The sequence below is a fragment of the Bombina bombina genome, chromosome 4 (assembly GCF_027579735.1).
Source record: "Bombina bombina isolate aBomBom1 chromosome 4, aBomBom1.pri, whole genome shotgun sequence".
Taxonomy (NCBI): Eukaryota; Metazoa; Chordata; class Amphibia; order Anura; family Bombinatoridae; genus Bombina; species Bombina bombina.
Window position 1 is genome coordinate 1,144,237,437 of NC_069502.1, and position 72,089 is coordinate 1,144,309,525.

The following is a 72,089-nucleotide window of genomic DNA, read 5'->3' on the forward strand; positions in this document are numbered from 1 at the left end:
AAAACAAATGACTACTGTTGCCAATATGATAGACTATGTCTCTGTATCAATCAGATAAAATGTATGGGCCCTCAAAATGATCACAAGACATGGATCAGTTCCAGGTAAGATTTACCCGTATTACCTTCTAATGTACCAGGGTATTTCCCTTGCTATACATGCAAGGCCTGTCAGCACAGCTCTAAAAAAAACTCCTTAAAAATTCCATCTACAGGAGAAATGATTCCAATAAAAGAACTCATTTGATGCACGACAAAATGGGTCATATATGCACTTCAATGTACATGCAATTTAATATATTTTGGGGAAACTAAAAGGATGTTAAAAGATAGGATTAGAGAGCACCTTTTATGTATAGAGAAAGAAAAAGAGGACACCAGACTCTATAAGCATTTCAAAGAAGTGCATAAAGGGAGAACAAAAGATCTAGCTTTCTGGGGAATACAACATATCAAATGCCATTGGAGGGGAGGTAACATAGATAAATTATTATGTATAAAAGAAGCAGAATATATATATAGATACGACACTTTATATCCAGCTGGTCTGAACTTGGAACTAGACATTTCACCCTTTGTTTTAGACTAATGTTATAGTCCGAGAGTTTTCTCTTTCTTTTTCTTTTAGAATATATTTTCACTTTCACCCCCCTTGTCCCCTATTGAATAGTAATACACTTATGAATTAGTAGCCACACATTATAAAAGGCTATTCACACACTTTTTCAACATTGGGTATATATTTTTTGAACCTTATCACAGATTTTTTGTGATATTCAAGCGTAATAGTCACTGCTACTTTTAATTTTATTTTTATTTTTATTTTAGATAAAAAAAAAATTTATTCATAATTCATCACACAAATTCAGCGTAATTACATACGCACATATATATATTTCTTGCACATAAGCGGGTAAAAACCGCAGTCTATTTTCCTTATTTTTATATTTAGCATACACATATGCATATTTTTTGCACTTAAGCGGGTAAAATCCGCAATCTATTACTCTTATTTTTATATTTAGCACTTTTTATAAGATTGACAATTACTAAGTGAGATATTTTTGTGGTGTCATTTTAGTAACATTACTTCTTTAATGTTAGTGCACACAAGCGGTTCAACCTAAGTGGAGTCAGACTTTTTGATGTTTAATATGTTAGAAAGATCTGTCCTCAAATTTATATAAGAACATAGTTATCTATACATATGGTTTTCCTGTTATAATTTTTTCAGTAAGAATGTCTGTTTTTAGAAAACTCCTGTTGTCTTTCTATCTGAGTTGCCAATACTGTTGCCAATAGATCAACTGTAGTGAACACACCTGTTATACTAATTGATTCAACCTGACCAATAGGTATAATTCTGGACTGTTTAAAAGGTAGCTGTGACTGGAGCAAATTCATCTTGAGAAAGCCCTGTAAGAGGGAGAAACACGTTGATGATAAGCCACAGCTATCCTGTACTTTATTCAACACCTATAAGGACTCTAATACTCTTTTGAAGTACAAGGTTTTCAGCTAAATCTACTTTGCTGTATGCAAATCTACAGAGAGCACTAGGACCGCATTGGGAAAAGATACGTTCTTAAGCCAAGCCGGTTCTAAGATTCTGCATCGAAGCCTGTGGGCTGCAAGAAGGTCTGAAAGAGAGATCTGGATGTAAGTTAACCCTGCATGCTGTTCTGCACTAAGAGTGGCGATATTTCACTTCTTCTATCTACAATATAGCGGCCGCTATACTTCGTCTGTTAGTTATCCTGACCAATAGGATTTTCCTTTGGAGACAACGCCTCCCGACCAGTGACGTTACGGGACACGCAAACGCCTCACGGAGGTGTTTTCATACAAACAGACGGTACATTAGAAGGTAATACGGGTAAATCTTACCTGGAACTGATCCATGTCTTGTGATCGTTTTGAGGGCCCATGCATTTTATCTGATTGATACAGAGACATAGTCTATCATATTGGCAACAGTAGTCATTTGTTTTTATTTAAACTTGTGTTTTATTATATCGGAGACGTCCGATTTTTAATGTCTTTACATTTATGTATTCTATCTTTACAGGATCTGTCAGCCGTAAAGGACCAGCCCAGGATTCAACCCAACTGCTAGCGTGAAAAGTAAAAACACACGCTAGCACACTGAGAAATATCCAGGACGTGACCCACTCAGGATTGATGAAAGCAAATGTCCTTTTAAGAAGATAAATAAAACTAAGTGAAATTACTTTTAGCAAGTGATAAATAAATGTCCTTTTAAGCAGGAAAGCAAACAAACAGATATTCCTTTTTGCAGGTCTGGATAATGCAAATGTCCCTTTAAGCAGGTTAGCAAATAAACAGAGATTCCTTTTAGCAGGTCTGGATAAAACAAATGTCCCTTTAAGCAGGTTAGCAAACAAACAGAGATTCCTTTTAGCAGGTTTGGATAAAGCAAATGTCCCTTTAGGCAGGTTAGCAAACAAACAGAGATTCCTTTTAGCAGGTTTGGATAAAGCAAATGTCCCTTTAAGCAGGTTAGCAAAACAAACAGAGATTCCTCTTAGCAGGTTTGAATAAAGCAAATGTCCCTTTAAGCAGGTTAGCAAACAAACAGGAAGATCTTCCTCTTATTAGATATGAATAAAGCAAATGCCCCTTTAAGCAGGTTAGCAAAACAAACAGAGATTCCTTTTAGCAGGTTTGAATAAAGCAAATGTCCCTTTAAGCAGTTGAGCAAACAAACAGAAAGGTCTTCCTCTTATTAGATTTGAATAAAGCAAATGTCCCTTTAAGCAGGTTAGAAAAACAAACAGAGATTCCTTTTAGCAGGTTTGTCAAAGCAAATGTCCCCTTAAGAAGGTTTAGCAAACAAAACAATGGAGTATTCTTAGCAGCAGGTTTGATTAAGCAAATATCCTCTTCAGCAGAATTAGCAAACAAACAGAAGTATTCTTTGCAGCAGGATTGTTTTAGCAAATATCCCCTTAAGCAGGTTTAGCAAACAAACAGAGATATAATCAGGCAAGGAGATTCTGGCAAGGGAGAAGGAGACATAAGGGGAAGTGAAAACAAACGGGCCCCGAGTAAGATCTCCCACCGAGATTTGAAGGCAGGGAGACTCTGACGTCAGGAGGAGTGCCAGATACCGCGTCACGTTGCTAGGCAACGTGACGTGATACAGAGGGGATCCGTGAGCCGCGGCGACACAGCAATGAGCAGATCCGAAGCATGACAGCACCCCCCCCTCAAGGACCCCTCCGGGGGACAGGACCAGGCCTAGCAGGATAAGCTTTGTGAAAGGCCCTAATCAAAGCAGGGGCGTGTACATGTCGGGCGGGTTCCCAAGTCCGCTCTGTGACTGGATAACCCTTCCAATGGATGAGATAGTATAGTTTCTTGCCACGAAGTTTGGAATCCAGAATGTGAGCAACCTCAAACTCAGGCTGTCCCTGTACCAAGAGAGGTGGAGGCTTGGGCAGAGACTTAGAAAATCTATTAGATCTCACCGGTTTCAGGAGAGAAACATGGAAAACAGGGTGAGCTTTGAGAGTCTTGGGAAGAGCAACTCGGTATGCAGTAGAACAAACTTGACCCAGTATTCGGAAAGGACCCACATATCGCGGTCCCAATTTAACAGAAGGTTGTTTGAGATGAAGGTGATGAGTAGAAATCCAAACCTTGTCTCCAGGACGATAAACAAACAGAAGTATTCTTTGCAGCAGGATTGTTTTAGCAAATATCCCCTTAAGCAGGTTTAGCAAACAAACAGAGATATAATCAGGCAAGGAGATTCTGGCAAGGGAGAAGGAGACATAAGAGCATTACTCACACAGGTCCGGTCCGGAAAGAAGGGGAAGTGAAAACAAACGGGCCCCGAGTAAGATCTCCCGCCGAGATTTGAAGGCAGGGAGACTCTGACGTCAGGAGGAGTGCCAGATACAGCGTCACTTTGCTAGGCAACGTGACGTGATACAGAGGGGATCCGTGAGCCGCGGCGACACAGCAATGAGTGGATCCGAAGCATGACAGGATCTGTATTCTATTTGAGTGTTTGATTAAACCATATTTGCATAGCAAGTCTTATATCTCACACTGTGTTTATTATTGCACCTTTAGCTTTTTTAGCGCTTCTCCTATATTTTTGTTCTTTGTGTATGATTGCCCCATAGATCTTCTCCAAGGGGCCCCAATTCCCTTTGGATGCATTTATCCTTTATCTAAAATAGAACTACAAATTTTAAAAGAGTATATTGAAGAAAACCTTCAGGAAGGGTTTATCAAACCATCCAATTCACCTGCCGGGGCTGGTATATTCTTTGTCAGCAAAAAAGATGGAGGACTTCGCCCCTGCATTGATTTCAGGGATCTCAACGCCATTTCTGACAAAAGCAAAAACTCATTACCACTTATCCCAGAGCTCATGAATCGACTCAGATCAGCAGTCATTTTTAGTAAGATTGAGCTAAGAGGTGCTTACAATCTTGTAAGAGTAAGAAGAGGAGACAAATGGAAAACCACCTTTCGTTCACGCTATGGACACTATGAGTATACTGTGATGCATTTTTGGCTTATGCAAATGCCCCTGCTACCTTCCAGTGCTTTGTCATTGACATTTTTCATGACATTCTGGATATCTTTGTGGTAGCTTACCTTGATGATATTCTCATTTACTCCTCTTCTGAAGAACAACATTATGAGCATGTGAAAACTGTATTATTCCGTCTAAGAAGCAATAATCTATATGCAAAACAGGAAAAGTGCATCTTTAACACTATGTCAGGGGAATTCCTAGGCTTCATCCTGACTCCTGGAAAAATATGTATGGACTAATCAATTGGCCCACTCCGGACAGTAAGAAGGCCATACAACATTTTGTGGGCTTTGCAAATTTTTATAGAAGGTTTATAAGGAACTTTTCTCGTATTATCCAACCCATGACAGCTCAAACCTCAACTAGCCTTTGAGAATCTAAAATATCTCTTCACCTCCTCGCCTATCCTTGTTGTGCCTGAGCCACAACAACCCTTTTATGTTGACAGAGATTACCTCTATCAAGTGGTTTTTTAGTTCTCTCACTAGCAGACAGAATCTATGATGTTGGGGACAGAGAACTACTTGCCATAAAGACAACATTTGAAAAATGGATACACCTTCTGGAGGGAGCTGATCACCCTATTACTGTGTATACAGACCACAAAAATTTGGAATATCTACGTACAGCCCACAGACTTAGAGCCAGACAAGCCCGATGGGCGCTCTTTTTTAGTCATTTTCATTTTATTGTCACATACAATCCTGGAGCCAAAAATGGTAAAGCAGATGCTCTATCCCGCATTGAAGAAGCAGAAAAAATAGAGTCTGAACAAACCACTATCCTACAGCCTAAGCACTTTTTAACCAATAAAGCCTCTTTATGGGACACAATCCATCAAAAGACTTTTAACCTCAAATCTACCCTTGATCCATCTGAAGCATCTACAAAGCATCCTTAGTACCAGATTCAGGACAACAGGGCGGTAGTGCCATCTTCTATTGTTCCTGAAGTACTACATTATTTTCATAATATTCCATTAGGAGGATATGGTGGCATACACAAAACTCAAGAATTAATTAATCTACAGTTCTGGTGGCCCGGTGTACAAAAATACAAATTCTTATATACAATTTTAACCTGTCTGTGCAGTAAACAAGGACTCACAACAAGCTTCTGTTGGTCTGTTGCAACCACTTCCTGTTCCCAAAATACCCTGGACCAGCATAACCATGAACTTTATAGTTGATTTACCCTCTGCTCAAGGCTACACTTCTATCTTAGTAGTGGTTGACCAGTTTTCTAAGTTAGGTGATTTTGTTGCTGCAAAAGGCATGCCTGATGCCAACCAAACAGCTACCATTTTTCTCCAAGAGATCTTTCATTTACATGGCTTACCAGAGACTATTGTATCTTATAGAGGTTTCCAATTTACCTCCAAGTTCTGGACTGCCTTTTGTAAAAAGTTTTCATGTCCAGCGAGCACTATCTACTGCCTTTCACCGGAGTTCACAATCCAGACCCTTGAACAATACCTATGATGTTATACCACAACATTACAAGATGACGGGGTCCAATACCTTGCATTGGCAGAATTTTTTTTATAATAACCAAGTTCATAGATCTACATCCATGTCTCCTTTCCTGTGTATTTATGGGTATCATCCAACTATATTACCAGGCTCTCCTCTCCAAAGTTCAGTACCAGCTGCTGATCAATGCCTATAAGAAGCTCAAAATAAATTCTCCATTGTAAAGGAGAGATTAGTAGAGGCTCAACAACAATACAAACACTATGCTGATAAGAAAAATGTTCTAATCCTGAGTATCAAGTAGGGGATAAAGTATATTTATGTACAAAAAGAGGGGTGTCCCTTAGGCGCCTGAATACGGAGGCAGGGGGTGGTAATGATATACTTCGGATTGAGTACTTCAAAAATGTATTATACAATAGGTACAAGTAAATCACATAACTAATGAGAACAATATAAAAATTTTAAAATATGATCATGGATCCATGAAACTATATAAATCGATAATATAAGCTTTAAAACCGATATTGTAAAATGCTTAAAATACTTAAAATAGGAAATATACTTGATGATATGTTCAGTAAAACAATATAACAATATAGTCCAACACAGGTGTCTAGCCCTGGTGTCTAACCCACGGCGGGGTTAGATGGTGAAAAAAGTGAAACGTGCAAACAAGGGGATTAATATGGAATAGTTCGTGTTGCTCCTATAGTGGTTAGAATGTCTGTATCGTTAAAGTTGGAGAAATTGGACGCAGCAGCACTTCAAGGTTGGGGTGTGACCGTTAAATTTTGAGTGCGACGTGTAGAAAAGCAAGGTGTAGAGCTTGTGGTTTATCCAAAAAATGCTGTTGAATGTGTGCTAACAGTGGAGCAAAGAAAAATAACTGAAGCAAAAATAATCCTGGTGGGTGATGGTGTGTATAGTACAAAAAAAAATGAGAAATCGAAAAACAAAATAAGTGAGAGAATCAAAAATTAAAAATAGACACAATATTCACAAATCTTAAAAGTGATATTCGTGAAAAAGTGTGAGAGGGGAATGTGGATTAACACATTGAAAAATAAGTGGAATAGAAAAATAGGTAAAAGTTAAAAATCAAAAATGAAATGTCTTGATAAAGGCCTAGCACGGGCCGAAACGCGTTGACTGGATGGTAAGCCTTGTTTCAATATTCTCATCTCGGTAAAAACGTTATTGGGCAATGTTGTTGTTCTTTTTTTCCTTTTAGGTCACCATTGGATTTTCAAGATTTTTAAGACACTTTTTTGAGAACCCTATATAGCCACTGGCTATTTATCACCAAATTGAGACATTTCATTTTTGATTTTTAACTTTTACCTATTTTTCTATTCCACTTATTTTTCAATGTTTTAATCCACATTCCCCTCTCACTTTTAAGATTTGTGAACATTGTGTCTATTTTTAATTTTTGATTCTCTCACTTATTTTGTTTTTCGATTTCTCATTTTTTTTGTACTATACACACCATCACCCACCAGGATTATTTTTGCTTCAGTTATTTTTCTTTGCTCCACTGTTAGCACACATTCAACAGCATTTTTTGGATAAACCACAAGCTCTACACCTTGCTTTTCTACACGTTGCACTCAAAATTTAACGGTCACACCCCAACCTTGAAGTGCTGCTGCGTCCAATTTCTCCAACTTTAACGATACAGACATTCTAACCACTATAGGAGCAACACGAACTATTCCATATTAATCCCCTTGTTTGCACGTTTCACTTTTTTCACCATCTAACCCCGCCGTGGGTTAGACACCAGGGATAGACACCTGTGTTGGACTATATTGTTATATTGTTTTACTGAACATATCATCAAGTATATTTCCTATTTTAAGTATTTTAAGCATTTTACAATATCGGTTTTAAAGCTTATATTATCGATTTATATAGTTTCATGGATCCATGATCATATTTTAAATTTTTTATATTGTTCTCATTAGTTATGTGATTTACTTGTACCTATTGTATAATAAATTTTTGAAGTACTCAATCCGAAGTATATCATTACCACCCCCTGCCTCTGTATTCAGGAGCCTAAGGGACACCCCTCTTTTTGTACATAAACCTTTATTTGATGGTAACTAGGTACCACCACCCTCAGGCTTATAGGGGCTAGGTTGGCGCGGACCAACAACTCTTTGATAAAGTATATTTATTTACCTCTCATCTTTGACTTACTCTGCCTTCCAGGAAATTAGGTCCTCATGCTATTGGACCTTTCACCATTGACAAGATCATATCCCCAGTTGCAATACGTCTTCAATTACCATCTTCCTATTATATTCATCCAGTTTTTCATGTCTCACTTCTCAAACCAGTAATACCAGATCCATTCCCATCCCGTACCTGTCATGGTGGATGGATCAGAGGAATATAAAGTTTAAGAGATCCTGAATGCCAGAAACCATAGAGGAAAATTAGAGTACTTCATCCACTGGAAAGGATATGGACCTGATGAAAGAAGTTGGGTACCAGCATCAGAGGTCCATGCTCCAGCACGCATTTAAGATTTCAAGAAGAAACATCCTAACCATCCTGCTCACAATCATTCCCAGAGGTTACGCCTAAAAAGGGGGCACTGTCAGGGTCCTTATCTTACCGCAGCCACTTGTTGTAGCGAATACAGGGCCTCCGGTGGTCCATCTCGGCATCCCACGTGGAGAGACGGCGAGACCAGTCTGACTAGCAGCTATAGTTGCAGCCTTCTAGGTGCACGCTGCCGCATGCTTTCTAGATTTAAAGAGCCTATGACTAATTGCAAGAGCTCCCACCTGGTAAACACAGGTGTGTGAGTCCCTATTTGCTTGCTGTTTCTGATTCCGTGTTATCCCTGTTTCCTCTGCTGTGATACCTGTGTATGCTTACCTTACTGCTGAGATCAAAAACCTCTGCTGTGATATCTGTGTATGCTTACCTTACTGCTGAGACCAAAGACCTCTGCTATGATACTTGTGTATCCTTACCTTGCTGCTGAGACCACAGACCTCTGCTGTGATGCCTGTGTATGCTTACCTCTGCTGTGATACCTGTGTATGATTACCTTGATGCTGTGACTAAGCATCTCTTCTGTGATACCTGTGTATGCTTATCCTGTTCGTGAAACCAAGCATCTCTGCTGTAATTCCTGAGTATGCCTACCCTGTTCCTGTAGATTATACAAGAAACCTCACCAACAGTACCCGCTGGGTACTCTGTGCTTGTTAAAAAAACCTGTGCTTAAAAGTGTTCCTTTGCAAAGACTTTATTTGATATTTATCAGGTTGGATTATAACCTTAATTGCTTTACCTGTTGTTTCCTTGCATTACTTCAGTAAATTTTGTTCAAGAAAAGACTTTCTTTGTTTTGGATTTCCATTCATGCATACTGAGTTCCACACACCTCCCCTCATCCTCACAGTTGTAAGGTTAGGTAATTGTTTTTTTCTTTTAATATAAAAGAGCTGTTAGCTTTGAGACAATGCCCTGAAAAAGGCATTTTTAAGGGCTATCGTATCGGTAGTTTATTTTTAGATTAGGTTTTTTGGGGGTTTTTTGGAGTGTTTTTTGGTGGGGGGGTTATTAGAATAGTAATATTTTATTTAATTTTTTTGGATAATTTTGTTTATTATTTTTTGTAATGTAGCTTTTTATTTTTTGTCATTTTAGTGTTTATTTTTTGTAGTAATGGTATTATATTTATGGTTATGTTAGGATTTATTATTTTTGGTATTGTTAGTTTTTTTTGGTAATGTAGGATTTTTATTTTTTGTATTTTTTTAACAAGTTATCGGCTAGATTACGAGTTTTGCGTTATTAGTGAAAAAGCCTCATAACACTGCTTTTTCACTACCGCTGCTATTACGGGTCTTGTCAGAATAGATGTACCGCACACTTTTTTGGCCGTAATGCAACGTAACTACCGCACCTTTCAAAAAGTCCTTTTTCAATGGGACTTCCATAGCGCCTTTATTACGAGTTTTGCCTGGGAGGCCAAAAAGTGAGCGGTACAGCCTATACCGTCAAGATTTGTACCGCCATCTAAAGTCAGTAGTTATGGGTTTTGCGTTACAAAGCTGTAGCATAAAACTCATAACTAAAGTGTTAAAAAGTACACTAACACCCATAAACTACCTAGTAACCCCTAAACCGAGGCCCTCCCACATCGCAAACACTATAATAAAAATATTAACCCCTTTTCTGCGGCTCCGGACATCGCCGCCACTATAATAAACATATTAACGCCTAAACCACCGCACTCCCGCATCACAAACACTAATTAAAAATTATTAACCCCTAATCTGCCACACCCAACATCACTGCCGCCACTATACTAAAGTTATTAACCCCTAAACCTAACCCTAAGTCTAACCCTAACACCCACTAACTTTAATATAATTAAAATAAATCTAAATAAAAATTACTATCATTAACTAAATAATTCCTATTTAAAACTAGATACTTATCTATAAAATAAACCCTAAGCTAGCTACAATATAACTAATAATACATTGTAGCTATCTTAGGTTTTAGTTTTATTTCACAGCTAAGTTTGTATGTGGAAGGCCAGAGGTTTAGGGGTTAATAACTTTAGTATAGTGTTGGGGGAGTCAGATTATGGGTTAATACGTGTAGGTAGGTGGTGGCGACATTGGGGGCGGCAGATTAGGGGTTAATAAGTGTAATGTAGGTGGTGGCGATGTCGGGGGCAGCAGATTAGCGGTGTTTAGACTCGGGGTTTATGTTAGGGTGTTAGGTGTAAACTTTACTTTTCTTTCCCCATAGGAATCAATGGGGCTGCATTACGGAGCTTTATGCTCCTTTATTGCAGATGTTAGGCCTTTTTTTAGCCGACTCTCCCTATTGATGTCTATGGGGAAATCGTGCACGAGCACGTAAAACCAACTCAAAGCAGCTATGGTATTTGTGTGCGGTATGGAGCTCAATGCTGCCATATTGCCCGCTAACGCCGGGTTTTTGCAAACCTGTAATAGCAGCGCTATTAAAGGTGAGCAGTGGAAATAACTTGCAAGTTATTACCGAGCCGCTCCTAACGCAAAACTCGTAATCTGACCGAATGTTAGGTATTTTCTTAGTTTAAGCTTAGGTTTTAATTTTGTTTCACAGGTTAAGTTTTTATTTTGTATAAGGTAGTTTATTTTTACTTTAATTTAGGTGTATTTTAATTTTGGTAAAGTTAGGGGTTGTTAGGCTTAGGAGTTAATAGTTTAATGTAGGTGGTTGTGATGTGGGGGGATGGTGGTTTAGGGGTTAATAGGTTTATTTAGTAGTTGCGATGTGGGGGATGGAGGTTTAGGGGTTAATAGGTTTATTTAGTAGTTGCAATGCGGGGGATGGTGGTTTAGGGGTTAATAGGTTTATTTAGTAGTTGCAATGCGGGGGATGGTGGTTTATGGGTTAATAGGTTTATTTAGTATTTGCATTGTGGGTGGATGGCGGTTTGATGGCGGTTTAGGGGTTATTATACTAGGGGCTTATGTTACAGTGTTTTTTTTACACCTTTCTTTTTCTCCATAGACTTCAATGGAGAATGTGAAAATGTGACACCGATTTCCCAATCGCAGGTGTCAGGTTTTTTTCCAACATTTTTTCTCCATTGATCTATACGGGGGAATACGTGCACGCCAAGTCAGAACTTGGTTTGTGTGTGGTACGCGGTTTTGAAATATGTAATGGCAACGCAATGGAAATGAAAAACTCAAAATGCACTGAGATAAGAGGCGGCCTTAAAGGGCTTAGAAATTGGCATATGAGCTTACCTAAGTTTAGCTTTCAACAAAGAATTCCTGAAAACAAATGAAAAAAGAAAATTGGAAAATTGTTTAAAATTGCATGCCCTATCTGAATAATGAAAGTTTTTACTTGTATAAAAATATATGAAATATAAGTTATGTTTCATATAATCATGCAAAGTGAGGAGAGAAGTATTATATAACTTTAAATTTTTGCAGAAATATCTAAATCCTAATTGGTCAGACAAAGTGTTGTATACAAGATGCAGATGTAAAAAAACTGAGGGAAAACTAAATATTAAGAAATATAGCACTTAAAACAAAAAAAAAATATAATAAGTTTATTATTTGGAACACTTGTTCAGACAGTATCTCATAGTGGTTTTTATGAATAATCTGCGTTTTTTTTTTTTTTGTTTTTTTTTAAATATTATGCAATTCCTCTATCGACACTAAAATTAGACTGTTCAGCAATAAAATGTTGACACAATAAAAGGATGGAACATTATAAATGGTGCTTGCACTTAAAAGCAGGAATGTTAAAAACAATCTCCTGTGTGAAGATCCCAAACGGAGCCTCTTTCTTAGCTTTATGCTTAGGCATCTTTGAAAACCTAGTAGAGAGGAAACCAAAACAAAAGGGACATAAAGCCTAACATTTTACTTTTGTGATTCAGACACAGCATACAATTTAATAGAGTTTACAATTTACGTCTGGTATCACATTTGCTTCATTCTCATGGTATTCTTTGTTGAAGAGCATACCTAGGTAGGTAGTGTGCACATGTCTGAACATAACACGGCAGTGAAAACTGCTGCCTACTAGTACTCTAAGAAGTGTAAAACATTGCTAAAAGTATTTTGTAAAAAATGCTGACGTATAGTGCTCCAGGCATGTCCATGACCCTACCTACCTTCTTTTCAACAAAGCTTAACAGGAGATGGTATATAAAACAAGTGGACTGCACTTTTGAACCTGAGTGAGTACATGCCGGTGAATATCAAACACAGCACACAGGACGGCTTACACTTACTCAGGTGCATAGAGTAAGATTAAAATAAAAAAAATATAGAGGGTACAGTTTAGTCAAATGGTGTAAGGCAGGGGACATCAATTGTGGTTTTGGAAATACATTTCCCATAATGCTAAGCCATTTTGAGCATTACGGGATATGTATTTCCAAAACCTCTGGAGGTCCACAATTGATGACCCCTGGTGTAAGGTCCATTGTGTTTAATATTCATATGTAATCTCTCACCTCTTGGATTTTGCCCCCAGAATTTTCTATATGTTTGCACTACTGTGAAACGTTTAAGGCAGGTGTAAAGAAATGCTGTAAAGTAAGAATGTTTTCAAAAATAGAAATGTCAATAGCTTATTTTTTTTATCAATTAACAAAATGCGAAGTGAGTAAACAGAAGGAAAATTTAAAACAAATCAATATTTGTTCTTACCAGACTTTGCCTTCAAAACAGCATCAATTCTTCTAGGTACACTTGCACACAATTTGTTAAGAAAAATGAGAGGTTGTTCCAAAGCTCTTAGAGAACTAACCACAGTTCTTCTGTGGATTTAGGCAGCCTCAGTTGCTTCTGTCTCTTCAGGTAATCCCTATTCCCTAACAGACTTGATGATGTCAATATCAGGGCTCTTTTGGGGCCATATCATCACTTCCAGCACTCCTTGTTCTTCTTAAGATCAAGATAGTCCACCATGCTTCACTGTTGCCTGCAGACACTCATTCTTGCACTGCTCTCTAGATCTTCTGCGAACCAACTGCCTTCTGCTACAGCCAAATATTTCAACTTATATCAGTCTAGAGCACCTGCTGACATTTTTTTTTTGCACCCTAGTTCTTGTGTTTTTGTGATTAGTTTAGTCGCTTGGCCTTGTTTGAACATTGGAGAACACTTCTGACCAGGTTTTTCTGGCTGGTAGATGGGTGTACCAGGATACCACTGGTTTCAGACAATTCTGAGCTGATGGCACTGCTGGACACCTTATGATTGCTACATGAAGTAAGCCTGATGTGTCTTTCATCTGCTGCATTAAGTTTCCTTGGCCAGCAACAGCATCAACGGGACTCAACATTGCCTATTTCTTTGTGCTGCTTCAGGTGATCTTGGACAACACAACTTGAAACCCTTTCATTTAAATTTCTGCCTGGGAGAGATCTTGCTGATGCAGTATAACTACATTTTATCTTGTTGCTATACTCAGTCTTACCATGCTATATAAAATTTGACATTAAACTGTCTTCAGACTCACCTTGTTAGCAGAGTTTGGCTCTTCCTCACCCAGATTTATTCCTCCTACACAGCTTTTTTTTTACTTTATGATTGTGTTTCAACGTAAATATTTAATTGATGATCATTAGCACCTGTTTGGTGTAATTGTTTAATCATGCACCTGACTAATGACTATATGCCTACAAAATGCCTGAATCTGTGCAAGGTGTACCTAGAAGAATTGATGCTATTTTAAAGGCAAAGGGAGGTCACATCAAATATTGATTTGATTTTAATTTTTCTGCTGTTCACTCATTTTGCCTTTTGTTAGTTGATAAAAATACAGAATATTTTAACACCTCCCTAAAACTTTTGCACAATAGTTTGTGTATGTATGTGTGTATGTATGTAAGTATATATACATATATATATATATATATATATATATATATATATATATATATATACTTTCAATTGCAGCTGTTCTTCTTCAGGAAGAAATGTTGATCAATATGATAGCATTTATAGATTACTAGGCGATAAGCCTGCCTTATCGCCTAGCGGCAGACTATTTAAAAAAAAAATACAAATCCCAAAGCTGAAATTATACAAAATAAAAAATTTAAAATTACAGAAAAAAATAAACAAAGCTATCCAAAATAGAAAATTAAACCTAAACTAATACCCATATAAAAAAATCCCCCCCAAAATAAAAACACCCCTAATCTAATACTAAACTACCAATAGCCCTTAAAAGGACTTTTGTAGGTCATCCCCCTAAGTTTAACAGCTCTTTTACCTAAACACATTACCAATTACCCCCTAACAGTTAAACCACCCAACCACCAAACCCCCAAAATAAAAAAAACTAACACTAAAAATAAAATAAACTACCCATTGCCCCTAAAGGGGCATTTTTATGGACAGTGCCCTTAAAAGGGCATTCAGCTCTTTTCCAGCCAAAAAAACCCAAATCTAAAAAAACATAAAAAAATATGGGGTACCTTGCATTTAATCTTCAGTGTGTGGCGGACGATCACATGAAGAGGAGCTCCACACCACTTTGGACCGCCGCCGCTGAAGATCCTTGCATCAGGGAAGCCAGCTCCGCACCTCCGCTCTGCGCCACCTTCGCTCTGGATGAAGACAGAAGATGATGGAGCCGCCTGGAAGACGACCTTCTCCGCCGGACTTCAGGAACGGTGAGTACCTATTTGGGGGTTAGGATTTTTTATTTTTTTATTTTTTTTATTTTTTAAGATTAGGGATTTAATGGGCTTTTAAATGAGCTGAATGCCCCTTTAAGGGCAATAAAAGAGCTGAATGCCCTTTTAATGGCAATCCCCATACAAATGCCCCTTTAGCGGCAATGGGTAGTTTAGTTTTTTTAGTGTTAGGTTTTTTTATTTTGGGGGGTTTGGTGGGTAGGGGTTTTTTACTGTTAGCGGGGACTTAAAACGTAAAAGAGCTGTTTAACTTAGGGCAATGCCCTACAAAAGGCCCTTTTAAGGGCTATTGGTAGTTTAGTTTAGATTATGGGGTGCTTTTATTTGGGTGGGCTTTTTTATTTTCATAGGGATTAGATTTATTTTTATTTATTTTTTGGTAATTTTTGTTTATTTTTTCTGTAATTTTAGACTTTTTTTTTTTCGTAATGTTAGATAAATTTTTTTGTAATTTAATGCTAGGATTTTTTATTTTAATTGTAATTTAGTGTTAATTAGGGTTAATTTAGGGGGTATTAGGTAAGGGGGCTTAGTAATTAAATTAGTTATTTGCGTTGAGGGGGCTTGGCGGTTTAGGAGTTAATAGGTTAATTAGGTTTATTGCTATGTGGGGGGTTGGTGGTTTATGGGTTAATCAGGCTTATTGTGATGTGGGGGTTTGTCGGTTTAGTGGTTAATAGTATAATTAGTTAGTTGGCATTGTAGGGTTTGGTGGTTTAGGGGTTAATATTGTAATTCATTTAGTTGGCGTTGTGGGGGTTTGGCGGTGTAAGGGTTAGGTAGTTTCTGTTGTGGGTGTTTAGTGATTTAAGGGTTAGTTATTTTTGGTAATACTTAATATGGGCGGTTATGTTTATTTTTTTTTCTTAATACTTTGTGTGGGTGGTTAGTTTTTTTCTAATACTTCATGCAGGCTGTTAGTTGAGGTTTTTTATACTTTGTGCGGGCTGTTAGTTTTTTTCTTAATACTTCGTGCTGGTGTTTTTGTTTTTATTTCAAGAGCGGTTGAGTGTTTTTTTTATGGCTTCGTTTGCCTACGCTGCATCCAGGTGTATTCCGAAAATGGCAGGGTGGTAAACGAATCCACCGCACAGCCAACATTCCTTTGAGGATGCATGTGCAACTGGTGACAACAACGGAAGCGTTACAAACGCGATTATAGTATAGATAGCTAATTAAATCCATTTTGTTTTATTGTTACACATTTTTTGTTGCTCTAGTGTTTTGTTCAGATAAAAAAAGAATAGTATTCTCATAAATCTCAGAATTATTTAATTTATTTTCAATTATTAATATTTATTTATCATATCATTTTTACTTTGTAAAAAACAAATAGTTGTATTCAAAATGCTGTAGGAATAAGGTCAATTACAGTATGTTCCAGTTTCATTTTTAATAGCGATCTGAATCAGCTCTGAAGAACATTAACACAACAAAGAGCGCATCAAGAAGCTATAAAATATTTGAATTCCAAGGGAACAATTGGAGACTAACCACCATCCATTCCTCAGAGTGCTAACTGTGGGAGCTGGTGAAAGCTTTCCCAGATGGAAAACAGCTGAAGAAGACTGAATGGAAACTATCAAACCATCTTTCATGCACAGAATTTTATAGCCTTCCATCCTTATAGTAAACATTCCAAATGAAATAAATGAGTTGCTTTGCAGGAACACAAAATTACAGTTTTTAAAACACAATTATGTACTTCTTCATTCAAAAGTATTTTTTATCATGGAAGCATTCAAAACTTTTATAAACTTGCTTTGAAATGATAATTATACATTCACCTTTTTATTTGTTTTATAAGCTACATAGAGTAATATAACTTAAGTTTTTACAAACCTTCTCTGAGTGTCTGTTTTGGCAGTAAAGAGATTAATGCAGATGGGTATTCAAGAAGTAGCGGACTCCAGATGAGGGAAATTATATTGCTCAGGAAAAAATGAATTGAAGGCACTTTTTTAAGGGACATTAAACACTTTGAGGTGGTAATATAAAAGGATAAATTAGATATAAAAAACAACAACTTTGCAATGTACTGTCAGTATTTATTTTGTCCCCTTTTCATGTAATTCCATACTGAAATTGTGAGTTTTAAGTTTCTGTTAGAAATGGAAATGCAGAACACTGTTATATCACACACAGTCATTAGCTGCATAAGCTAGTAACCTATTTATAAATGTCCCTAACTGGCCTCAGCAGAGAAGGAATCCTAGGTTACAACATGACAGTGCCCATCGCTTTATAGACACTGAATCACTTCTATTTTCAGTATTGAAACAACTATTGAAACTTTAAAAAATATATCTACATGTTATTGTCAGACAAATGTTTTCTATGAATGCATCATTCTGTCTTGCATTTATTTATGCCTAGATTTAGAGTTTTGTCGGTAACGACCCGCGTAGCTAACGCATGCTTTTTTTTCCCCGCACCTTTTAAATACCGCTGGTATTTAGAGTTCACAGAATGGCTGCGTTAGGCTCCAAAAAGGGAGCGTAGAGCATAATTTACCCCCACTGCAACTCTCAATACCAGCGGTGCTTACGGACGCGGCCAGCTTCAAAAACGTGCTCGTGCACGATTCCCCCATAGAAAACAATGGGGCAGTTTGAGCTGAAAAAAACCTAACACCTGCAAAAAAGCAGTGTTAAGCTCCTAACGCAGCCCCATTGTTTCCTATGGGGAAACACTTCCTAAGTCTGCACCTAACACTCTAACATGTACCCCGAGTCTAAACAACCCTAGCATTACACTTATTAACCCCTAATCTGCCGCCCCGCTATCGCTGACACCTGCATATTTTTTTTAACCCCTAATCTGCCGCTCCGTACACCGCCGCAACCTACATTATATCTATGTACCCCTAATCTGCTGCCCCTAACACCGCCGAACCCTATATTATATTTATTAACCCCTAATCTGCCGCCCCCAACGTCGCCTCCACCTACCTACAATAATTAACCCCTAATCTGCCGACCGGACCTCACCGCTACTATAATAAATGTATTAACCCCTAAAGCTAAGTCTAACCCTAACACTAACACCCCCCTAACTTAAATATAATTTTAATCTAACAAAATAAATTAACTCTTATTAAATAAATTATTCCTATTTAAAGCTAAATACTTACCTGTAAAATAAACCCTAATATAGCTACAATATAAATTATAATTATATTGTAGCTATTTTAGGATTAATATTTATTTTACAGGCAACTTTGTAATTATTTTAACCAGGTACAATAGCTATTAAATAGTTAATAACTATTTAATATTTAACTAGATAAAATAATTACAAAATTACCTGTAAAATAAATCCTAACCTAAGTTACAATTAAACCTAACACTACACTATCAATAAATTAATTAAATAAAATACCTACAATTAGCTACAATTAAACCTAACACTACACTATCAATACATTAATTAAATACAATACCTACAAATAAATACAATGAAATAAACTAACTAAAGTACAAAAAATAAAAAAGAACTAAGTTACAAAAAATAAAAAATATATTTACAAACATTAGAGAAATATTACAACAATTTTAAACTAATTACACCTACTGTAAGCCCCCTAATAAAATAACAAAGACCCCCAAAATAAAAAAATGCCCTACCCTATTCTAAAATTAAAATAGAAAAGCTCTTTTACCTTACCAGCCCTGAAAAGGGCCCTTTGCGGGGCATGCCCCAAAGAATTCAGCTCTTTTGCCTGTAAAAAAAAACATACAATACCCCCCCCAACATTACAACCCACCACCCACATACCCCTAATCTAACCCAAACCCCCCTTAAATAAACCTAACACTAAGCCCCTGAAGATCTTCCTACCTTGTCTTCACCACACCGGGTTCACCGATCGGTCCAGAAGAGCCTCTGATGTCTTGATCCAAGCCCAAGCGGGGGGCTGAAGATGTCCATGATCTGGCTGAAGTCTTCATCCAAGCGGGAGCTGAAGAGGTCCATGATCCGGCTGAAGTCTTCTATCAAGCGGCATCTTCAATCTTCTTTCTTCCAGATCCATGTTCATCCTGCCGACGCGGAACATCCATCTTCACCGACGACTTCCCGACGAATGACGGTTCCTTTAAGGGACATCATCCAAGATGGCGTCCCTCGAATTCCGATTGGCTGATAGGATTCTATCAGCCTATCGGAATTAAGGTAGGAAAATTGATCCAATCAGCCAATCAGATTGAGCTTGCATTCTATTGGCAAGTTATCCCCAGTTCCCTATGGTGCATTTTCCATCATTACCGACTGCCAAAAAAAAAGTACGCATCCCATAGAAAATAATGGAAGCTGAAAAGCGCAAATTTGCATGTGTTTTTGCATTGATTGCACAAATAGACAAAACATTGTTGGAAGCAGTTGATAAAGGGGCCGAATGGAGCTTGATGCCCATGTTTCTGCACAAACCTTCAGGCTCGCCAGAGACAGCAGTTATGAAGCAGCAGTCTAAAGATCGTTGCTCCATAACTGGTCCGGCTGCTATACGATCAGGGTGATTGACACCTCCTGCTAGCGGATGATTACCCGCAAATCTGCAGGGGGCGGCATTGCACAAGCAGTTCACAAGAACTGCTTGTGCAATAATAAATGCCGTCAGCATAATAATAAATGCCGTCAGCTTATGCTGTTGGCATTTATCGATGTACAGCGAACATGATACGAATAGGAATAAATAAGCTTGTTGAGGCCTCTTTTCCATTGAGATATTAAAGTTTTCAAACAATACAAGTGTTTCACTTTATAAATGTATTGTTATATGTAATATTTATCGCTGGCCCAGGTATTTGTTAAGTGAGTTATATTTCTATTTTAATATAAATATGTATTTATAATCAAGCACATACACATACATACAAAATTCCAACTAGGCCTATGTCTAGGGCAGCAATAAATATTTCAATACATTTTAAAAAATAATAGAACCAAAAAAAAATTTTTTTTTTCATTAAATAAAAATATTTCCTTTTCATTTGTTAATTAATTCAATGTATCTTTGTAGTGTAAGGTTGGGTTGTCATAGCAACAAACTAGTTATGGTGCGACATTCGGAAATCCGACGTCGGATGGAAACATTAAGACAACATTAACTTACACCTACACAAAAAGAACAACTGCACAAAATGGAATCCTGAAGCTAAAATGGAATTGTAAACTACTTTTAGCTGTCGACAACTTCGGTAGATTACGGCTCAATTTTTAGCAACTCAATGGAAATGATTTGTTGTTGAGGTTGTGAAAGGGTTAACAACTGCATATGTTAGGTGGTTTAACAGCAGCATAAATAGGAAATCTCTATATTCTAAGTTTATTTTTTTTTAATTCTCAGTTGTGCTTCAATAATAGGGTCGTTAGAAAACTTTACCTAATAATTTTTCTACAAAAATCACCATTACACTTTATCATGGTTTTTGTAGATTTTAAGCTCTTCTAAAGTTTTTGAAATATAAAATCGATAGAACATAAAAGTTTAAACAACTTATCATATTTTCTTTGTGTTCTTGATATCCTTTGTTGAAAAGCAGGGAGGTAAGTTCAGGAGCGTGCACGTGTCTGCAGTACTTTATGGCAGCAGTTTTGCAACAATGTTATACATTAGCAGGAGCACTAGATGGTAGCGCTATTTCCTGTCATGTAGTGCTTCAGGCATGTGCACGCTACCTATCTAGATATATCTTCAACAAAAAAATAACATGAGAGTGAAATACATTTGATAATAGAAGTAAATTGGAGCTTTTAAAAAATTGCATTCTATATCTGAATCATGAAATAATTTTTTGGGGTTTAATGTCCCTTTAATTACTTACTAAAACTTCAGAGTTAAAGTTGTTTTCTTTAAGCTCGGGGTTTCAAATGTTGATAAAAGTTGATTTGATCAGATTTATGTACTTTGGCTCACAAGGAGTTAAAGAGACGGCCCCCTTGATGAGCATTACCCCATAGAAAAGCATTATTGCTATGTTTGTTCCTGGTTGGGTGCTTCTCTCTTCTGGTTTGGTAAAGTGATAACTGCAACTCATTTTTGTGTATGTCCATAAAATGCAATAATTAAAGGAAGGAAATTCAGTGCATATTTACTGTATAGTTTATTCAGTAAAAATCTTTGATAAGACAAAAACAATGCACAGGTTATGTTTGTAAGACTTTTTATAACATGAAAATTCCCAAACATAGGCTGTTTTACCCTAAAACTTGTACGGAATAGTGCAGGTACATCTTTCCTTCAGGAATTAACTAGTTTGAGAAATGGTCAGTAGTCCGTCATGAATGATAGTTGCTGTTTTGCAAATCTAGATGACTTTTGTCTGTATTCAGCGTCAATGATTCACCAACATACTGTCATTCCTTCTGTAGTAAAATAAAGTGGTTATACTGTTAAAGTGTTGAAGTGTCTCAAGGGGCAGATATAAGACAAAGAATGGCTGACATAAAAATGCTCTACCATTAGATCTATAAGTGCTGAGCAGTGAACGATAAGATTGCTGAGTGCTCTGCCTTTTTCCCAACAGCCAGTAGAGATAAGATAACCCTCAAGTTAGAAATATATGTGTAAATGTGTTCTGTACTAGTCTATTAGGCACTATGCCCATACTCAAGCAGAAAAGTGGTGTTACATACGAGTAAGTCCTAATTCAGAGCCAATCAGAGCATACTATATATACAAGTATACCACTGACAAATGTCAAAAAGCAGACTCCACCTAATATATAGACAGCTCACTTTTATTGATATCCCATGAATTAAAGCATCTATCACAATCCTTTAGAAAAGTTTATCAAATCATTTATCTTCAGAAATTCCCATAGATTTTTGTTTTATTTTCACAAAGTAATTAACAAACCAAACAAAGGCCTCTATTTATCAAAGTCTGGCGGACCTGATCTGACAGTGCGGATCAGGTCCGCCAGACCTCGCTGAATACGGAGAGCAATACGCTCTCCGTATTCAGCATTGCACCAGCTCACAAGAGCTGCTGGTGCAACGCCGCCCCCTGCAGAATCGCGGCCAATCGGCCACCAGCAGCGTGTGTCAATCAACCCGATCATACTCGATCGGGTTGAATTGCGGCGATGTCTGTCCGCCTGCTCAGAGCAGGCGGACAGGTTATGGAGCAGCGGTCTTTAGACCGCTGCTTCATAACTGCTGTTTCTGGCGAGTCTGAAGACTCGCCAGAAACACGGGCCGTCAAGCTCCTTTTGGAGCTTGATAGATAGGCCCCAATTTCACCAACCAATTTACTGAGTAACATTGTAATCACATAAATACAGCTAATACCATGCAAATGTTCACCTAATATGAACCTGAACTGTATTTATCAGACTTAAAAAGTCTTACTATTACTATTTTGAGATATTGGGGTCAATCACACTCCTTTAGAAGAGCTTATTAAATGTCTAATTTACAAAAATCCAACATTAAATCAAGTTTAATGGTGAATTAAATAAACTCCCCCTCCCCTTAAATCTGGGGATTGTGGAAGTGAAAAGCTTTTTCTATTGGTTGATTGGACTAAGAATTAAAAAATATTCCAACAGAACTGTAAGGGCAACCCTATATAAAGAGGAACCTTCAGTGTGTGGCGGTGATCGCATGAACAGGACGTCGAACAGAAGCTAAGAAGAAAAGAAGCATCGGAAGGAAGAATAAGGAAGACGATGGAAGACAAAAGATGGAAGAAGAGGTCTTCCGCTGTGAAGATGAAGAGGACCACATCGAAAAACCACCGCCATGAAGAAAGAAGAGAAGCATCACCAGATTCAAGTTGGGTGAGTAGAAACCTTGGGGTTTAGAGTTAGGATTTATTGGGGTGTTTTTTTTTATCTAAATTAGAAAAGGTGTTTTTTTTACTGCAAAAGAGCTGCAATTACTGTAAGGCAATACCATACCAAATGTATGTCTTAGGGCAATCTTTATTTTTCATTTATTGGGCAGAAAAAAAGAGCTATGTTCACTTTAGGGCACTGCCCTACCAAATGCCCTTCTAAGGGCAATGCCCAACCAAATGCCCTTTTTTTTAGAATAGACTTTTTTTATTAATTGAAAAAGAGCTGCAATTACTTTAGGGCAATGCCCTACCAAATGAACTTTTCAAGGCAATTTTTAGAGTAAGTCTTTTTTTTTGGGGGGGGGTTACTTTTATTGCAGAAATGGGTTATATTTTTTATCAAGAAGAGCTAAATCGCTTTAGGGCAATGCCCTACAAAAAAATTCCTTCTAAGGTCCATTGGTATAGTAACTTTTAGTGTTAGTTTTCTTTTTATTTTGGGGTGTTTTTTTAAAGGAGGCTTTTGTTTTAGTATAGGCACAGCTGTGTATTTTTTTATTTTTGTACTGCTTTTTTTTTTGTGATTTATTATTTTCAGTAACTTAATGTTTGATATTTTGTGTAACTTAGAGGGGGTTAGGTTAGGGGTCTTGTGGGGGTTAGCTATTATGTTGTTTAGTAGTGTAGGGGTATTTTACATTGGGGATTGTGACGGTTTAAGGGTTAATTGGCGAGGGGGCATATTGCAATGGGGTAGTGGCAGTCTAGGGGTTAAAAGGCTGGGGTGGTTAAATCTTTAGGTTATGGCAGATTAGGGATTAATAGTATAGGTTACACTGGGGTGGGGGCTCATAAGGCGTTAATCCTTTAGTTTAATATATATATATATATATATATATATATATATATAAATGTTAAAAGCATATTCATTTAAGTTTTGTATATAGTTTAAAATGTAGCTATTTTTGCTTGTTCATTTTATTATTGTAAACATAAATATATCATGTAAATTTACATGTTAATTATGATACCAATGAAATTATATAATATTATGAATTGCACATGTGTTATTAATTTATATTAAGTTAGAAAAAAACTGCATTCGAATGTATTAAAGGCAAACAAATGTGTATAATATGAATTGATACTCCCCTTCGATAGTGGAACCGCAGTTTTCCCACAGTCTCTCCTGACGCCTGTATAGATAGATATGCTGTGCCAGATGGAGGCGCAGGTTTGCTTTAAAACTTTGGTTGTTCTCTTGTGTGTACTCCACTTCCCTTCAGTATTTCGTCTGGAGAGGTATACTCTTATTTCAAATCAAAGGGTTGTGCTGTGATATCTTGTCAAAACACCATATAATGGCGTGTATATACTCACAGCATATATTCCAGATGACCAACTCTTTGTATGTGCAAAGAAGGACTTCACAAGTTTCTCATAAGAAACCATTTATTGTGTCCAACGCGTTTCAACGGACCCAGCCGCCTTTCTCAAGAGCATTTAAAAGTGCTTTCCAAACCAAGCATACCTTTCCGCTGCACAGGTGGTCTTTAAATACATAATCGATGACGCTACCCATTACCCCATTAGTGGAGGCCAGGCTTACACTCATTAAAAAATCAAACATAAAAAAAACTTACAAATCTAAATAATAATTAAAGTTAAAATAAGTATTGTTAAACATTATTATTAAACAACTTTCATCAATTAATACTCTATATTTGTGGGTCGAACTTCTTTGCATTTAGTCACTGCTGTTCCCTTTTGAGTCGTTCTCTTCACTATAGTCCCCTATCAGGTCCATTCTGCAGTAGAGGAATCACATGGTGTAAAATGTCCAATCAGGAACATCTCAGTCAAAACATTTTGTTTTAGTAACATCGGCTATAAGTGCTGTTTACAAACTAAGTGATGGAATGAAGAAAAAAACATAATTTATGCTTACCTGATAAATTTATTTCTCTTGTAGTGTGTTCAGTCCACGGGTCATCCATTACTTATGGGATATATTCTCCTCCCCAACAGGAAGTTGCAAGAGGATCACCCAAGCAGAGCTGCTATATAGCTCCTCCCCTCACATGTCATATCCAGTCATTCGACCGAAACAAGAAAGGAGAAACTATGCGGGTGCAGTGGTGACTGGAGTTTTAATTAAAATTTAGAACTGCCTCAAAAAAAGACAGGGCGGGCCATGGACTGAACACACTACAAGAGAAATAAATTTATCAGGTAAGCATAAATTATGTTTTCTTTTGTTAAGTGTGTTCAGTCCACGGGTCATCCATTACTTATGGGATACCAATACCAAAGCTAAAGTACACGGATGATGGGAGGGACAAGGCAGGAACATTAAACAGAAGGAACCACTGCCTGTAGAACCTTTCTCCCAAAAACAGCCTCCGAAGAAGCAAAAGTGTCAAATTTGTAAAATTTTGAAAAGGTATGAAGTGAAGACCAAGTTGCAGCCTTGCAAATCTGTTCAACAGAGGCCTCATTCTTAAAGGCCCAGGTGGAAGCCACAGCTCTAGTGGAATGAGCTGTAATTCTTTCAGGAGGCTGCTGTCCAGCAGTCTCATAGGCTAAACGTATTATGCTACAAAGCCAAAAAGAGAGAGAGGTGGCCGAAGCCTTTTGACCTCTCCTCTGACCAGAATAAACGACAAACAGAGAAGAAGTTTGCCGAAAATCTTTAGTTGCCTGTAAGTAGAACTTCAGGGCACGGACTACGTCCAGATTATGCAAAAGACGTTCCTTCTTTGAAGAAGGATTAGGACATAATGAAGGAACAACAATCTCTTGATTGATATTCCTGTTAGAAACAACCTTAGGTACGCAGAACTACCTTGTCTGAATGAAAAATCAGATAAGGAGAATCGCAATGTAAGGCAGATAACTCAGAGACTCTTCGAGCTGAGGAAATAGCCATCAAAAACAGAACTTTCCAAGATAAAAGCTTAATATCAATGGAATGAAGGGGTTCAAACGGAACACCCTGAAGAACTTTAAGAACCAAGTTTAAGCTCCACGGAGGAGCAACAGTTTTAAACACAGGCTTAATCCTAGCCAAAGCCTGATAAAAAGCCTGGACGTCTGGATTCTCTGCCAGACGTTTGTGTAAAAAACTCCTATCTCCTCTCGCGACCTCCTTCTTTGTTGAGACTTGCAAGAGAATGACTGGATATGACATGTGAGGGGAGGAGCTATATAGCAGCTCTGCTTGGGTGATCCTCTTGCAACTTCCTGTTGGGGAGGAGAATATATCCCATAAGTAATGGATGACCCGTGGACTGAACACACTTAACAAGAGAAACACATATTAGATACAAGTGTATGACATAGCAGATCATTGTTTTAGAATTATTATTTTACAATATTTTACAATAAATGAATTGATACCAAAAAATATGTATGGATATGCTGTATGTCATTCACAAAGTAATTGTTGGCATTAAGAATATATCCTTTGGGAAATAACTGTTATAATAAAATAACGGCATAATAATTAGTGGTAAATTAGCACCCAAAAGGTTATTATATATGAATCACACCTTGTAAAGTTGGCGATAAGAATTGCTATAACAAATAACGGCATAATAATACACCTAGTTTAAAGGGACATTCTACACCAGAATTGTTATTATTTTAAAAGATAGATAATCCCTTTATTACCCAATCCACAGTTTTGCATAACCAACACAGTTATATTAATAGACTTTTTACCTCTTTGAATACCTTGTATCCAAGCCTCTGCAAACTGCCCCCTTATTTCAGGTCTTTTAACAGGTTTGCATTTTAGCCAATTAGTGCAGACTCCTAGGTAACTCCATGTGCGTGAGCACAGTGTTATCTATATGACACACATGAACTAACACCCTCTAGTGGTGAAAAACTGTCAAAATGCATTCAGATTAGAGGCGGCCTTCAAGGTCCTAAGAAATTAGCATATGAAACTCCTAGGTTTAGCTTTTAACTAAGAATACAAAGAGAACAAAGCAAAATTGGTGATAAAAGCAAATTGGAATGTTGTTTAAAATGGCATGCCCTATCTGAATCATGAAAGTTTATTTTGGACTAGACATATGCACATTGGGGACTAAACAAAGACACAAGAATAGCCGCCTTTGTGTAAGAAATATCAAAGATTCACAATTACTAGAATTATTAATTATTTCTTGCATAAATGCAATAATATATCTTTATAACCATAAAAAAGCAGAAAGTAATGATAAACTTTCAATTGCGAATCTTTGATATTTCTTACACAAAGGCGGCTATTCTTATGTCTTTGTTTAGACCCCAATGTGCATATGTTTTTAACATGTGTATTCATTTTAGCTCTCTTTGATCTAGTTGTTTTGCCAAGTTACCACCTCTCCAATGTAATTTTACCTTTTCTTTTCCTATCCATATAAAAGATTCCTTTTTGAAAAGTTGACAATTATTACAATGTAGTGGCACTCCATGGTCCTCATGTTTTTTTTCGATTTTGTTTAAATGTTCCATGATTGGAATTTGAATATTGACATTTGCAGCCACATTGTAATAAGTATATAACATTTTAACTTTTGCATGTGATACATTCTTTTATTTCATAACTTTTCCCAGTGACTGTAGAATTAAATGTTTTATGTGTTCTTCTAGTGTAATTACAACCTTTACACTTTACACAAGTGAAAAAGCCTGACATATTGCTAATTTGAACTGTTTTTTTAGGGGCTATGCCTTTAATCATTGATGGTGCTATTTTGTGTTTAAAATGTTGTCCTTTTCTATAAATGACCATTGGTTTACTAGGGATCACTGGTCCCAAATATTCATCCTCTTTTAGAATGTGCCAATGTCTTTCCACAATTTTTTTTGATTGATTTATGTTCCATATTGAATGTGGTTACAAATTTTGGAAAATTATTGATATTATTATCCATTATGAATTATGCAGAATGTAACTTGGCAAGAGAACTTTTTGTGGGTCACTATGTATGTGACTTCATTGTATTCCATAATTAATCATAATAAAGGGCTAGAAGCAGTTAAATGGAAATTATCGGAGGATCAAGATCTAGAATCTAAACTGTTGGCTTTTATAATTAGAGCCATAGATTTTATCTTACAACACAACTTTTTTTGGTTTAACGATAATTATTAGTTACAGATTTGTGGTACTGCTATGGGCACCAGGTTTGCACCAAGTTATGCCAATATACACATGGATTTCTTTGAAAATATTTATGTATGGCATAATATAGAATTTGGTGCAGACCTGGTGTCCTGGCATAAATATTTAGAGGATGTAATTTGTATTTGGAAGAGGGGAGAAACAAAATTAACCCATTTTGTGAATGTTCTTAACCCCTTAGTGACCAGAGCACTTTTCCATTTGTTGACCGTTTGGGACCAAGGCTATTTTTACATTTCTGCTGTGTTTGTGTTTAGCTGTAATTTTCCTCTTACTCATTTACTGTACCCACACATATTATATACCGTTTTTCTCGCCATTAAATGGACTTTCTAAAGATACCATTATTTTCATCATATCTTATAATTTACTATTAAAAAAATTATAAAATAAGAGGAAAAAATGGAAAAAAAACAATTTTTTCAAACTTTGACCCCCAAAATCTGTTGCACATCTACAACCACCAAAAAACACCCATGCTAAATAGTTTCTAAATTTTGTCCTGAGTTTAGAAATACCCAATGTTTACATGTTCTTTGCTTTTTTTGCAAGTTATAGGGCACTAAATAAAAGTAGCACTTTGCTATTTCCAAACCACTTTTTTTCAAAATTAGCGCTAGTTACATTGGGACACTGATATCTTTCAGGAATCCCTGAATATCCCTTGACATGTGTATATATATATATATATTTAGAAGACATCCCAAAGTATTGATCTAGGCCCATTTTGGTATATTTCATGCCACCATTTCACCGCCAAATGCGATCAAATAAAAAAAAATGTTCACTTTTTCACAAATTTTTTCACAAACTTTAGGTTTCTCACTGAAATTATTTACAAACAGCTTGTGCAATTATTGCACAAATTATTTTAAATGCTTCTCTGGGATCCCCTTTGGGGTACGTCCTTGGTCATTAACTGCATTTTTTTGCAGGACGTACCCCATACGTCGTTGGTCGTTAAGGGGTTAAAGGGACACTAAACCCAATTTTTTTTCTTTCATGATTCAGATAGAGCATGCAATTTTAAGCAACTTTCTAACTTACTCATATTATCAATTTTTCTTCTTTCTCTTTCTATCTTTATTTAAAAAGCAGGAATGTGATGCATAGGAGCCGGCTGATTTTTGGTTGAGAACCTGGGTTATGCTTGCTTATTGGTGGGTAAATGTAAGCCTCCAATAATAAAAGCACTATCCATGGTGATGAACCTAAGATGGGCTGGCTGCTAAGATTTACATTCCTGCTTTTAAAATAAAAAAATAGCAAGAGAACGAAGGAAAATTGAAAGTAAACTAGAAAGTTGATTAAAATTGCATGCTCTATCTGAATCATTGAAGAAAAAAATCTGGGTTCAGTGTCCTTTTAATAACAATAATCAGCATGTCATATTATCCCGTGAATAGCACAAATATGAAATAAATTTCCTTGACCTAACCCTCTATACTGATGATAATGTGGTACATAGTAAAACATTTTTTAAGAAATGTGATACAAACACATACATAAAGCAGGATAGCTGCCACCATCCCAATTGGCTAAAGGCAGTACCAAAAAGCCAATTTTTAAGAATTCGCAGAAACTGCAGTAAAATAGAAGAATATGACCAACAATCAGTATTCCTTAAAGAAAGATTTGTACAAAAGGGATATAACAATACAATTTTAGAACAGAAAAGAAATTAAATAAAAAATAAAGCAAGATCAGAACTACTTAAAAATAATAAAAGAGATAATAATATCAAAATGTTTCTAAAATTTGCAACCACATTCAATATAGAACATAAATCAATCAAAAAAATTGTGGAAAGACATTGGCACATTCTAAAAGAGGATGAATATTTTGGACCAGTGATCCCTAGTAAACCAATGGTCATTTATAGAAAAGGACAACATTTTAAACACAAAATAGCACCATCAATGATTAAAGGCATAGCCCCTAAAAAAAACATTTCAAATTAGCAATATGACAGGATTTTTCACTTGTGGAAAGTGTAAAGGTTGCAATCACACTAGAAGAACACATAAAACATTTAATTCTACAGTCACTGGGAAAAGTTATGAAACAAAAGAGTTTATCATTATCACTAGTGATGTCGCAAACCTAAAATTTTGCGTTTGCGAACAGCGAACCGGCAAACCGGGCGAACCGCCATTGACTTCAATAGGCAGGCGAATTTTAAAACCCACAGGTACTCTTTCTGGCCACAAAAGTGATGGAAAAGATGTTTCAAGGGGACTAACACCTGGACTGTGGCATGCCGGAGGGGGATCCATGGCAAAACTCCCATGGAAAATTACATAGTTGATGCAGAGTCTGTTTTTAATCCATAAAGGGCATAAATCACCTAAAATTCCTAAATTGTTTGGAATAACGTGCTTTAAAACATCAGGTATGATGTTGTATCATTTATGTAGTGTAAGGGTTACGCCCGCTTCACAGTGACAGACCATACTCCCCGTTTAACGCACCGCAAACAACTGCAAACAGTCCATTTGCACAACCGCAAACTCCCCATAGATCAATAGATGCAATAGATATATTTGATGATATATACGATAGATAGATTTGATAGATAAATAGATAGATTTGATAGATAGATAATTTCCCAGACAGAGAATTACAAGACGGGCGGTCTGGGACCCATGGTAAGGTTCCCAGAGACAGTTGCGGCATCCGAGGCTCTGATTAGAACAGAGCACTCTGTGTATCTGCCCTTGGCCGAAATCAGAGCATTCTTTAGCTTTCTGCCTGTTGGCCAAATGTCCGTCTGCCAAATGTCCTTCTGCATTTTGTCAGAGCACCGCGTGCAATCTACTGTGCCACCAGATAGGAGTGGTGTGTTAACTAGTACTATTCTTATTAGTTTAATCCCTGTTACGTCCCCTATCAGGGGACGTGTATATGGCATGGATTTTAGGAACCGGGAGATGGAAAAAGATGCTTGGACACTCAATACAGGTCGTTCTCCTTCAGCCTTTTTATACGAGGGTCCCCGACCCTCAACAGGCACGACAGCATGAAAGCCCCATATGCCATGACTTCTTTTTGCACAATCGAGTACAGGTATGGTATCGTTTTTAGGAACCCGGAGATAATGTTTAGGAACCGGGAGATGGAAAAAGATGCTTGGACACCCAGTACAGGTCGTTCTCCTTCAGCCTTTTTATACGAGGGTCCCCAACCCTCAACAGGCACGACAGCATGAAAGACCCCATATGCCATGACTTCCTTTAGCACAATCGACTACAGGTATGGCATCGATTTTAGGAACCCGGAGATAATTTTTAGGAACCGGGAGATGGAAAAAGATGCTTGGTCGGTCCGGCCACGAGATAGATAGATACATAGATTATATAGATAGATCAATAGATGCAATAGATACATTTGATGATAGATACGATAGATAGATAGATTTGATAGATAAATAGATAGATTGATAGTTAGATCATTTCCCAGACAGAGAATTACAAGACGTGCGGTCTGGGACCCATGGTACGGTTCCCAGAGGCAGTTGCGGCGCCCGAGGCTCTGATTAGAACAGAGCACTCTGGAACGTATCTGCCCTCGGCCGAAATCGGAACATTCTTTAGCTTTCTGTCTGTCGGCCAAATGTCCGTCTGCCAAATGTCCGTCTGCCAAATGTCCATCTGCCAAATGTCCTTCTGCATTTTGTCAGAGCACCGCGTGCAATCTACTGTGCCAACAGATATGAGTGGTCTGTCAAGTAGTACTATTGTTATCAGTTTAATACCTGTTATGTCCCCTATCAGGGTACGTGTATATGGCATGGATTTTAGGAACCGAGAGATGGAAAAAGATGCTTGGTCGGTCCGGCCACGAGCTAGATAGATAGATTTGATAGATAGATAGATAGATAGATAGATACATAGATTAGATAGATAGATCAATAGATGCATTGATAGATACGATAGATAGATAGATTTGATAGATAAATAGATAGATTTGATAGATAGATAATTTCCCAGACAGAGAATTTTACAAGACGTGCGGTCTGCGACCCATGGTAAGGTTACTTCCTTTTGCACAATCGAGTACAGGTTGGGGATTGCCTTTTGTGCAAAGAAATTTCGGCCGTGTACCTTCCACTGCGGTGTCCCCTATCAGGGGACGTGTATATGGCATGGATTTTAGGAACCGGGAGATGGAAAAAGATGCTTGGTTGGTCCTCCTACAAATTTGAGGCACTGCGCATGCAATCTACTGTGCCACCAGATATGAGTGGTGTGTTAAGTAGTACTATTCTTAGCAGTTTAATCCCTGTTATGTGCCTTTTTTTGGTTTGGGTTTTGAAGCCACAGTGCAGCACCATAGGCCAGAAAAATTAGGCATGTACACATGCCTGAAAAATTAGGTATTGTTGCAGCTGTTGCTGTAGCAGCGGCCAGAAAAATTTATATTTGTTTGACAGTTAGAAAGTGCCCTAAAACTTTGCGGCTTGAACCCTAGTTGTTGGCGGATAAGTCACGCAAGTCATCCGGCATTCGAAGATAAAATACAGCACCGTGTGGACCATTTTTAGCCCAAGGCAGCTCATCTCATCAGGCCTTTTTTACTCTAATGTATCGCTCAATGTCAGTCCCTTTGGGATCCATCCCTAATTCATTTTAATAAAGGTGAGATAATCAAGACTTTTTAGACCTAGGCGACTTCTCTTCTCAGTGACAATACCTCCTGCTGCACTGAAGGTCCTTTCTGACAGGACACTTGAAGCGGGGCAGGCCAGAAGTTCTATTGCAAATTGGGATAGCTCAGGCCACAGGTCAAGCCTGCACACCCAGTAGTCAAGGGGTTCATCGCTCCTCAGACTGTCGAGATCTGCAGTTAATGTGAGGTAGTCTGCTACCTGTCGGTTGAGTCATTCTCTGAGGCTGGATCCCGAAGGGCTGTGGCGATGCATAGGAGTTAAAAAGGTCCGTATGTCATCCATCAACAACACGTCTGGAAAGCGTCCTGTCCTTGCCGGTGTGGTCGTGGGAGGAGGAGTATTACTTTCATCTCTTCCGACATCACCCTTATACGCTGTGTAAAGGATACTTTTTAATTTATTTTTTAACTGCTCCATCCTTTCTGACTTGCGGGAATTCGGTAACATTTCAGTCATTTTATGCTTATACCGGGGGTCTAGTAGCGTGGACACCCAGTACAGTTCGTTCTCCTTCAGCTTTTTTATACGAGTGTCCCTCAACAGGCACAACAGCATGAATGACCCCATTTGCCCAAGGTTGGATGCCGAGCTACTCATGTCCGTTCCTCGTCCTCACTGATCTCACTGAAGGTATCTTCTTCTCCCCAGTCACGTACAACACCACGGGTACCAGATAGGTGACAACAACGAGCACCCTGGGATGCCTGTTGTGCTTGGTCTTCCTCCTCCTCAAAGCCACATTCCTCCTCTGACTCCTCTTCCTCACAATCCTCTTCCTGCATTGCCGCTGGTCCAGCAAGCGATGCTGATAAGGCTGTTTCTGGTGGTGATGGAGACCACAACTCTTCCTCTTCACGCTCATCTACAGCCTGATCCAGCTCTCTTCGCAGGGCACGCTCCAGGAAGAAAACAAATGGTATGATGTCGCTGATGGTGCCTTCGGTGCGACTAACAAAGTTTGTCACCTCCTCAAAAGGACGCATGAGCCTACAGGCATTGCCCATGAGAGTCCAGTAACATGGCAAAAAAATCCCTAGCTCCCCAGAGGCTGTCCTAGCACCCCTGTAATACAAATACTCGTTAACAGCTTTTTTTTGTTAGAGCAGGCAGTCGAACATTAGGAGTGTTGAATTCCAACGTGTCAGGCTGTCGCAAATCAAGCGTCTCACTGGCAGGTTGTTTCACCGCTGGATATCTGACAAGTGCGCCATGGCCGTGTAGGAATGCCTGAAATGGCCACACACCTTCCTGGCCTGCTTCAGAACGTCCTGTAAGCCTGGGTACTTATGCACAAAGCGTTGTACAATCAGATTACACACATGTGCCATGCACAGCACATGTGTCAACTTGCCCAATTTCAATGCTGCCACCAAATTACTTCCATTGTCAGATACCACTTTGCCGATCTCCAGTTGGTGCGGAGTCAGCCACTGATCCACCTGTGCGTTCAGGGCGGACAGGAGTGCTGCTGCGGTGTGACTCTCTGCTTTCAGGCAAGTCAACCCCAAGACGGCGTGACACTGCCGTATCCGGGATGTGGAATAGTACCTGGGGAGCTGGGGGGGTGCCGTTGATGTGGAGCAAGACCCAGCAGCAGAAGAGTACTCAGCTGAGGAGGTTATGGAAGAGGATGGAGTAGGAGGAGTAGAGGAGGTTGCAGCAGGCCTGCCTGCAAGTCGTGGCAATTTCACCAACTCCTCTGCAGAGCCAGGCATTCCATGCTTGGCAGCCATCAGCAGGTTTACCCAATGCGCAGTGTAGGTGATATACCTGCCCTGACCATGCTTTGCAGACCAGCTATCAGTGGTCAGATGGACCCTTGCCCCAACACTGTGTGCCAAATATGCCATTACTTCCTTTTGCACAATCGAGTACAGGTTGGGGATTGCCTTTTGTGCAAAGAAATTTTGCTTGGGTACCTTCCACTGCGGTGTCCCAATAGCTACAAATTTTTTGAATGCCTCAGACTCCACCAGCTTGTATGGTAAAAGCTGGTGGGCTAACAGTTCAGACAAGCCAGCAGTCAGACGCCGGGCAAGGAAGTGACTTGGTGACATTGGCTTCTTACGCTCAAGCATGTCCTTGACAGACACCTGACTGTGGGCAGATGAGCAGGAACTGCTCCGGAAGAGAGACGGATTGGAGGATGGTTGAGAGGGGGCAAGGAGCACAGCAGTGGTTGACGTGGCTGAAGATGCTGGACCAGGAGGAGGATGGTGGCTTTGAGTTTGTGTGCTGCTTGTCCTCATGTATTCATCCCATAGGCATTTGTGATGTGAGATCATGTGCCTTCGCAAAGCAGTTGTACCTAGGTGGGTGTTGGACCTCCCACGACTCAGTTTCTTTTGGCACAGGTTGCAAATGACATTGCTGTTGTCAGAGGAAGACACATAAAAAAATGCCACACTGCTGAGCTCTGCGATGAGGACATTCTGGTGGTGGCAACAGCATGCGTTGATTGGCGTGCTGTCTTTCTGACTCCGGGTGCCGATGCATGCTGTCTGACTGTGCCACTAGCTCCTTGCGACGACCTCCCCCTGCTTCCAACTCGATTCCTCATCCTGCTCCTCTCTGTCTCCCCATCTGAACTTTCCACCTGTTCTTCTTCTCTTCTACCGGGCGCCCACGTGACATCCGCGGATGCATCATCATCATCAACCCCTTCACTTGTATCTGACAACTCAACAACGGAAGCAACGGCGGGTACAACATCATCATCATCATCACACCGTGCGTCGTCCATCTCTGTAATGCTGCCTGACTGAGACCTATCACAGTTATCTACATCCTCTGTCAATGATTGTTGCACATCACTCATTTCTTCACACTGAGGTATACATAACTCCTCTGACAGATCAAGTGAGGCGGCTGTGGTGCTAGTGTCGGTGGTGGCGGCAGGCGGTGAGTGGTAAGTTGAGAGGTGCCCGAAGCTAAGCTAAAGGAGGAGGATGGTGCGTCAAGGTTACGAGCGGAAGCTGTAGAAGATTGGGTGTCCTGTGTTATAAAGTCAACTATTTCATCAGAACTTTTCGTGTTCATGGTACGTGGCCTAACACTGGGCATTATTCTATGGCCAAAGGGAATCACAGCACCATGACCACGACGGACCCTGCGGGTTGGCCTGCCTCTGCCTGTCATTTTTTTTTCAATTAGTGCTACTATGCGTGCAAGCTACTGTGAGTGGGCACAGTATACGCTGTGAGCCTGACACAAAAAAACAGACTGATGTTTCACAGTCAAAATAGTTATTTTAGTTTTAAAATGTACACTTACACTACTATTACACAAGATAATATGAGTGGTGGCACTGGGCAAGTGGGCACAGTATACGCTGTGAGCCTGACACAAAAAAGCAGACTGATGTTTCACAGTCAAAATAGTTTTTTTATTTTTAAATGTACACTTACACTACTATTAAACAAGATAATATGAGTGGTTGCACTGGGCAAGGGGGCACAGTATACGCTGTGAGCCTGACACAAAAAAGTAGACTGATGTTTCACAGTCAAAATAGTTTTTTTATTTTTAAAATGTACACTTACGCTACTATAAAACAAGATAATATGAGTGGTGGCACTGGACCAGTGGGCACAGTATACGCTGTGAGCCTGACACAAAAATGATATATTATTGCATTTATAAAAGAAATAACTAATGATTCTAGTAATTGAAGTTTACTATTAAACTAGGTGTCTTATTATGCCGTTATTTGTTATAGCAATTCTTATCGCCAACTTTACAAGGTGTGATTCCCATATAATAACCTTTTGGGTGCTAATTTACCACTAATTATTATGATGTTATTTTAATTTATTTAATTATTTTAATTTATTTAATTTTAAAATTATTTAATTATTATGCTGTTATTATCCTTTGGGCAATAACTTAATAATACGTTATTACCCAAAGGATATATTCTTAATGCCAACAATTATTTTGTGAATGACATACAGCATATCCATACATATTTTTTTGGTATCAATTAATTTATAGTAAAATATTCTAAAATAATTATTCTAAAACAATGATCTACTATGTCATACACTTGTATCTAATATGTATTTTTTCTTCATTCCATCACTTACGGCTAGATTTAGAGTTTTGTCAGTAACGACCCGCGTAGCTAACGCAAGCTTTTTTTTCCCCGCACCTTTTAAATACCGCTGGTATTTAGAGTTCACAGAATAGCTGCGTTTTCAGTGCGTTAGGCTCCAAAAAGGGAGCGTAGAGCATAATTTACCGCCACTGCAACTCTCAATACCAGCGGTGCTTACGGACGCGGCCAGCTTCAAAAACGTGCTCGTGCACGATTCCCCCATAGGAAACAATGGGGCAGTGTGAGCTGAAAAAAAACAACTGCAAAAAAGCAGCGTTCAGCTCCTAACGCAGCCCCATTGTTTCCTATGGGGAAACACTTCCTAAGTCTGCACCTAACACTCTAACATGTACACCCCTAGCATTACACTTATTAACCCCTAATCTGCCGCCCCCGCTATCGCTGACACCTGCATATTTTTTTAACCCCTAATCTGCCGCTCCATACACCGCCGCAACCTACATGATACCTATGTACCCCTAATCTGCTGCCCCTAACACCACCAACCCCTATATTATATTTATTAACCCCTAATATGCCGCCCCCAACGTCGCCTCCACCTACCTACCGCTATTATAATAAATGTATTAACCCCTAAAGCTAACTCTAACCCGAACCCTAACACCCCCCTAAGTTAAATATAATTTAAATCTAACGAAATAAATTAACTCTTATTAAATAAATTATTTCTATTTAAAGCTAAATACTTAAAATAAACCCTAATATAGCTACAATATAAATAATAATTATATTGTAGCTATTTTAGGATTAATATTTATTTTACAGGTAACTTTGTATTTATTTTAACCAGGTACAATAGCTATTAAATAGTTAAGAACTATTTCTTAACTATTTAATAGCACAGTAGTTAAGAGCTTTATGAACCGGCGTTAGCCCAGAAAGCTCTTAACTCCTGACTTTTTGCTGCGGCTGGAGTTTTGTTGTTAGATTTCTAACGCTCACTTCAGCCACGACTCTAAATACCGGTGTTACAAAGATCCCATTGAAAAGATAGGATACGCAATTGACGTAAGGGGATCTGCGGTATGGAAAAGTCGCGGCTGGAAAGTGAGCGTTAGACCCTTTCCTGACTGACTCCAAATACCAGCGGGCGGTAAAAACCAGCGTTAGGAGCCTCTAACGCTGGTTTTGACGGCTACAGCCAAACTCTAAATCTAGGGCTCGATCCGATAAAAATATTTGCGCTGGTTTGGTATCCTATATACGGCATAACCTAGAAGTTACGCGCGTATATTTCTGCCGTCGCCCGTAGTTTTTTGGGCCATAGGCAGGTATACCAAACCAGCGCGGTATACCAAACACCTAACGCATGCGCAATGTCTATCTACCTGTCAACCGCGATCTGCTAAATAAAACCTAACGCATGCGCAATGTCTATCTACCTGTCAACCGCGATCCCCCGCCGCAATCCCTAATAAAGTGTTTAACCCCTAAACCGCCGCTCACGGACCCTACCGCCATCTACATAAACTAACCCCCTACTGTGAGCCCCTAAAACCGCCACCATCTAACTGATCTATCCCCTAACGTGAACCCCTTACACCGCCGCCATCTACCTTATCTATCCCCTAATCTGACCCCTTACACCGCCGCCACCTATATAAAAATTATTAACCCCTAATCTAATCCCCCTATACCGCCGCCAGCTATATTAATATTATTAACCCCTAATCTAATCCCCCTAAAATAATTATCTCTATTACCAGCCCTTAAAAGGGCCTTTTGCGGGGCTTTGCCCCAAAGTAAACAGCTCTTTTGCCCTATAACCTGCCCTCCCTAGTATTAATCCCTAATGTAAGCCCCTTACACCGCCGCCATCTATATTAAAATTATTAACCCTTAATTTAATCTACCTACCCCGCCGTCAGCTATATTTTCTATATTAACCCTAAGTATATTATAGTTAATATAGTTATTACATTATATATATTAACTATATTAACCCTAATTATATTAGGGTTAATATAGTTACTATAGTATTTATATTAACTATATTAATTCTATCTAACCCTAACACCCCTAACTAAATTCTTATTAAATAAATCTAATTCATATTATAAACTAAAATATTCCTATTTAAATCTAAATACTTACCTATAAAATAAACCATAAGATAGCTACAATGTAATTAATAATTACATTGTAGCTATGTTAGGGTTTATATTTATTTTACAGGTAAATTGTTAAGTATTTAACTAGGTATAATAGCTATTAAATAGTTATTAACTATTTAATAGCTACCTAGTTAAAATAATTACCCAATTACCTGTAAAATAAATCCTAACCTAATTTACAAATACACCTACACTATCAATAAATTAAATAAACTACAAATATCTATCTAAAAATACAATTAAATAAACTAAACTAAATTACAAAAAAAACCACCCACATACCCCTAATCTAACCCAAACCCCCCTTAAATAAACCTAACACTACCCCCTGAAGATCTCCCTACCTTATCTTCACCACGCCGGGCCGAACTCCTCATCCGATCCGGGCGATGTCTATCCAAGCGGCAAAGAAGAAGTCTTCATCCCGGCGATGTCTTTATCCAAGCCCTGATCGGAACAGCCAATAGAACGCAAGCTCAATCTGATTGGCTGATTGGTTCAGCCAATCGGATTGAACTTGAATCTGATTGGCTGATTCAATCAGCCAATCAGATTTTTCTACCTTAATTCCGATTGGCTGATAGAATCCTATCAGCCAATCGGAATTCGACGGACGCCATCTTGGATGACGTCATTTAAGGGTACCTCATTCGTCGTTCAGTCGTCGGCCGGGATGGATGCTCCGCGTCGGTGGAGCGAAGAAAGAAGATTGAAGATGCCGCTTGATGGAAGATGCTGCCGGATGGAAGAAGACTTTGCTGCCGCTTGGATAAAGACATCGCCGGGAGGAAGACTTCTTCTTTGCCGCTTGGATAGACATCGCCTGGATCGGATGAGGAGTTCGGCCCGGCATGGTGAAGATAAGGTAGGGAGATCTTCAGGGGGTAGTGTTAGGTTTATTTAAGGGGGGTTTGGGTTAGATTAGGGGTATGTGGGTGGTGGGTTGTAATGTTGGGGGGTGGTATTGTGTTTTTTTTTTTCAGGCAAAAGAGCAGTTTTCTTTGGGGCATGCCCCGCTAAAGGCCCTTTTAAGGGCTGGTAAGGTAAAAGAGCTTTGAACTTTTTTTAATTTAGAATAGGGTAGGGAATTTTTTTTATTTTGGGGGGCTTTATTATTTTATTAGCGGGGCTTAGAATAGGTGTAATTAGCTTAAAAATCTTGTAATCTTTTTTTTATTTTTTGTAATTTAGTTTAGTTTATTTAATTGTATTTTTAGATAGATATTTGTAGTTTATTTAATTTATTGATAGTGTAGGTGTATTTGTAACTTAGGTTAGGATTTATTTTACAGGTAATTGGGTAATTATTTTAACTAGGTATCTATTAAATAGTTAATAACTATTTAATAGCTATTATACCTAGTTAAAATAATTAACAATTTACCTGTAAAATAAATATAAACCCTAACATAGCTATAATGTAATTATTAATTATATTGTAGCTATCTTAGGGTTTATTTTATAGGTAAGTATTTAGATTTAAATAGGAATATTTTAATTAATAATATTAATATTAATTAGATTTATTTTAATAAGAATTTAGTTAGGGATGTTAGAGTTAGATAGGGTTATTATACTTAATATATAAATAATATAATAACGATATTAACCCTAATATAATTAGGGTTAATATAGTTAATATATATAATATAATAACTATATTAACCCTAATATAATTAGGGTTAATATAGTTAATATAGCTGGCGGCGGTGTAGGGGGATTAGATTAGGGGTTAATACATTTATTATAGGTGGCCGCGGTGTAGGGGGATGTAGATTAGATGCAAAAGAGCTGTTTACTTTGTGACAAAGCCCCGCCAAAACCCCTTTTAAGGGCTGGCAAAAGAGCAGTTTACTTTGTTGTAATGCTACGCAAAAAGCCCTTTTCAGGGCTATTTGTAGGGTTAGACTTAGGTTTAGTGGTTAGTTTAAAATAGTTTAGTATTTTAGGGGTTAAATAATTTATTATAGATGGCGGCGGGGTAGGGGGATTAAATTAGGGGTTAATAATTTTAAAATAGATGGCGGCGGGGTAGGGGCTCACTTTAGGGGGTAGGTAAGGTAGATGGCGGCGGGGTAGGGGCTCACTTTAGGGGGTTATAGATTTGATATAACTGGCGGCGGGGTCCAGGAGTGGCGGTTTAGGGGTTAATAAATTTATTAGGTAGCGGCGGGGTCCGGGAGCGGCGGTTTAGGGGTTAATACATATTTTATTGTTAGGATAGTGAGGGGGGATAGCGGATAGAGGGTTAGACTTGTCGGGCTATGTTAGGGAGGCGTGTTAGACGTGTCGGGCTATGTTAGGGAGGCGTGTTAGACAGTGCGGGTGATTTAGACTTTATTCAGGTTTTGTAGGCGCCGGCAGTTTCTAACGTGGCGTAAGTCACTGGCGACGCCAGAAATTTGTACTTGCGCAGATTTCTGGACATCGCTGGTTTATCAGACTTACGGCAAGTTAGCAACTGATGGCGCCGTATATTGGATAGCTCTAGATGCGAGCTGAAACTGCGGGCGACGCGGGTTCCCTCGCTTGCGCCGCAAACTACGCCGTATATCGGATCGCGCCCTTAGGCGTTAGTTTGTAAATGGCACTTATAGCCGATGTTAGTAAAACAGAATGTTTTGACTGAGATGTTCCTGATTGGACATTTTACACCATGTGATTCCTCTACTCCAGAACAGACCTGAAAGGAGACTATTGTAAAAAGAACGGCTCGAAAGCGAACTGCAGTGACTAAATGTAAAGAAGTTTGACCCACAAAAGTATTAATTGATGAAAGTTGTTTAATAATAATGTTTAACAATACTTATTTTAACTTTAATTATTATTTAGATTTGTACGTTTATTTTATGTTTGATTTTTTAACGAGTGTAAGCCTGGCCTCCACTAATGGGGTAACTGGTAGCATCATTGATTATGTATTTAAAGACCACCTGTGCAGCGGAAAGGTATGCTTGGTTTGTAAAGCACTTTAAATGCTCTTGAGAAAGACGTCTGGGTCCGTTGAAACACGTTGGGCACAATAAATATTTTTTTATGAGAAACTTGTGAAGTCCTTCTTTGCACATACAAAGAGTTGGTCATCTGGAATATATGCTGTGAGTATATACACGCCATTATATAGTGTTTTGACAAGATATCACAGCACAACCCTTTGATTTGAAATAGGAGTATACCTATCCAGATGAAATACTGAAGAGAAGAGGAGTACACACAAGAGAACAGCTAAAGTTTTAAAGCGAACCTGTGCCTCCATCTGGCACAACGACAGTCTTGTTATTGTTTAAAAAGATAGATAATACCTTTATTACCCATTCCCCAGCTTTGCACAACCAACATTGTTATTTTAAGGTAGCCCTCAGTTTACGCCAGGGTTAGGTTCCAGAAGGAATGTTGTAAATCGAAACCGTTGTAAATTGAACCCCGTTTATAATGTAAGGTTCCAGGCCCCTCTAAAATTGTCCTAAGTAACACCTAATACATTATTTTTAAAGCTTTGAAATGAAGACTTTAAATGCTAAACAGAATTATAAACCTAATATAATAATCACACAACACAGAATATATAATTAAACTAAGTTAAATGAACAAAAACATTTGCTAAACAGCATTATAAACCTAATAAAATAATCACACAACACAGACTTACAAATTCATGTGATCAGGGGGCTGTCAGAAGGAGGCTTTGGGGTCAATTTACTAATGTGCAAGCGGACATGATAACAATGTAGCGTATTCATGTCCGCTGCACATCGATAAATGCCAACAGCATACGCTGTTGGTATTTATCATTGCACCAGTAGTTCTTGTGAACAGCTGGTGCAATACTGCCTGCTGCAGATTCTCAGCCAATCTGCCACTAGCAGGGGGTGTCAATCAACCCGATCTTATCCAATTGGGTTGATTTCTGTCCGCTACCACAGAGCAGGCGGACAGGTTATGGAGCATAACTGAAGACTCGACGGAAACACGGGGCATCAAGCTCCGTACGGAACTTGATAAATTGACCCCTTAGATACAAGGTAATCACAGAGGTAGAAAGTGTATTACTATAACCATGTTTTTTGTGCAAAATTGGGGAATGGGTAATAAGGGGATTATCTATCTTTTTAAACAATAAACATTTTTTAGTTGACTGTCCCTTTAAGAAGTCATAATTAATTAATTAATTATCTATGATGCTATACATTAGTTTTGGCTTAGTAACTCTTACTTCTGTAAAAATCTCTGAAAAATATACCAAACCCTGGAAAATCACAATGCATCTTGGGTAAAGTGGGGCAAAAAAGTATTTAGTCAGCCACCAATTGTGCAGTTTCTCCCACTTAAGATGATGAGAGTAGGCCTGTAATTTTTACCATAGGTATACCTCAACTATGAGAGACAAAAATGTGGAAACAAATCCAGACAATCACATTGTCTGATTTGGAAGAATTTATTTGCAAATTATGGTGGAAAATAAGTATTTGGTCAATATCAAAAGTTCATCTCAATACTTTTTTTATATATCCTTTGTTGGCAATGACAGAGGTCAAACGTTTTCTGTAAGTCTTCACAAGGTTGTCACACACTGTTGCTGGTATGTTGGCCCATTCCTGCATGCAGATCTCCTCTAGAACAGTGATGTTTGGGGCCTGTCGCTGGGCAACACGGATTTTCAACTCCTCCACAAAGTTTTCTTATGGGGGTTGAGATCTGGAGACTGGCTAGGCCACTCCAGGACCTTGAAATGCTTCTTACCGAAGCCACTCCTTCATTGACCGGGTGGTGTGTTGGGATCATTGTCATGCTGAAAGATCCCAGCCACGTTTCATCTTCAATGCCCTTGCTGATGGAAGGAGGTTTGCACTCTAAATCTCACAATACATGGCCCCATTCATTCTTTCATGTACACGGATCAGTCGTCCTGTTTCCCTTTGCAGAGAAACAGCCCCAAAGCATGATGTTGCCACCCCCATGCTTCACAGTAGGTATGGTGTTCTTTGGTTGCAGCTCAGCATTCTCTCTCCTCCAAACACAACGAGTTGTGTTTCTACCAAACAGTTCTACTTTGGTTTCATCTGACCATATGACATTCTCCCAATCTGCCTCTGGATCATTCAAATGCTCTCTAGCATTCTTCAGATGGGCCCAGACATGTAACTTGCTTAAGCAGGGGGACACATCTGGCACTTGCAGGATCTGAGTCCCTTGCAGCGTAGTGTGTTACTGATGGTAGCCTTTGTTACATTGGTCCCAGCACTCTGCAGGTCATTCACTAGGTTCCCCGTGTGGTTCTGGGATGGTTTGCTCACTGGTCTTGTGATCATTTTGACCCCACGGGGTGAGATCTTGCGTGGAGCCCCAGATCGAGGGAGATATCAGTGGTCTTGTATGTCTTCCTTTTCTTAATTATTGCTCCCACAGTTGATTTCTTCACACCATGCTGCTTGCCTATTGCATATTCAGTCTTCCTAGCCTGGTGCAGGTCTACAATTTTGTTTCCTGGTGTCCTTCGACAGCTCTTTGGTCTTCACCATAGTGGAGTTTGGAGTTGTGACTGTTTGAGGTTGTGGACAGGTGCCCTTTTATACTGATAAACAGAGTTCAAACAGGTGCCATTAATACAGGTAATGAGTGGAGGACAGAGGAGCCTCTTAAAGAAGAAGATACAGGTCTGTGAGAGCCAGAAATCTTGCTAGTTTGTAGGTGACCAAATACTTATTTTCCACATAATTTGCAAATAATTCTTTCCAAATCAGACAATGTGATTGTCTGGATTTGTTTCCACATTTTGTCTCTCATAGTTGAGGTATACCTATGGAGGACAATTACAGACCTCTCTCATCTTCTTAAGTGGGAGAACTTGCACAATTGGTGGCTGGCTAAATAATTTTTTTCCCCACTGTATTTTGTTTCTCAGCTGATATGAATCTGGAACCTTGTCTTGGAAAAAACAAAACAAAAACAAGCTGAACAGCTTTGAAATATTTTAGGCCATTACGCTGATATTACAAGTTGAATGAAATTGGGATTGCGCTAGAGAAAATCACCATTTACGCTTCAATCCTTACCCGCGATCTCTATGAGCTATGGTTTACTGTAACAAACAAGTTGCACAAAACACTTCAAAAGTACATTACAAAATACAGCTACACTCATAATAACACTGTTTAATAAAAATTATGTAAAAAAATATTGCACAACAAAGTTATAAGGAGGCCTATTAACTCAAGCTTCGAAAAGAGCTTGAGGGTCCGTGTTTCTGGCGAGTCTTCAGAGCTCACAGAAACAGCAGTTATGGAGCAGCGGTCTAAAGACCGCTGCTCCATAACCCTGTCCGCCTGCTCTGATGTGGCGGACAGGAATCGCAACAATTCAACCCGATCGAGTACGATCGGGTTGATTGACACCTCCCTTCTGCGGCCCATTGACTGCGAGTCTGCAGGGGGCGGCGTTGTACCAGCAGCTCTTGTGAGCTGCTGGTGCAATGCTGAATACGGAGAGTGTATTGCTCTCCGCATTCAGCTATGTCTGTCGGACCTGATCCACACTGTTGGATCAGGTCCGACAGACATTTGATAATTCGGCCTCAAGGGCTCAAACATTGGAGATCTCGGCAGGCAAATGTCTTTAACATTGAGACACATACAGATACATTGCTATAGATGTATATGTGTGTGTGTGTATGTATATATATATATATATATATATATATGTGTACATATATATATGTATTTATATGTATTTATATGTGTATATATGTATTTACAGACACATAAAAACATTAGGTTTATGCACACATATATAGGCATATTATACAGTATAAGTGCATTATAGTCCTTAGCCATTAAGTAGCTAACAACACAATAAAACATATTTATGCTATATTCATATTTAATAAAGATTTTAACTATGTATTTATTGTAAATATTTACATTTACTAATGCGAATATGCATTGTAGATTGCGCAATGGGTGTTTTTTTTTCAACAATTCTTTCTTCTTTCATTGACTTCTATGAGGAATTCAAAAATGCAGAGTTTTTTTTTTCCCATTTTTTTTTCTCCATTGATGACTGTGGGGGAATACATGCACACACATGTGGAAAATTAAGTTAGTTTTTTTTTGCGCTATTTGTGTTAACGCTAGTGCAAAATATTCTTTTTTGAGACTTGCAATATGAAGGCAACCCAACTTGCGCAAAAAGCTTAACTCTAGCAGAGTTTTCGCGATTGTGAAAATAAATACCGGACCCTTACTAGCTATGATTCAGGTCACAGTTAGGCTAAAAGTCATGAATCTCTTTCTGATCCTTCTGTTCTAAAAAAATAGTCCAAAATCTCGAATATAGTAACAAAAGAAAATATACCTTCAAATGCAATTAGCAGAACAAATTATGTAACAGGACATAAGATCACTTTGAAAATAAGGATAATTTAAATTTAATGATTTCTTAAAGGCATAGAAAGGTCAAAAATGAAATGTGTTATAGACTTGTGACTGGCGGACTGATTCATATTTTTTCTAATTTTGTTTCCGGATCGATTAGATTTCGGATACATTCGAATGTATTCATTTTGGATTCATTTGGATTCAAATAAATTTGGATGTATTCAGTTCGGATTCGATTAGTAAATTCAGAAGTTTGGTATGTGTTAGGTGGGACGTGCTGTGTATTAGACTGGTATTATGTACTTTATATTAGGTGTCACCCCTCTGAATCAACATACAGTAAGTACCAACCTCACAGGTATCAGCTACACAATATGCACAGACCTAGCAGAGGTATATAACCTACTATACAGTACATAATACTAGTGTAATACACAGCACATTGCACCTAAGTACCAAACATCACAGGTACCAGCTACAAATGTGCCCTGCACAGAGCTAGCAGAGTGATATGACCTAAAATACTGTTCAATACTAGTGTAATTGTGATTAGCCGATGGCCATTCAAATGTAACGAATAAATCTGAACTAATTTGGATTTATTCGTTACAAATGCAATCGGATTAGTTTAGTTTAATTGCTAGGGTAATTTGGAAATTCGAATGGATCCAAAGCTCTGAATTTGAATGTGCATTTCAGTTTGAAATATAAGCATTTTTGCAGTATACTTCCATTAGCAAAAATGCTTCTAATAAAAGTTATTACTGTTTTCTGCAGCATATGCACATATCCTGTGAGGGCCCGTGCACGAGTATTCAAAAAACATGCATGTTCTGAGACCTGGCGGTGGTGTATATTACTTTTAAAAACATAATTTGTGTCATACAAGTCACTGCTGACTATCTGAGAAGGTGTGGTGTTTAAATACGGGTGCACAGGCCCTCACAGGATATGTGCGTATGCTACAGAAAAATCTTAAAACACTTTTATTAGAAGTATTGTTGCTAGTGAAAGTATATCGCAAACAATCTTCTATTTTCAAACAGAAATGCCCCTATGCACATTTCATTTTTGACCTTTTTATGTCTTTAAATTGACAAATCACAACAAACTTGTCCGAATGAGGTGACAGTTTTTATGCGTTTGGTTGCACAAGAGCAGGGGCGGTAGTGCACAAGAATTTATATGTGCAATAATAAATGTGGGCAATGGACGAATGTGCCCACTGCCCATTCACAGCGAAGACAGGCAGACCGGTTATCCACACTTCTAATGATAAATGTGGCTCTTTAACCTAGCTTACCTTGAGCTATAGATATATGCTCAGAAAGCTGATCATTGATTGTTACATTAGTGCTATCGTAGAAGGCATGTGGAAGCCTTGTGAGAGGTGATGTGTTAATATTTGAATTTTAACATTCAAATTTAGAACAATTGTTCCTGTTGATATTTTTTCTGCCATTTGAATATTTATGTAAAATGAATTTAAACATTAGAAAAACACATGAATATTATTATTAAAATATTAATTGTAACATTCAAATATTGGCAAAAGCAACAACAGGTGCGCTGGATAAGCCTGAGGAAACAGCCTACATATGGCCGAGTAACTCGTCGCTATGTTTTTAAATAGACTTTAACCCCGTAACGACCGCAACATACTATTAATTGCACAATCCCCATAGAAAGACAGTGACGTAACCTTTAAGGGGTTAATAAATGTGTTTATACATTTATGTGCACATGCTGCTTTATGTTCAACTTTATTTTTTCTGCATTTGATGAACGTTGGATTTTTTGGACACAACGCACTGGTTCCTGTGAACATGGGGTCACTCAACTGGGCCGCTGAGAAGTCCCTGCCTGCACGCTGAGCACCAACCACAGGTGCTACACAAATTGTGAGTGTGTTTTAATCATCTTCTTACACCTTTCCATAGCCGATACTTGGTCATGTTGGTATACCTTTGTTGCTTTTATGTTATAGTGATTCCCTGAAGGTGAAGAGCTGTTTCCTGTAAACTCGTAACAGTCTGCTGAGAAGTCACAACCCTGCATATCGAGCACCATTTATAGGTGCTATACCCAATTGCAAGTGTATATAACCTTTAAGATTCACCATATTCTTAGTCGAAAGGTAAACCTAGGTAGGCTCATAAGTTCATTTCTTAGACCTTGAAGGCCGCCTCATATCTGAATGCATTTTGACAGTGTTTCACCACTAGAGGGTGTTAATTCATGTGTGTCATATAGATAACATTGTGCTCCCCGCATGTGGAGTTACCTAGGAGTCAGCACTGGCTAAAATGCAAGTCTGTCAAAAGATATAAGGGGGCAGTTTGCAGAGGCTTAGATACAAGGTAATTACAGAGGTAAACATGTATTATTATAACTGTGTTGGTTATGCAAAAACTGGGGAATGGGTAATAAAGGGATTATGTATCTTTTTAAACAAGAAAATTCTGGGTTGACTGTCCCCTTTAACTTATGAGGTGGCATCTAATTTCATGCACTGCCTGTCTTTTTTTTGGGGGGGAAACAAAAAAATTATCAATATTATTATTTTTTTCAACGGAAAAGACACCTTCATAATTTTAACCACAAAAGTTTTCTATTTCTAATGGATTTAGTAAAATGCATGTATAGATAGAAAATAAGTAATGGCATCTTTAAAATATTCCTAGTTTTGGAGAGTGGCAGCACTTCTGTTTAGCTCTGCATAGAAAGTGACAAATAACACTGGTTTTACGCCTTTTCTGGCGGAATATCACCCTAAAAAGCCCTCTAGATGATAGATGCACTCATAGAGATTATCTGATGTAACTTTGGAGTGGATCCCTGCCGATTTCCGGTATACCCGCAAATGAGAACCAGCAGATTTCTAGGAAAGGCCGCGGCTGCGGCCTACTCCGGATCCTCCGGTCCTGAAAAGGGGCTCAAAGAAGCGAGTGACCCACCCGATTACAGGGATGCAATAGAGAAGGACCCCAGGAGACTACAAATGGTGAGATTGAACGCATTTATTGACAGCAACCAGTTTTAAACACTCCGGGATCTATCTCCCATTACATAACAGGAGGACATTAGCTCCACACGTTCAGATAACTAACCTTACACTTTGGGACACTTTGCTGCTGAAATATAACTTTTTTTGGGGTTTATAAGGCCACTTGAAGGACTCACACTACAGTTTAGCAGGACGGCCAGTGGCGGGAAAGGAGGCCATCTTATCTTGCAGCCTTTGCTATAGAACAGCATCTCTTTTAAATAGTGCAGCCTTCATTTACTCAGTTGATTTTCAAACAAGCTGCAGAGAACTGAGAGCCTATATTGCTGTTTATTTTTCTCCTTTCAAATAATTTGCAGCTATCAACACAACACGGACTGTGTGAAGCAGAAACTGCTGACCCCAATCTGGTTTTGCACATTAAATCTGACACAGAACAGCCGGAGCCCTAGAAGTCTCATCTGAGCAGCAATAAATTAATACCAGCACGGTACTACTCTCTCCCCTCCCTTTTCCTGCCCATCCTTTGTGGTGGTGGGTCCATATCCTGCAGCCCTTTTTCCGTGATCGTCCTGTGAGGACAGTGCCCCTGGGGAGTAGAGATAGGCCGGGAGCGGGGTGAATTCTTACAGAGGCGGTGTGACTAAAGTCTAATAATATGCTGAACGCTTAGCTGCTGACCTTAATGCTGTGCAAGTGTGGACGGATACCCCTGCTAGCCAGTTAACATGAGTCATACGAAAGTATCTGGGGACATGTGTCCCGGAATATAGTACCCATAGCGGGGTAGAGAACATCAACATTACACCAAGACCACCTTTATAATCCTTATGCGTCTCTAGATAGCGACAGTGCGGTGGGAGCCTTCCCCTCCAACCTTTAAGAACCTCACAAGTTTCCTTTTTGCACCAAACGGATCATACTCCCATTGACATCTGCTCCCTGACTCACGACAGTACTTAATAGAGGGAACCTAGGGGTTTTCACAGGTCTCCCGAAATGTCTGCCAGGAAACCCTCTATGGACAAAAGAAGTAAATCTACGTCCTTGAACACATACTTCAAGTCTTCCAAAACAATGAAACAGACAGACCAACCAGATACTGAAAACCCAGAAGATATGGACTCAGATTCAGAGTCTGCAGTATCAACACAAGATCAGACCCCAGTAACTAAAGCAGACTTGCAATTCTTAGTTTCAAAACAAGACATCTCAACTAGCTTTGATAAACTATGGTCTAAAATTGATTCTATGCACACGGCAGTTACAGCTAGTCTAACAGAGATCAGGTCTGACATTGCAGAACTAGGAGGAAGAATGGATACAATCGAAGAACATACAGAAGCAATTACTGAGGATGTGAATGGACTTTCACAAACCATTGCCTCACATCACTAATGTTCATAGAGATGCAAGACAAGATTGAAGACCTAGAGAACAGGAGTAGAAGAAGCAACCTGAGACTAAAAGGTATTCCAGAGACAGTAGATGGTAAGGAACTACCCACTTATCTACAACAACTCTTCAGAAGCATAACAGGAAATCGAGGAGACAGTGATTTTACAATGGAAAGAGCTCACAGAGCTCTGAGGGCTAAACCTAAGGGGGAGGCTCCACCGCGAGATGTGATAGTGAAGATGCTACTCTTCCAGGACAAAGAATTAATACTCTCGGCAGCTAGAAATGCTCCTACTTTCAAATTCCAGGGGTCAGTTGTTCAATTCTATCAAGATCTATCCTTTAGAACTCTCCAAAGACGGAATTATTTTCGTCCTTAACTCAGCTATTGAGAAAACAACAGATTCAATACAAATGGGGGTTCCCCTTCGCTCTATATATCTTGAAGGATAACTTGACTGTGACTATCAAGGAAGCTGCCGACATCCCTGACCTATGCCAAAGACTGGGGCTCGAAACACCAAAAATGCCTGACCTGCCGGTCTCGGCCCTACAACTGGAACCCCAGGTAGCTCTGAAATCAAAACACCATTCCTAGATGGAAAACAGTCAGTAGAAAACGTTCAAAGAATAAGTGAAATACAGTTTCTCTTCAGGTGGAAAATTGACTCTGGAAGATAAAAGAAATGAAGAGCACAGGGTTACAAAAGCAGGAGGAGCATAGCGATATACCATGAACCATCCTTTAATGTGACTCTCTAATGAGTAGGTTGGTAACTTTGAAACCTGCTATGGAAGTTTTGTAAGTTTAATAGTTATGATACGGGACTCCCTGTATGGACCTTCAGGTTATATATGAAAGATATATGCAGGTAATGGGGTAAAGCAGGGAGTTGGGAGAGAGATGAACTGCCAGTTACCATATGCCTGTAGAAGAAGATAGGGCTTACGCCCGTTGTTTTTGTTCTCCATCGTATAGATATAGCACTTGCACAGTTATTTAAATTTAAAATGTTAAGGTTATTTGTCTTTATTATCTTGCACTCGTCAGAGGAAATTATCATGTTTTTTTTTGTGGTTAACTTCTTACTTTGTTATTGTACTCACACTACTTACTATACCCTCCTCTTAGAGCCACATATTGTTGTAACACACCACACACGCCCACATGAACTAGTCATAGAATGGATGGAAGCTTACTCTGGTCAGGAGAGCTTGGATGCACACACCTTCTTAATCTGTGTTCTAATATATTTATGGTACATCTTACACCCACTTAGATGGCCCCAAAAATTAAATTAATTTCCTCACAATGTGAGAGGCCTCAACACTGATGTGAAGAGACGAGTGGCAATGAACCAATATATAAATATCAAAGCTAATATTCTCTTCCTACAGGAGACTCACTTTCTTAATAATCAGGTTCCCTAAATATTGGTCCAGACACTTTCAACAACACTACCATGCCACAGCCTCTACCAAAAAAGAGGAGTGTCCATCTTAATTCACTCGGCCCTTAACTTTGAACTTGAATCTATAATCACAGATGAGGAAAGGCAAGATATTTCATAGTTAAAGGTCAAATTGATACACAGACATAGTATTCTGCAATGTCATATGCCAACTCATACAAAACAGACAGAATTTCTATGCCCAACTATCTATATCTTCTAACTCAGTGGTCCCAAAATAGGATCCTAATAGCTGGAGGATTTTAACATAATTTGTCTCCCTGATCCAGACACCCACCGAGAGACTTTGTCACATAAGAACAGCAACACAATCAGGGACATAAAACACATCTCAGAGAACAACTGGCGTCCACACTCTATAGATACCTGGCAGGCCTTATATGGAACACTACAAACAACACTACTATTATTTATACTGCGCATAAACTCTTTATACAAGACATTTAATATATCTATAGCCAGCCACAATCTTTTCACCCCGATCCATATCTATCCCTCTGACGATTCACCCCTCGAGTGTGGTCCTGACCACTCCTATACTGACGTTAGCATTAGATGGGGTAACGATCATAAACGGGCAAAATCGTGGTCTTATGACCACAATACCTTTAAGCAGCCCCTGGCCACAGGACCATATCCTAAACTATCTTAAAGACTATGGGACATAAAATGTAGATACCACCCTCCAACCCTTTTATACATGGGCGGCTTCATAAGCCTATATCTAAGGGGAATGTTAATGCAAGGGAACGCGGCACATATCAGACAACTTCGAAAACAAGATATCTACACTCCACCAAGAGATAGCCACCTTAGAGAACGTCACACAGACTTAACATAATGAGCACTACTTTGAGAACCTTACAGACAAAAAGAAACCATTAGCTAACTTACTGACTACCAATGCAACTAAAACACCCTCACAAACTACAAGTACAATATTTCATATCTTGCCCAATAAACAGACAGATACTCTGGCGCATAAATTACAGGAGAGAATAGGGTCATGGCTATTCTCTTTACAGTTAGCTAATGGAGAAACAACCAGCATCTACCCAAGAGATAGTAGATGAGTTTGCAAGATACATGGCCAACTTTATGAGGACACAAACTGAACACTCACCAGCCATTGAAAGAACACATAACTTTTTAATTGACGCCTCATCTCTCAGTTATCTCAGACGAAGATAAAAATACTCCTAAATGCCGACCGTATCTTCAATAGAGGTTACTACAGGTTATAAAAGAATTGAATAGTGGAAAGGCCAGCGGGGACCAGACGGCTTCCCGGGAGATTATTATAAGTTCATTTCGTACAACACTATTGGCTATCTCACAAAATTTCTGTAATAATTTTTTAGAGGGCGGGAAATACCGCAGGAATTATTAGGGGCTCTAAATCGTGGTCATTCCTAAAGCAGGGAAAATCCCAAACTTTGCGCCAGTTATCGTCCTATATCGCTCATTAAACCAGGATCTAAAGATATTCACCAAAATATTGGCCACTCGCTCTAAAAACTATATTACCCTCACATATCGTCCAGACCCGGTGGGTTTTGTAGGCAAATAGAGAGGCGGCTTACATAAGAAGAATGATAAATATCATAGAACACTCTGGGAACGAGAGGAAACGCCTTCTACTGCTCCCTATCTTTGGATGCCAGAGAAGGTGTTTGATAGAGTAGATTGGGGGCTACATGTTGATGGTAACTGCGGCATATGGGGTTTGATGGTGCTTATTAAAGCAATCCATGCGATTTATTCTAATCCCACTGCACAGGTAGTTTCGGCAGGATATAGGTCTAGGCCTTTTCCCATAAGGAATGGGACACAGACAGGGGTGCCCTCTCGTCTCCACCCCCTGATATTTGCTCTCCTGCATAGAGCCCCTAGCAGTAGAATAAGGACTGTCTCCAGACATTACAGGGCACAATAGCTAACCATGAATACCAAGCTCACCCTCTTTGCGGATGATGTTTTGGTTTACAGTTACGAAACCCCCTGTTGCTCTCTCCCGAATTTATACAACCTTCTCGATAAATTTTCCACAGATATCGGGATATAAAATTCAATCTTGAGAAATGTGACGGCATTTACCAATAGCTTTACCCCCCTCATACAAAGAAAACCATAGAGCTTAATTTTGAGTTTAATGGGTGAAACACTCACTTAGATACCTGGGGATCCAGCTGTCGGCTCAATATCCACCAACTATATAAATATAATTACAACCGCCGTTATTTAAAACTATAAGACAAGACTCCAGAGTTGGAAGAGACATTCCCTTTTCTTGGTATGGCCGACTTTCCGCAGTCAAAATGACTGTTTTCCACGTTTACTTTACCTATTCCGCACACCTACCTATACCAATTCGATTCTGGAAACTATCTACATTACAAAACGGAACTAAAGCCTATGTTAGGGGTAGCAAAAAAGCAAGAATCCCCTTCAGTGGTTTTGACACAACCCATAAAACTTACGGGGGGGTGGGTGTCCCAAACCTCAATTCGACTACTCACAAGGCAGCCGAAGTTCACCCAACACAAAACTTACTGGGGAGGAGACTAGAGGAATTATCTGGCACAAATAGAAGCAGGGATAGAGGGACTACCACATGCAGACGACGTGTTATGGAATGACCCCAACAAACAATACACATATATTTAGATCACCAATTTAGCATCCACCAAACAAGTTAAAAAATGGATAGCAGACCACCCACAACATGCTACCTCCGAGATCAGTGATGATTCCACTAAGGAAAATTATGCCTCAACGAGCTTCATACCTCTATAGATAAATGGGCCAATAAAGGGCCTCTATAGGGTGGCTGATGCCCTTACTTAATAACACACTGATGACCCTACACTCAGATTCAAGATAAACTGACAATGATGAAGATAAGGTGGTTTCAATATTACAGTTGTCCACCTCCATTCGTAAATAATGGGCAGTGCTAGGGCCTCTTCCCCCACAACACTGGAACGTATATACTCACAAACCTCTAGACCTAAACATACAATCTCTATACTATATATTGCTATACAGAAAGACCACAATGCCCCTAAAACAACTCTGATGCGCAGGTGGGAAGGTGACATTAATGTTACTTATGATAGACCTACATGGGAGAATATATTTAGCCTCCATGGGAAGAGGGTTGAATCAGTGCAGATCTTACGTGAAAATACCCCTCAAGATTGCATTTCGCTGGTATCTAACACCAAATGTTACCTCTCACATGCTCACCAGGCGGCATGCACTCTATGCTACAGGGGATGTCGGGAATTAGGCACCTTTAGACATATGTGGTGGGACTGTGATGGAGTAAAACAGATAATGGCATTCCCTTTACAACCTTTACTTAGCCTCGATCCTAGGGAAGAGATAGAGCTTGCATATCTTCTCAAGCTTTATTCCTACACAGGTTTTAAAAAATATAATAACGAAATTAATGCCTTTATTAGAGTTTTATGCACGCCCACAAGAATAGCAATAAGGCATCACCACTGGACAAACGGGGGGGGGAACAAACAATGATGGAGGTGAGGAATAAAATAATAACATGTTTAGAATGTACGGAAATCTGCTCATGTATCATGAATACCAGAGAGTCCATTTGAGAAGGTTGTGGTTCTATAGGGTCCTGAATAACTCCAACTACCACTTAACCACTAATAGTGTGAAGGCTGATTTGGGTGTCTGGATCGATAGAAAACATATTTACAATAGCAGCGGTGTGTTGGCCTCGAGAGGAACTAAGTAGCTTCTACAGAATAATTTCTAATGCTTCTTTCTTTTGCACAAATGAGAAACATGATAGTGTTGCATATTACTTTGATGTGACGCTACCAAAACCTTTCCCCCCCCCCTACTACTTTTGAAGTCTATTTTTATTTTCTTTAATATTATTTTTTTGTCTATATCCTCTTTATTTTTAAAGATATGTGTCCAATCCTGCCCATATGTTATTTAATTTTTACCCTTTTTTGAAACCTCAGGGCCAACTCCCCTTCCCCTTTCCCATTCCTTCTTTTTATTTTATTTTTTTATTTTTTTGTCTTTCCCTCTTTTCTACGTCTATATTGAGAGGCATCATATGAAATCGTCGATACAAGTTACCCCCCAATTATGGGTTTTGATGTTACTTGCCTTATGCTAACAGTTCACTTGTTGTTATATTCATGTTGGAAAAAACTTAATAAAAATATTTAAACATAAACATATTCCTAGTTTTGAAAGACAGCTATTTAACTACCTGGCTATATACAATTAAGTTTAATACAAGTTTGTTAAATATTCACTTATTACTCAGTTAGAAGACGCTTGCTATCAAAACAGCCACTTAAGGCCTAACATCTGGAAAGTAATTTTGCCAGCCACTGGGAGGCTAGTAATATTTTTTATTGCTCAGGGTGCATACCAAAAACCAAATTAATTCTAAGCAAAATTGAAATCCATACTTTACTTGTTCATAAATTTCAGTGTAATAATTCTCACGGAAAACGCAATTCCATTAAAGTTAACACCATACGGTTTCCCCCAGTAACCCAATGGGTTTTGAAAGCAATGAAAGCTCAATATCTTGCACTGTGCATTGTGCTCATAGCACTATACAATCACAACGGGCTAGATTACAAGGAGAAGCACTAATTTATCGCGTGCCGGTAAACACCCATTTATTAACCTGTCAAGAAATTAGCGCTAAAAAAATTAACCAAGATCAGACCACTGGTTAATTTTTAAAATTTCCCCCAATTGCCCCCAAAATAATTTGTGTGGTTTTTAGGGGTTAAAGTTGGTGGGTGTGGGGTGTTATAAAAAAAATGGCACCGAAAAGTGCCTTTACATTACGGCCTATGGGAACTGTGTGTTCCCTGTATGTATATATATATATATCTATATATATATATATACTGTATATACTTATATGCACATATCTTTATGTATTAACATGTATATATGCACATATTAACACATAAATATATATGTATATAAGCACATACATATATATTTAAATTTGCTGCACGTTTCCCACGTTCGCTGGCTTATAGGTTCTGTGTCGTGTATGATGGCATCAGAACGCGGCTCCCATTGGAGCCTTGGAAGCTTGCTTTCGTGAACGCAAAGCTTCCATGTAATGTGAACACAAGTTCGCGTTCACATTGCACCTAACTTGTAAAAACAATGCACATTGGCAAAAGCGGTATTCTTGCTTCAACATAAATCCACATGGGTCAAGTCATGACATATTTTCATCGCCTTATTCAAAAGGAATGTAAACAAATTTCCCTCAACCTCAGTAATTCGCCCCTATGGATGCATATTGCGCTGTTAGTGACAAGCCAAGTCATAACTTGACTGTTAGAGTGAAAACTATAGAAATGTTTGTATTAGTGGTCTCAAGTACCGGCCCTGGGTCATACTGTGGCTTCAATATAGTTTAACTTGTTTATAAGGTAAATTATTAATATGGCCCATCAATTTTTCTTTGATTTTAGAGTTGTAACAAGTTGCTTTCTATATACAGTCAAGGCTAAAAAATATTGGCAAACCACACCCTGCATTTTTGTCAGATAATGACTCACACTATTTATTTTATTTGTATTGGTATGATACAAAAAACAGGAGAAAAAAAGCCCAAATCTGACACATTCCATGCAAAACTCCAAAAATGGACTGGACACAATTATTGGCCACCCTCCAATTTAAATTTAGGTAGCACGGCCCCCCCCACAACTTGGAAAAAATATTTGAAATCTATCAATGAGTTTCTTACTCCTCTCTACTGGAATTTTGGACCATCTTCTTTTGCCAACTTCTCCAGGTCTCTCAGATAGGAAGGTTTCCTTTCTTCAACTGCTGTTTGAGATCTATCCCACAGGCTGCTCTCGGGATCTGAAATCCTGACTCATTGCTAGCTAGTTCAGTACTCTCAGCCACTTTGCCTTAAACCATATCTGGGTCCTTTTTGATGTGTGCTCTTGTGTCATTATTCTGCTGTAAAACCCATGACCTCTGACGGAAACTCATCTTTCTGACACGGGGCCCTTTATTGCACACATAAGGCCCTATATTGCACCACATCAATTCCTTTGGTAGTCTTCAATTCTTCATAATGCCATGCACACAGTCAAGACATCCAGTGCCTGAATCAGCAAAAAAACCTCATAACATCAGTGAACCTCCACCATTGTTTGACTGTAGAGACCTGTATTCTTTTCTTATAAGCACTAATTTATTTTTCTGAAAACAGTAGAATGATGGGCTTTACCCAAAAAAAGCCTGTAATTTTGCTTTCGTCTGTCCTCGCGTAAGTTTTGGCAAACCTCTAATCTGACCTTTTTTACTTTTCTGTGCCAGCAGTCGGGGTCCTCTGGGTCTGATACCTTAGGTCCCTTATCATTCAGATGGCGACGTATAGTGCCAAGCTGACACCACTTTTATACCCTGTGCCTGAAGGTCAGCTTGAATTTGTCTGGAAGTCAAATCGAGGTTCTTTATCCACCCATCTGAAACAATCCTTTGTTGTAATCTTTCGATCAATTTTTCTCTTTCGTTCATGTCCAGGGAGATTAGCTACAGTGCCCATGGGCTCGTAAACTTCTTGTCAATGTTGCGCACGTGGACACAGGAACTGGAGATGGACCTATGTAACCTTGAGATTGCTTATGCTTTTCCAGAATTTTTGTTCCTCAGATCCTCAGACAATTCTTTGCCTACTCTTTCTCTTCTCCATGCTCAAGTGTGGACAACCAGACAAGAACAGAAAGGTTGAGTCCCAATTTTTCACCATTTTCAACTGGTTGCTGGAGTGACTTTCTATATTGGTCCAGCACCTGTTATTGATACAGGTGATTTTAATTACAAATTACAGGACCATCACAACTTGGAATGCAATAATTTCTTACAACTTTTGAGATGGTGCCAATAATTTTGTCCAGTCCATTTTTGGAGTTTTGCCTTGGAATGTTTCAGATTTGACTTTTTTTTCTTACCTTTTTTGTCATACTAATACAAGAAAAATAAATAAACCATGAAAATGCCTAAAAATTTGTAAAGCAACAATTTTCTTCGACAAAGTGGTGCATATCTGAAAGAAATGCAGGAGGTGCCAATATTTTAGGCCATGACTGTAGGCACTGACAAGATAAATATAACAGACAATCATGCATTGTCCAGTGTAGACTCCCATTATGCACTACTCCCCCCCAGATAATTGTCACTTTCTATTCAGTTCCAGAATGATCACTTCACTTGGCGCTCACAAGATAAATAAACACTCGATGTATGTCTCATTGTGGACTACATCTCTACCATGCCACTACTACTTGGATAATGTCACTTTCAGTTTCTAGAATATCCAATTCAAGAGAACTCACTTGTTCTAGTGGCCCACCATGGAAGAAGAACACTTGCCCATTGTCCCCGCGATACAATGAGCTTGACACCTTGGTTTATACTCATTGCATGTAAACCCAAGGAAGTTTGTAACCTTTGCCCTCTATTTATGTTATTTATGTATCCAAATAAAGAATACATTGTTCTTTTTTACAGTTACATGTGACTGATGTTATGGGGTACGGTGATAAAGAATTAAAGGGACATGAAACCCAAACATGTTCTTTCATGATTCAGATAGTGCATGCAGTTTTAAACAATGATACAATTTACTTATATTATCAAAGTTGCTTCATTCTTTTGGTATCCTTTGTTAAAGGAATTTTAATGCATCAGCCCACACATGGGATAAGACAATGACAAGATGCATATATGTGCAGCCACTAATCAGTAGCTAGCTCCAAGTAGTGCATCGCTGCTCCTTAACCTACCTAAGTATGCCATAGAACAAGCTACTGAGCTGTTGTTTGTTCCTGGTAGAGAACTTCTCTATTTGTATAGCTTTGTATTAGACCCTGGGGAGGTCTCCCTAAGGGTGATGGGGGAATCCAGACGTGGACTTTTTGCTCAATACCCTTATAGGAATATCGCTACACCTCACTGACAAGGCCCACAGGAGGCCAACATGTTTGTTTTGGGTTGTCTTGTTCCTTGTTCAGAGGAGAATTGCCTGGTATTTCAGTGCTGGACTGACCATAATAGGTGGGATCAGACTGATATACTACAGGAAAGCTCTACTCTGTGAAAAGCATGGGCTAAAGAGAAGCTGCACCCAGGAGGTAAATCGCCATAGAACAGGCTAACAATGGTACTGAGCTGGTTGTTCGTTCCTGTGATTGCGCTTCTCTCTGTGTGTATTAAGTTCTACAATAAGCAGTTGGAGAACTTTTGTAGTGTGATTAGGTATGCGTTTGTGTGAGCAAGACTTACATAAGACTTACACGTTACTTCTGCTGTTACATACCTCCCAACATTTCAAAATTCAAAAGAGGGACAACCCCCCCCCCCCCCCCCCGTGGCAAAAAATTGAAATGTGGTGGGCGGGGCTTAAAAATCATAAGACCAAATTAATATAAATAAAATTCTAAATAAAGTCATATATTTTAATACACTTAGGCAGCAAATCAAACGCAAGCTCAAACCACTGGTATGGCTATGTGAGCTATGTATTTAATTAGCCTTTGCAAAGACATTGCTAAATATTTTTATCTTAATTGGACATTTAATAATAAATTCTTTAAAACTGCTCTCTGCATTCCCCATTAATATTCTAGATTCTGGCCTTTAAAGTCAGCAAAAATGCACAGAAGCACACTAGATAACATAAACTTACACATGCAGATACACACACACTACATTGCATACACTTATACATGCAGATACACACACACACTACATAGCATACACTTATACATGCAGATACACACACTACATATCATACACTTATACATGCAGATACACACACACACTACATAGCATACACTTATAAATGAAGATACACACACTACATAGCATACACTTATATATGCAGATACACACACACTACATAGCATACACTTATACATGCAGATACACACACACTACATAGCATACACTTACACATGCAGATACACACACACTACATAACATACACTTATACAGGCAGATACACAGACACTACATAGTATACACTTATACATGCAGATACACACACATTACATAGCATACACTTATACATGCAGCATACACTTATACATGCAGATACACAGACACTACATAGTATACACTTATACATGCAGACACACACACACTACATAGAATACACTTATACATGCAGATACACACTTATACATGCAGATACACATACACACTACATAGCTTACATTTATACATGCAGACACACACACACACTACATAGCATAAACTTATACATACCGATACACACACACAGTTATGGATACAGATAGACACACACACTACATCATATATGGGTATCTGTAATTCATTGTATGGGGTCCTGGGGTTGGCAAGCACATTAGCTGGCAGTCTGCGGCTGCCACTGTTCGTTACCCTGGTATTAGCACTGCTCATTGTATAAAACTGAAGGCATGCTAGTATTATCACCAGGGGTTAGACATCATCACTACCAGAGGTAGGTTAGAGAGGTCACCATTACCCGTGGTCAGAGTGTATACAACCTTCTTACTCCTGCTTAACCCACACACCATTCCTTTTCCACATGGAATCTAACAGGTATCTAACCCTGTGAGAGCAAAGCCAGCTGCTTCTGAGTATGGGCCCAATAGAATTTAAAAAAAAAAAAGTATTTTTTTTTAATGCATGGGGCAAATCAGGACTGATGGCTAGCAACCCGGGACAGGGGGACAGACCCCTAAAATCGGGACTGTCCCGCGAAAGTCAGGACAGTTGGGGGGTATGCTGTTATATAAAAAAATTATATTATAAATAGTGGGTACCCAGATTTCATACATATTTCACATGGATTAGCCTCTACAACTTTGAGTAGGACTGTACATGTTTTTAATTATATATTTTTGAGACACATAAGCTTTGAATTAAGTTGTTATCTTTGTGAGATATATTTCCTTTTTAGCTAACAGCTGAAGAGTTATGGTATATGTGCTGTGAACTGATTTTTCATCAGATATTGGAGGAGTATTTTGTGTGATACATATTATTTAACTGATATTTGAAAAAATGTAAGAATTTTTAAATTATTTTATTGCACAGTGCTATATTAAAATCATTTAAATTTGTTTTTATTAATCTGTTGATTACATCATTGTATTCTGGTGACACTTATATTGTTTATGTTTTGTGGGAAAGTATGGATAAAGTATTGGTTCATAAGAATGGCACTAATTTATTGTTTCACACACAATCACATACACACACATACACAGACACACACACTTACACACAGACACACACACAGTTTGTATTCTATATAACCTAAACACAACCTCCAGAACACTTTAACCCTAACTGCATAAGAATGGCACTAATGCATTGGTTTACACACAAACACATACACATACACACACACACAGACTTACAGACTTACACTTACACAAAGACACACACACTTACACACACACAGTTGTAGTCCTTATAACCTATACACAACCCCCAGAACATTTTAACCCTAACTGCAGTAGTCCTTAACAACCAAGCAGTTTAACCCTAACCTGCTGCTAATGAATCAAGAGTCTATAATAATCTATGAAGAGGAATGTGGCCAGGAAGTTGAAGATGAAGGATCATTAGGTTTTTTGTGGAACAGCCTAAATAATTTCAGGAATAGGGGTTTTGTGTTTTAACCCCTTAGTGACCGAGGACGTGCAGGGTACGTCCGAAAAAAAAGGCAGTTAACGCCTGACGACGTACCCTGCACGTCCTCGGCTAAAGTGAGTGCTGGAAGCGATCAAGATCGCTTCCAGACACTATTACAGTACCGCAGAGATGCCTCGATGTCTAGGCATCCCTGCAGTGCTGTTCCGGAGTGCCGGGACCGGATTGATCACTCCCCCTTGAGTGATCACTTCTGGTTTTGCTCCACGTGGAGCCCGGCAGTGCAGCAGAGCATCGGAAGCGATCGGACACGCTTCCGATGCTCTGCTAGTGTGCTAAGTGCCTCGGTGGGTCGAGGCACTTAGTTAGTATATAAAAAAATAAAAAATATGTGTTAAAAAAAACGGTAATAAAATAAAAAAGCCCCCACATATAGCCCCCCCCCCTCCCCCATGAGGCTTCCAAAATGGCGATGTGCATCATGGGGCCTCTGGGGGTGTCCCTAGCCTGCCTCATCATAGGGGCAAGCTAGGGTCACCCAATCTGAGCCTTCCCACAAAAAAAAATAATAATAATAAAATACCCCATTTGTCTGATCATGTCAATATTTGTAAATATTGACTCTGATCAGTGTGGATCTCCCTCCCTCTCCTTGATTTTGTTGGAGAGAGAGAGAGACCTGTATTTTAGCAGAGAGAGATTTATTTCTTTTATTTGTTAAAAAATTTAAAATCCAAAGGCTCTTTTCAGAGCCATTAACCCCTAGCTTGCCAGTGATCACTATAAATCACTGGCAGTAGCACAGCTGCACTTTTTTTTGCTGTCTGTGCATTTTTTTAGGGGTTATTTTTTGTTGTTGTATTTTTTTTAAAAAACCCAAAGGCTCCTTTCAGAGCCATTTAGCTAATTTAATTTAATTTAAAGACTATTTAACCCCTAGCTTGCCAGTGATCGTTATACACCACTGGCATTAGCATAGCTGTACTTTTTTGCTGTCTGTGCATTTTTTAGGGGTTCATTTTTGTTGTTGTAATTTTTTAAAAACCCAAACGCTCCTTTCAGAGCCATTTAGCTAATTTAATTTAATTTAAATAGTATTTAACCCCTAGCTTGCCAGTGATCGCTATAAATCACTGGCATTAGCATAGCTGTACTTTTTTTAAAAAAAACCAAAGGCCATTTAGTTAATTAATTAATTTTGGTTTTCTGTGACAGATACAATAATGTCAAAGAAAACATATAGTGCTGAGGAGGCATATGCCATCCTTGCGTCAGAGTCAGATGCCTCTATGTCTGACTCAGACCCCAATTTTGACCCTGCCATATGCTCAGATACATCATTAGATGCAGTCTCAACTGATAGTGATGTATCTGTGGCTGCTAGCCCCCCTGCTAGCCCCCCTGCCAGCCCCCCTGCTAGAAGGAGGCGTGTTGCTGCCATTGCCGCTGAAGAGGGGGTAACGCCTCATCTCCAGAGGCCAGATATCCCACCCTTCACAGCAAATGCTGGCATAAATATAGATGTGGCAGGTTTTAGCCCCCAACAGTTTCTGGAGGTGTTTCTGGGTGATGATGTATTGGGGAACATTGTCGCCCAAACTAATTTATATGCCCATCAGTACCGTGCTGCAAAGCCTGAAACATATTTGGCAAAGCAGCAATGGGCCCCCATCAATGTGCCAGAATTTAAAAAATTCTGGGCATTGACTATGCTGATGGGCATCATAAAGAAACCCTCCGTTCGCTCCTACTGGAGCAGTAGCCCCATCTGCTCTACCCCCATTTTCTCCCAGAGTATGTCGAGGCAGAGGTATGAAATGATTCTGCATTTCATGCACTTCAGCGACAACAGCCTGTGCCCCCCTAGGGAGCATCCCCAATTTGACAGGCTGTATAAAATCCGCCCCCTGATTACCCACTTTTCTGCCAGGTTTGCAGAGGCTTATACACCTGGAAGGAATATATGCGTTGATGAATCCCTGATGAAGTATAAGGGAAGGCTGGGATTCAAGCAGTATATTCCTTCCAAGCGCTCCAGATATGGGGTAAAGGTGTATAAGCTCTGTGACAGCGAGACTGGGTATACTCAGGCCTTCCGGGTGTATGAGGGAAAGGATAGCCACCTTGACCCTCCAGGTTGCCCAGAACATATGGGAACCACTGGCAAGATTGTCTGGGACCTGATATTACCCCTAATGAACAAAGGGTATCACTTGTACTTAGACAATTTTTATACAAGTGTCCTTTTGTTCAAGCTACTGTATTGCTTTGATACAGTAGCTTGCGGTACTATTAAAAAGAACCGCACAGGTTTCCCAGGACAACTTGTACGCACCCGGCTACAAAGGGGGGAGACCTCAGCTCTGCGCCAAGAGGAGCTGTTGGCACTTAAGTACAGAGACAAGAAGGATGTATACCTTCTTACCACCATCCACACAGAGAGGACGGTGGCGGTCTCTGTACGTGGCAGAGCTGAGATCATAAGGAAGCCAGTGTGCATCAAGTCTTATAACCGGCATATGGGTGGGGTTGATCTGGCAGATCAGCTGCTGCAGCCCTACCTAATTATGCGGAAGACAAGGGCCTGGTACAAAAAGGTTGCAATTTACCTAATGCAGATTGCAACCCACAACGCTTTTTTGTTGTTCAAAAAAGCAAACCCCGGAATGAAACAGACTTTTTTACAATTTCAGCTCCAGATCATTTCGGGGATTTTGTACCATGATGCACCTGCTCCCCGGGCGGTGATGGGAGAGAGCAGAGTTGGGGCTACTCATTTTATTTTTAAAATCCCCCCTACTGCCGCAAAGCAGAGACCACAAAAAAATGCAGAGTCTGTACCAAGAGGGGGCAGAGAAGGGACACTGTATATCACTGTCCTGATTGCCCTGGACAGCCTGGACTCTGCATTGGGGACTGCTTCAAGCGGTACCATACAATGGTCAATTTTTAAAAAATAAATACATTTGCTGTTATTTTTTTTTGTTATGTTTACTGTTAAATTTTTTGTTGTTATTTTTTTACTTTTAATGTGCCAGATTTTTACATTTCACTAATATATTTTTTTTTCTAAAATGGGGCTGTTTTTTTTTTTTTTTTACAAAAACCCCTGTCAAACCTATGTATGGGGGACATAGGTGTTCTCAAGGTGCCTTGCAGAAAACAACCTGTAGTATTTTTTTTGCACTAACTTACAACAGTCTCTCCTAAATCATAGTCAAAAAGCAATGTGTGTGTAAAAATGAAAATTGAAAAATTGCCACCATACACTTTTTCCAATTTTTTGGCTAAAACGGTTGCTTCAAAGGCATCAAATCACACCATATACAATACCTTGGGGTGTCAACATTTCAAAAATATACACTTTCATGGCAATAAATAAAAGTGGGGTTTACAATAGGCCCCAAACTAAAGATAGGCCTATCAGAAGAAATACTCTCACTTAATAACTAAAATCACAAGTCATAAAATTGTAACATAACCTTCCCAAAATCCTGGCAAACCTATGCATGGGGGGCATAGGTGTACTCAGGGTGCCTAGCAGAAAACAACCTGAAGTATTTTTTTGCACTAACTTACAACAGTCTCTCCTAAATCATAGTCAAAAAGCAATGTGTGTGTAAAAATGAAAATTGAAAAAATGCCACCATACACTTTCTCCAATTTTTTTGGCTAAAACAGTTACTTCAAATGCATCAAAGCACACCATATACAATACCTTGGGGTGTCAACATTTCAAAAATATGCACATTCATGGAAACAAATAAATTGGGGTATGTTAAAATACCCCCAAAAAGACAATAGGCAAAGAAAATATGTTAAATGTGAAAAAAAAATCACAAACGCATGTTGGACATTTGGCATTACACCCCCCGAACAAGCCAAGAAACGTATGCATAGGTGGTATCACTGTACTCAGGAGATGTTGGTGAACACATATTGGGGTCTTCTTTGGCAGTAACACATAACAGGAGCTGAGAATTCATGTCTAAAGTACAATGTGTGTGAAAAATAACACACAAAAAATGACTGCCCAATAGTTTGACAAAGACTGGTGGTTGAATTAGTGCATGGAAAGTGTTAAAATACCAGCATTTGAAATACCCTAGGGTGTCTACTTTTCAAAAATATATGGTTTGATGGGGGTAAATTACATTGGCCGGCTTCAGAAATGTCCTACATAGGACATGGGTGCATGCGATGTGAAAATTCCAAGTTGAAAAACTGGAATGCGCCCCCTAAAATTAAGGCCTTTTAGCCCCCAGAGAACCCAACACACCTATACATGGGTGGTATCACTGTGCTCAGGAGATGTTGTTGAATACATATTGAGGTGTTTTCTGGCAGTAACACATAACAGGGACTGAGAATATATGCCTAAAGTACAATGTGTGTGAAAAATAACACAAAAAAAATGACTACCCAAAAGTTTGACAAAGACTAGTGGTTGAAATAGTGCATGAAAAGTGTTAAAATAACAGCATTTTAAATACCCTAGGGTGTCTACTTTTCAAAAATATATGGTTTGATGAGGGTAATTTACATTGCCTGGCTTCAGAAATGTCCCAAATAGGACATGGGTGCATGATGACAGATATGAAAATTCCAAGTTGAAAAACTGGAATGCGCCCCCTAAAATTAAGGCCTTTTAGCCCCCAGAGAACCCAACACACCTATACATGGGTGGTATCACTGTGCTCAGGAGATGATGTTGAATACATATTGAGGTGTTTTTGGTCCGTAACATATAACAGGAACTGAGAATCCATGCCTAAAGTACAATGTGTGTGAAAAATAACACACCAAAATGACTACCCAAAAGTTTGACAAAGACTGGTGGTTGAATTAGTGCATGCAAAGTGTTAAAATACCAGCATTTGAAATACCCTAGGGTGTCTACTTTTTAAAAATATATGGTTTGATGAGGGTAATTTGCATTGTCCGGCTTCAGAAATGTCCGAAATAGGACATGGGTGCATGATGACAGATGTGAAAATTCCAAGTTAAAAAACTGGAATGCGCCCCCTAAAAATAAGGCCTTTTAGCCCCCAGAGAACCCAACAGACCTATACATGGGTGGTATCACTGTACTCAGGAGATGCTGCTGAAGACATATTGGGGTGTTATTTGGCAGTAACCCTTAACGTTCTCAGTAAATGTATTCTTGAATTGCTATTTTGTCAAAAAATCACCACTTTTTTTTTTTTTTTCAAACTTTGGCATAGATTGGTGGTAAAATAGTTGCATGGAAAGAGTCAAAGTACCCCATGTTTAATACCTTAGGTTGTGTTCTTTTAAAAAATATATATATGTGAAGGGTTAATCAGGGATTCCTGACAGATATCAGTGTTCCAATGTAACTATTGCTAATTTTTTTAAAAAAAAAATTGGAAATAGCAAAGTGCTACTTGTACTTATTGCCCTATAACTTGCAAAAAAAGCAAAGAACATGTAAACATTGAGTATTTCTAAACTCAGGACAAAATTTAGAAACTATTTAGCATGGGAGTTTTTTGGTAGTTGTTGAAGTGTAGGAGATTTTGAGGGTCAAAGTTAGAAAAAGTGTGTTTTTTTCAATTTTTTCCTCATATTTTATAAAAAAATGTATAGTAAATTATAAGATATGATGAAAATAATGGTATCTTTAGAAAGTCCATTTAATGGCGAGAAAAATGGTATATAATATGTGTGGGTACAGTAAATGAATAAGAGGAAAATTACAGCTAAACACAAACACCATCAAAAATGTAAAAATAGTCTTGGTCCCAAACGGACAGAAAATGGAAAAGTGCTGCCGTCATTAAGGGGTTAAAGGGACAGTCTACACCTTAGTCATCTTAAATTCTTACCTTAGATTAAACTGCAAATAGCCTCTCCTGCACACCTTTCTTTACCATGCAGCAGGAACAGTAAAAAAGTTATTTTAAAATGACTATAGTTTCTGGTCATATTGAAATGGCTGCCAAGCTCCGCCCACTGATGACATCACGATCTGGGCTGCATCTAGGCTCTCTGCTGAATAGCATTGACAGCCTGTGGAATCAAATTAGTGAGTTTTTGTAACTAGTGAAGCCTTTAATGCAGCTCAGATCAAGATGTCATTTCAAAGTGACCAGAAGCAATAGTCATTTTAAAATAAACTTTTTACTGTTACTGCTGCATGATGTAGGAAGGGTGCAGGAGGTAGAGTTGCTACCTTTTCCTCAAAAAATACCGGCCATGGGTGAGGCGGAGCCAAAAGGGGCAGGGTCACAAAAGGGCGGAGTCACAAAAGAGGCAGATTTACTCGAGATTGAGCTTCATGCTCCTTGGGACAGGTACCGGGTGACTGAAAAGCACATAGGTTTATCTGATTCATAATCTCACTAATGCTTGCAACAGGTTAGTCTAAAAATAAAACGTATCCTCTCAAGTTATGTTGTTGTCTGATTGTGATTATTAGCTATAAATTGCATTTATAATGCTACATATCTGCATATGATGCAAAAGTTCAATAGGGATTAAAAAAAGGTTACAAAATTAAATGTGCATAAGATAAATATTTGTTTCCCACTGATAACATTTTAAAACATGTTTTAATAATTGAGTCTATGCATCTTAAAATTATGATTTATGGAATCAATTATTAATAATAATAATAAACAAAACATTGTTTTATATTTACTGCTGAGTGACTGGCATTGTATGTGGTTATTTAATCATCAGACACAGTCACTCAGTAGCACACTCAGCAGCAGTAAATTCTCACCTCTATTTCTTGAGTGAGCAAGTCCCCCATTGTTGCTCCAGTTTCTCTCAGTATATCCCAATCACAGTTCTTAACATCCTACACAACTCTATATTCTCTACAGTCGACTAGCTAGTAGCTCGACCTCTGTCACGCTAACAGCCGGAGACTAACTCGCATTGCTATTGGACAAATTTAATGTCAATCAGAAAACTGAGGATTCCTAGTTGATTACCACTACATTATTTTACACACAGGAGCACTTATTAATCCTTCTCACCAGAAGACATCTATGGTAACCGGAAGCAGGCTGCAGGGGAGAGCAATAGGTGACTGTGGCTGCCTATATTGTTTGGAATACTGTGAGGAGATAAACAAGTAAATGAAGGGTACTTATGATTAGGATAACAAGGAAGTCTCACAGCTTAGGTAAATGTGAAAGGTTGGGGCAAATCAGTCGGGGCAATGTGAGGATTAATGTGTGTTAAAAAAACAAACGGCATTTGTATTGCCGGTATGTTATTAATGCCGGCACCGGCTCCTAATCACTTTTTACTGGCTGTGTCGTAAAATACCGGCTGGGTGGCAACCCTAGCAGGAGGCTATTTGCAACTTAATCAAAAGTAAGACTTTAAGATGACTAAGGTGTAGACTGTCCCTTTAAAGTAAGAGTTGTTTATATATTAAAGGTTTTTGGGAATTAATGCTGATGGTGAGGGGATCCTGGATATGGTTAAAATGGGGGTGTAAAGTTAATGGTGGGATTTAAAATGGAAGGATTGCACTAGGTATTTTCAGTTGGACGTCATTATATATCACTGTAGTTATTCATTAGGATTTCGTTCATGTAGGTTTTCAGTTCAGCCCAATATTGGTTTTGGATGCCTTACTATTATTTCCAATAGGAACAGCAAATTTTTAAAAATAAAAAATTTGAATAAAAAAATTCTACATTATAATTTTTTTTTTAGAATGAAAAGAACCTATCTTTCAATGCTAAAATGCCACTATCATTTATAAAAGTTTATCTAATGAATTTTCTACAAAATTCACCATTAAATCTATTGTAGTTTTTGTATTTAAATAATTTATATATAATAATAATATAATATAATATATATAATATAGCTTGTCTACTAAAGGAGTGTGACCTATCCTATAACTAATTGATTTGTTCCAGCCTAGCTTGAACCCTCTAGACATCCTAACTTTGTGATTTGAAAACTGATTAAAATGGCTGAGCTCCCTATAGTCTCCCACCTCCCTATGACAGGTTAAGGCTTGATTGGACAAGCCTGTATGACTAAAAACAACATTTATTGCCTGACTGGCTGTCTCTAAACATTATTCATTAGTAATACTATGGCAGGATTGGACAGGGGAAATAGACCCATTAATGGTCAACATCATCCTTACAAACTAAGGAGCTGCCCCTGCCTGCACCTTTGTGTGGTGGCAAATAGTAGAAGAGAACTAATAAATCGATTGGGTCAAGCAAATATTTTGTTCTTTGTCCATTTTGCCGTATCATGTATTTGTCTGCTCATATAATTGAAGAATCGCTAAATTAGCATGAATTTGGACTAATTTGTATCCTTCCAAAGCCCGAATGTAAATCTTTAATAATACTTTTCTGTGGATGTATTTGCTGTTAGGGTCAATTGAAGTGAGGGATTTGGATTAGTCATTATTGTAATTAATGTCTTACTGAGTTATTGCAGTTAGTGTTTTTTAATTGGACATTACATGTTATTACAATATGGATGTCATGGTTATGATTAAATTCTTTTTTGGATGGATAAATTCAGCTTGGTTGTGGGGGGGGGGTATAGAAAGATATTAAATTGTTTTCATAAATAATACCACAAAGAACACATTCAAACCCACTACACAATACATCACACATGTTATTAAAGTTTAAATCCGAATGAATATGTTTAACTGTATCTCCCTATTAGCATAATGCATGACAATAAGTTCTGGGATAGTATCTCTCTTTTCATTTGTCTGCAAGCATCTTATGTATATGTATAGCAGGATTGTGTTATTGCTTTTTAAAAGAGCTTTTGCTTCGATGAACAATTCCTGAGCTACATGAGAAATATCCACTATAGAAGGTTCTTAAAATACATATCTATTAAAATCCCTTAAGTTCCTGTTAATTTCCTGTTTACATTTTTTCTTTTCCTTTTCTTTTTCTGTAACAGTTGCTTACAACTGTATGGTATTTGTGCATTGTCAGCAGTGCTTTAGTTACTATAATATATATTTGATAATGTTTTGTTTGTCTGCATTGT